General features: G+C 34.2%; 5 protein-coding genes across 6 annotated transcripts; 3 read left to right on the top strand and 2 right to left on the bottom strand.

The window, feature by feature from the left end:
• The first annotated feature begins 1,240 nt into the window (after positions 1-1,240).
• Positions 1,241-4,952, top strand: LOC140841499 (E3 ubiquitin-protein ligase RGLG2-like). Its single transcript, XM_073208983.1, has 11 exons — positions 1,241-2,660; positions 2,789-2,873; positions 2,958-3,098; positions 3,216-3,329; positions 3,415-3,512; positions 3,601-3,680; positions 3,759-3,864; positions 3,939-4,066; positions 4,177-4,363; positions 4,488-4,544; positions 4,704-4,952. The coding sequence occupies exons 1-11, from the start codon at positions 2,397-2,399 to the stop codon at positions 4,782-4,784; spliced, it is 1,341 nt and encodes a 446-aa protein (XP_073065084.1). The 5' UTR covers positions 1,241-2,396; the 3' UTR covers positions 4,785-4,952.
• A 25,152-nt stretch (positions 4,953-30,104) lies between these two features.
• LOC140840506 (uncharacterized) lies at positions 30,105-31,179 on the bottom strand. Its single transcript, XM_073207693.1, has 2 exons — positions 30,445-31,179; positions 30,105-30,346 (listed from the first exon to the last, which is right to left on the bottom strand). The coding sequence occupies exon 1, from the start codon at positions 31,062-31,064 to the stop codon at positions 30,447-30,449; it is 618 nt and encodes a 205-aa protein (XP_073063794.1). The 5' UTR covers positions 31,065-31,179; the 3' UTR covers positions 30,105-30,346; positions 30,445-30,446.
• Positions 31,180-37,766: 6,587 nt separating this feature from the next.
• Positions 37,767-41,083, top strand: LOC140841497 (uncharacterized). Of its 2 annotated transcripts, none has more exons than XM_073208982.1 (5): positions 37,767-38,411; positions 39,800-39,836; positions 39,944-40,180; positions 40,282-40,329; positions 40,419-41,083. In XM_073208982.1, exons 1-5 carry the CDS (start codon positions 38,161-38,163, stop codon positions 40,896-40,898), a joined length of 1,053 nt encoding a protein of 350 aa, XP_073065083.1. In that variant the 5' UTR covers positions 37,767-38,160; the 3' UTR covers positions 40,899-41,083. The 2 variants fall into 2 exon arrangements, with proteins under 2 accessions (XP_073065083.1, XP_073065082.1); XM_073208981.1 differs by having other exon boundaries at positions 37,774-38,462.
• A 211-nt stretch (positions 41,084-41,294) lies between these two features.
• On the bottom strand, positions 41,295-44,341 carry LOC140840505 (glycerol-3-phosphate dehydrogenase [NAD(+)]-like). The gene is made up of 10 exons (XM_073207692.1): positions 43,994-44,341; positions 43,812-43,888; positions 43,660-43,732; positions 43,359-43,576; positions 43,171-43,278; positions 43,018-43,081; positions 42,887-42,924; positions 42,673-42,793; positions 42,466-42,569; positions 41,295-41,646 (listed from the first exon to the last, which is right to left on the bottom strand). Exons 1-10 carry the CDS (start codon positions 44,301-44,303, stop codon positions 41,464-41,466), a joined length of 1,296 nt encoding a protein of 431 aa, XP_073063793.1. The 5' UTR covers positions 44,304-44,341; the 3' UTR covers positions 41,295-41,463.
• An 8,454-nt stretch (positions 44,342-52,795) lies between these two features.
• On the top strand, positions 52,796-61,295 carry LOC140841496 (xyloglucan O-acetyltransferase 4-like). The gene is made up of 2 exons (XM_073208980.1): positions 52,796-53,304; positions 60,291-61,295. Exons 1-2 carry the CDS (start codon positions 53,128-53,130, stop codon positions 61,083-61,085), a joined length of 972 nt encoding a protein of 323 aa, XP_073065081.1. The 5' UTR covers positions 52,796-53,127; the 3' UTR covers positions 61,086-61,295.
• Positions 61,296-72,089: the final 10,794 nt, after the last annotated feature.

The following is a 72,089-nucleotide window of genomic DNA, read 5'->3' as shown; positions in this document are numbered from 1 at the left end:
CACAATAAAAAGTAATACTCTTAGCATAAAAAATAATACTTTTTCATGGATGACTCAAATAAGATAACTGTCTCACGAATACGACTCGTGAGACCGTATCACACAAATTTTTACCTTAATTTTAAATTTTTTGATATGAAATTTTTTGACTCGATCGAGTTGACAAAATTAAGGCTGATTTAAAATTTGAAGGATTCATTGATATCATTTTCATATTTATGAAATTTTTTGTGAGATGTTGTCATAAGTTAATTTTTTTATTTAGATCAATAATGAAAAAATATTATTTTTTATGTCAAAAGTATCGCTTATTATCGTAAATATAAGATGAGTTGCACTGTCTCATATATAAAGATTCGTGAAACCGTCTAAAAAGAGACATGCTAATTCATATTACTGGTTAAATCCATTCATTCTTACATTAATATTTCCCAGATTCATTATGACTATAGACCATAAAAAGAAACGCGGTTGCTTACTTTGATTAAGCTTTACCTAGTTTGGTGTTGGTCATAATACATGATTAACTATCAGAATGGATATTTTTGTAAAGTGACAGCTCATGGTTTTTGATGAGACTGAAGAAAAATGGTATATGTTGTATTATTTTATTGAATGATAAATCATATTTCGATACGTTTATTTTAAAATAAATTAAATTTATTTTATATTTAAAATATTCTATAAATTATTTCTTCCTTTTGAAAACTCATTCTTTTTAATACCAAAAGCCTGATTTATCAAAGTTTGGCAAAATAATTTTTTAACATATTCAAATTTTTATTTTTTAAAACAAATTTAATAAAACAACGGTCTTCTTGGTATGTTCAAAAATTGATTTTGTCCTCTATGTTTTAATAATAAACAAATGTGTATTTATATAAATGTTATTGTTAGACTGTTATTCGCGAGACAGGTCAACCCTTTCTATATTTAGTAATATTTTTGACTTAAAAAAATAACATTTTAATATAAATGACCCAAATAAAAGTCTCGTTTCACAAAATTGACTAATAAAACCGACTCATAAAGTTTTTGTGAATTTTAAATTGTTTTAAATTCCAGCTCAATTTTTTGTTGAACCAAATCCATAAATTTAAAATTTAAATCCAGTTTTTTTATTGAACCGACCCGAGGAGTATGAGTTGATAGATAATGGACATATGGCAACTCCATCCAAGATTGCTAATTTACTATCTTAAATTTGAAAATTATTATTAACACAGACCGGATAAAGACAAGAAAAATTCTTCAAGAACAGGAAACCCGAAACAGAATCAAGATTTTTTTTAGTTCATGAGATTTAATTTGTTAAAAAAGTGATCTTTGTGTCAAGTGACGCATCTCTCTCTCAAAATCTTTGAAATTTTCAGAGCCCGCTTAACCGAATAATCGCCCATAGAGACGATTTTTGCGATATGCTGCGATATTCATCAAATCTACATTCGATTCTGCAAACCCTTCTTCTAACAGACAGCCCGACCCCCCGGCGCAGAACAGTTGATCGAGAGTCAATGGTTAGATAGGAATTGGTTGGGATTCTATTGGAAATTTCATCACTACTTGCCGCCCCTTGACTTGCTCTATTGTCTAGAGAGAAATTTCTACATTTAATTTAAGGCTTTTATTAAAGTGCTCAATCAACGAGAACGTAATAAAGCATCCATAATGCTGAATGTTTCTCCGAATTTTAGCCCTTTTTTCCCCTATTGCAGTCTTCCTGATCTTCCACTAAAGCCCTGCAACTACTGCGAAAGAAATGCTGCAGGGCATATATAAAGGCGTGTTTTGTTAAGAATTTCATCCCAACTTTGCATGGCTGTTAATTCTGTTGATTGGTTAACTACAGCAATTATATGAGATCATAGCCGGCAGCCGTTGAATGATAGTTATGGGTTTTGACCCGAAATCTGTGTTTTTCTTTAAGCCCAAGTGTTCATTCAATTCACGCGTCCTCCCGTGGAGTTTCTCTGTTATACCCGTTTCCACACGGACGTAATAAATATTTCGAGGATTCGTGTTTTGCTGTATTTCTTGTTTTATCTGTAAGTTTGTTCATACTTCAGACGTCGGTTCAGTTTTAAAATTCATTGGCGGCGCGCCGCGCCATTATAACAATCTAGAGGTCATTGAATTTTCCTTTCATATAAATATTCATAGAGGTGGTAGAATTTTATTGCATGGTCAATCTAGATCGTTAGGCATTCGAAAGTTATAGCAACTTTTGTTCTTTCTCTGAGCATAACAGAGGAAAAAACTGGTGGTTTCTGGATCCCTTTATTCTGTGTTGGCCTCTCGCATAATTGATATATATCATATATAGGACTGTTTCTTTGACTCGTCGTACCGCAAGAGTCCGGGCTGTTTGATCTTAAGAGATTCGAGGTTTTTTTGTAATGGGAAATAAAAGCTCAAGTCCTAGGGATATGGGAAGTTGGAGGCGATCTTCGTTTAGTTCTTCTCCACAAGCGTCGCATTCGCAATATGCTCGAAATTACCCTGTGCAGCATCCTTATCCAGAAGAGCAAGGGCATGTGACACCGAATCATCACTATGCCCCGACTCAAGGTCATGCCACTCCATCTCAATTGCACGCACCACAGAAGAAGTTCGAGAGGAGGTATTCAAGGATCGCCGATAACTATAATTCATTAGAGGAGGTACGAGCCTGGATAAATATCTGTACATATAACATTCATAAGCTTTATCTCAATTCAGTTCTCTTTTGAGCCATTTGAATGCTTAATTTTTCATTAAATGTTTCTAATATGAAGTATGTTTCTTTCAGGTGACTGAAGCTCTTGCACATGCTGGCCTCGAGTCCTCCAATCTAATTGTTGGAATCGATTTTACTAAGAGCAACGAGTGGACAGGTTCAGTTATTTCATTTATGCCATTTAAATCTCTTAGTCACTAAACTTTCTGTAAAAATATGCTGAGCTCGGTCGAATATTTAGGCAAGAGGTCATATCATGGTCGAAGCTTGCATCATATTGGAAGTGGTTTGAATCCCTATGAACAAGCGATATTTATTATCGGAAAAACCTTGGCTGCTTTTGATGATGACAACTTGATTCCCTGTTTCGGATTTGGAGATGGTATGACACTATAAACTTTCTATTTTTCCCTGTATACGACGAGTGCTTGTGCCCTCCTCCCTCCACGAGTTATATGTTTAAAAATTCTAATTCATATCTTCTGAATAATCTTGGCAGCATCAACCCATGATCGAGATGTATTCAGTTTCTACCCAGACGGGAGACCTTGCAGTGGATTTGAGGAAGTTTTAAGCCGGTATAAAGAGATTGTTCCTAATCTGAAACTCTCAGGTAACACAGCATATATTTTTAGTCAAGATTAGTATCTGTTAATGGATTGAATGTTTTAGCTTGAACTCTTATCACTTTACTGCAGGTCCAACATCATTCGCACCCATTATCGAAATGGCCATGACTATTGTTGAGCAAAGTGGAGGCCAATATCACGTTTTACTGATTATTGCGGATGGACAGGTATATACAATCAACAATGTTTCTGAGATCATTATCTAGAGATTCGGTTGGCGTATGTCACGTTTATCAATATTGTTCTTTATGGTAGGTTACAAGAAGTGTTGATACGGAAGGCGGTCAGTTAAGTCCTCAGGAGCAGAGAACTGTAGAAGCAATTTCTCAAGCGAGGTAACTTCAACTTTCTAGAAACATTTCCCAAGTTTTATCGATATGTGTTTTTTTGGGTGACATTTTTAATGTTTGCAGCAAATTGCCTTTGTCTATCGTTTTGGTTGGAGTTGGAGACGGACCTTGGGACATGATGAAGGAATTCGATGACAACATCCCTGCTCGGGATTTTGATAATTTCCAGGTTTGTGGCTTGCATCTAATCTGAATTTGCATACTATTAGTTTGTGTCACTCACGTACTACTGTTGTTATCCAGTTTGTCAATTTTACGGAAATTATGTCCAAAAATGTGCACCAATCCCGAAAAGAGACTGAATTTGCTCTTTCAGCATTGATGGAAATTCCATCTCAATATAAAGCAACCATGGAGCTCAACTTGTTGGGGTAACGATTCCTTCGCTTGGTTCTTTCTGATAATATTTATATGTGATGCATCCACAAACAACACGCGTGGGTGAATTCACTACTGATCTTACATTTTTGGGGTGTCGTAGTACACAGAGAGGAAATACGCCTCGTAGAATTGCTCTTCCACCTCGTGTCTACGGTGCAGCCTCTGGTAGCCATTCGATACCCTCTCGTGCCACCAGTTTTCAGGGAAGCACAAATTCATATTACAACCAGAATCATGTTTTTGGCAGTAAGGTTCCTTTAGCCCCGAGCTCTACATCTGAAAACCAGGTATAGCTCAGTATGCCTCGTTAGATTCTGTTAATGAGCACTTGCTAGATCATTTGCAAGTGTTCTCTTCCTATGGCCAATATAAAAAAAGAACATAACCAATTGTGGTTTCTTTGCTGAACAGATTTGTCCTATTTGCCTAAGCAACTCAAAAGATATGGCTTTCGGTTGTGGACATCAGGTACTTCTATACTTATAAGCAAGATTCTAAAAGGCGTAAAGCGTTAAAATTTAAGAGTAATACATATATCTTATGTTGGAGGAAAATGAGCAGCCTTAACACGTCGGCGCGAAAAATATTTTAGTTAACTTGAGACAATTTGTTACGTTATATTTTCAGACGTGCTGCGAATGTGGAATAGACCTTGAACTGTGCCCGATTTGTCGAAGTTCTATCCAGACTAGAATAAAGCTCTACTGAGGAGTGTCTTTGCTTCTTGATCGAGTCTTTCAACTCCAGCATTAAATTATTCTTTGCATCGGTTGTGTTACTATTTGAAAGATGAAGTTTTTTGACCTTTTCATGTACAGTATACCATTGGCATTTATTATTTTTTCCCCCATGAAAGTTTCGTTTTCCTTTTTTCTTTTTTTAAAAAATACCTTCTTTTAGAAAAAAATTGTAATGGCTTGTGTGGAGTTAGCCAACAGTTTTGGAAATTAAGACACGTTTATTGGTGTAATTGAGATTGTATGGTTTGGACATTTATTCTAATTTGATCTTCGGGTGCTCTGATTTTTCATTATTAATTTTGGATATTTTAAAATTTTTCTCTCATTTTATTTATTCATTAGTCATTTGATCGGATCTAACTAAAATTTGCTCATACCTAATTTTCATATATGAGTAAGTTTAACATCATGTTATCTAGTTGTGGGTACTGTGTAAATTTTGCCCATCCCCAATTTTCATAATTACTATTGTTAGAAAGGAGTATGTCTCTTATTAGACGGTCTAACGAATATGTATCTGTGAGACGGGTCAATCCTATCGATATTCACAATAAAAAGTAATATTTTTAGCATAAAAAATAATACTTTTTCATGGATGACTCAAATAAGAGCTCCGTCTCACAAAATACGATCTGTGAGACCGTCTCACACAAGTTTTTGTCGTTAAAAAGAATGCACTCGGCCTAAACCTTCCATGACTTAATTTAATTTTTTTGTCATATATATTAATTATATAATCGCAGGAAGAAAAATATTTTTGTATGTATTTATAGTATAATGGTAGAAAAATTTAAATTAAAAAAATAATATGAAATGTAATAATGAATTTAAAACCAATCCTAAGATATAAATAATAATTAAAAAGCACTCAAGAGCCACTCGAATAATTTGTCAAAAGGTTGCTTGTGGTCAAATGTGCTTTTATCTAAGACAAAAACTTATGTGAGACGGTCTCACGGGTCGTATTTATGAGACGGATCTCTTATTTGGGTCACCCATGAAAAAGTATTACTTTTTATGCTAAGAATATTACTTTTTATTGTGAATATGGGTAGGGTTGACCCGTCTCACGAATTATGACCCGTGAGACGGTCTCACATGAGACTCACTCTTTATCTAATAATAATCAAAGTTATGTAATAATTAGTTATATATTAATTAATAAGGACTATATATTTAATTCCCAACTCAAATGCAACATAGTTGGAACACAGCCATTCCAATAATTAACAAGCAGGTAAGTGTCCATTAACTTTGCTCACTTTTGTACATCAACTTGGTGATTTTTAATGTCATGCATCCGCAACAATTTTCAATATAAAAAACATTTACATGGAGTTTTGATATGCTGCACACCTACTGTGCAAACCTATATGAGCACCGATGAGGTGTCACTCACCTATTGGATATGATTAAATATAGAAAAATTGTGCATCCAATGGGTGAGTGACACCTCATCGATACTCATATAGGTGTGCACGGTAGGTGTACAGCATATCAAAACTATATATATATATATATATATATATATATATATATATTGTTGTGAAAAAGTAAAAATTTATGGTAAAAAGTAAAAATCTCAAACTCTCAAAATTTACCAAACTACACACTTTATAATATTTTTCTCTCTACTCAATTGTGATTTTCTTCACAAATGAGAGATCTATTTATAGAGTTTCATTACACATAATCCAAAAAATAAAATATATATATATATACCTACAGCCCTGCCCATAGAATACAGTTCCAATTCCAGTTTCTAAGGATTTTAGGTTTCTATTTATAAGATTTTGATTGTGATTTGAATGAGATTGAACTAAAACTTATTCTTTTGAATTTTAATATTAAAAAGAAATATATTAGACAGCATTATTAACATGCATTTTTATTTAAAAAAAGTAAAAAGGTTAAATTTGATTTATAGTGATCAGAAGTTTAATAATATAATTTTAGCTGTATATTTATACTACAATATCTTAAATTTAATATGAATTTACCCATTTTGGTTTCGATGCTGGACCGTAAGTCCATGATTTTGGCTTTAGAGCGGCAAAATGTGTATTTTTATTAGTTTTTCACTCTTTTTAGTTACATAAATAACTCAAAACTCACTGGCATCTTATATATATATTTTTTTTCCATATTTTGATAATAAATTTCACACTTAACTAAGTGCCCATTTGACATAATTATTATAGACAGCTAATAAGTTTTTCAGAGCTTACAAAAACAAGAAATTTTATTAGCTTATTATATACTCTAATAACATATTTTAAAATAATTTTTTTAAGGGTAAATTGGATATTTATCTCCAATCTCAAACCTAAATTTATCACAACTCCCTACACACCAAAAAAAATAAAAATTGTTTCAACCCCCTAAAATAATAAAATGACAAAAATACCCTTATATGTGTTGATTTTAATGATTAATTTTACTAGGTCAAAATGATATCAGAGTTTAGATAAAATTATTCAAACATATAAAAATTATTATTACTGAGTAATTAACTGTTTGAGGAGGAGAATTTTCTCAAATAATATAGATCCGAATCCAAGTTCGAGATTAATTATTTGCAAGATTTATTCCAAAATTTTGGAATATTTGAAACATGAAGATCTAACTAATGTTAGATATCAAGAACAAAGTGGAACTTATCAGAGTCTTAAAGTAAACAAATGATTCAGAATAATAGGTTCTTAGAAATAGTACATTATTAATTTAAACTCTCAGGAGATCTTAGATAAATTCAAAAGGCAGTACAAAATTATGGCAATATGTTGTATTATGTACCATAAAATGTGGAGAAAATCTTTGAAAAACAAGAAGAAATAGTTGGAACATTAAATGATATTCAAACAAGATTTCAAACCCTAGAACAACAACCAAGTTCTAGTAAAAGAACTTCGGAAGGAAGATTACCACTATCCTTTGATACTGAACCTTTATTACACCAAAGAGGGAAGACCAAAGTAATGCAAAATCCTTTAACTGACGAAGAAAAAATGATCAATCTAATTAAAATTGTTTTAAAATAAATTAATCTCATGACAAGTTTAGAAAGGATTGGTCTCGATGATCTCCAAGAGCTTGTAGAATCTTTTGCAAATCTCTAAGTTGTAGATCTAAAGATGAACACAACCGAGAGTGAAACACCCGCAATAACTTGGTCATCTTCTCATGTACCACTAAGAGAAAGTGTGAGATATCATAATACAAATAGGAGAGGACCTCAAACAGATTTTCATACTAGAGGAGAATCCCACCCAACGGGGACAAAGTTAAGGAGAAGTCAAATTCCTTTACATCAAACACTCTTCGGGTAATCTATTTTGGAACTCATACATCCTTAGGAGGTTATGCTTAATCTTGATATACTGGACTTCAGAGAATATCTCATACATGATTAGATATCGACTATGAGAATCGCAGCAGGAACACTTGATCTCAACAGAAAAAAAGTCACTAAACTTTTAAAAAGAAGTCTTATGGGATCAGGTCAAAATTGTTTAGGACATGACTTCGTTAGAAATCAAAGAGTCAGTCCCAACCAGAGAATCTCTTAGTGAGATATCCAGAAGAATGACTATCCTATTTAAAGCACAATGTATATGCATAAACTATTTTAACAGTCAAGATAGAGAGAAGAAAAAGAAATATACTCAAGCTTTGTATAGTCTTGAATTACATGACATCTGTTTAGTGGATGAATATATTATGTTATTCACTAAATATAGATGAAATTCAGGGATAAAAGAAAATATATCAATGCAACTTTTCTTCACCAAAATGCCAAGTCCCTGGAAAGAAATGTTAATTAGGAATATATCCCGGGCAATCCAGATAATTTGGCACGAATAACCTCTTTTCTCAAAGGAAAATTGGCAGAATGATGTCATATGACGGCATTACAAACTGCTAAAATCTATTAACAAACGTACTCCTTTATGCTGTAAATAAAATGATCTTCCAACAATTTTTGGAAATAGATCACAAAGGCATAAAATAAATAGCTTTAGATCTCATCTTTATGCCAGAAGTAGAAGAAGTGAAAGAAGTTCTTGGAAACCAATAATAGTATGGTCCAGACAAAAGGTTGGATCTAATAAACCTGGGCCAAAAAGTGGACCATCAAGAAGTAGGATGTCATCCCAAGCATCGAGCACATCTCGAAGCACGAAAAAATCATTTACAAGAAAAACTTTCAGAAGAGCTCATACCCGAGCTAATGAAAGTTTTAAAGATTCTAATTGCTAGACATTGAAGTAAGATGTCATATTTTGACCAACTGTCCATGAAATGAAAAAAGAGGAAAAAAACACTTCATCCGACCTCGGATATTGAAGAAACCGTTTATTACCAAAATCTTGTTCAAATATATCGGTTTGAGAATATTTCGTCAGATGAAAGTATATTCGAAGAAGAAGTCTAAGTCAGGAGAAATATGAGAGAACAGAATCAGAATCTGACAGAAGACGAGGTGTTTCGACACGAAAGAAGCTTTGTCTGGTTTCTTTAGCTAGACAACAATATGTAATAGCCGAGCCTGGTGTACGGTACGGTTTAAGTTTTCGTATGTTATTAGACTTATTGATTGGGTTTAGTATAGTTTTGGTGATTAAGAGTTGTGACTATGGGTTATAGTATGGTTGGTTATCTTTATTTTGTGGCATTGTTGATGTTCATTGATGGTAGTTGTATTGTATCAGCGTTGCGGTTCGATTTTAGTTGCTCTAAAGATTGTTTTTGGCCGTGACATCACCGCACCCGCGGTCCTTGCAGCAGCGCACCCGCGGTCTTGATTTCAGCATTTTGGGTAGAATTGCCATAGTCACACCGCACCCGCGGTAGAGGCACCGCACCCGCGGTAAAGTTAGCACCGCACCCGCGGTCGTAATTTTCAGAATTTTGGTTGGTTTGCCGTGAGCTTAGCGCACCCGCGGTAGAGGTAAGAGCGCACCCGCGGTCCCGCGCAGCAAAAGAGTGTTTTCGAGATTTTTATGATATAAGTCATAGATTTGGTCACTTTCCTCATTTCTTTTCTCCCTCTTCTCGTTTCTTCTCTCAAAAGGTGACCTAGGGTTCCATTTTCTTGCATTTCCTATCTTTGATTCAAGCTCTTAGTTGGTTTATTGTTGAGAGATCAAGGTTCTTCTTGGTTCTAGGAAGCTAAGGTAAGCTTTTGGTTTGATTATTTCTTAGTTTTTGGTGTTGGAGATGTTATGGGTTTGTGAATGGTGTTGGGTTTTGGATTAATTGTTATGGGTTTTTGATTATTGGGTTATCGATGGTGTTAGTTATGGGTTATTGTGTAGGATTGCTATCAAAGAGATTAGAATCAAGAGGTTGCAAGTGTAGTAAGTGGAATTTCATTCTTGTGCTCACATGATACTATATGTATGATATTTCAATGGTTTTAATGTGCTATTCCCTTCATTTAATTCATGATTATGTATTGATAAACTTGTTATATATATTGAAGGCATTTTATGTCTCAATTGTGTTAAAAGGGAATACAAGAGTTTAGAGTCTTCAAAGTGTTTGATGAAATGTCCCAAAGAGAGTTCAAATTGATTTATGGATTGATAGATACATAGTCAGAGATTGCATGCAATTAGTTGATCAACGACCATAGGCTTATATCCCTCAGAGTTGTCGATTTATATCGATGGGATATAGGTAAGAGACAGAGATACTATATAGATATCAATCCAACAGAGAAAAGAGAAATACCATCGTTATTATTATTCATGCTATGATATTCATATTTCAGAGTTGATGGTATTTAATGTTTTCAAAGTCATGTTTTCAGAGTATGATATGTTCATTGCTATGTAAGAGTTCCACTTGCTGAGTTTTATACTCATTTCAGTTATTTCATGTGATGCAGATAAGAGCGACGGACCAGGACGTTGATTGTGGACTGGAGTCATATGCATGAGAGAAGGAAGGAAGATGTTATTTTGATGACATTTTTGGACATGATCATAGGAATGATATTTTGTGTTTTTGTTATATCATTTGAATGATCATGTATGAATTTTGGTTGTAAATATTTTATGGAAATGTATTTTGAATCCTTCCTCCCTTCAAGTAAAAATTTTAAATTCCGCTGTATTTTATTAAATTGGGTCGAGGTGTCACACAATATCTCATAACATTGTCCAAAAGATCACGAGAGAAAATCCTAGCCTACAGAGATATATAAGATTCTTTGCAGGACATATAGAAAGATTATTAGGAAATCTTGGCATAAGAAACATAAAACATCATCTAATCTATAAAAGTTTCGCAAAGAGAAATTGCAATCCTCATGTAAATTACGGAAAATAGAATGAAGATGGAATTAATTCTTTATGAAGAAATAAGAGAGGAAATATAAAAACTCATGATAGAAGTAGCACGAACCATGTCCTGGATTCGTATCGTAGTAATCCAGATTATGATAAAAGGTAATTTTAAAGAAATAATATATTCACCCATCGATATTGCTATATGCGATAAACGAATATGTAACCTTCAAGATACAATACTGGAATATCATGGAATCTTCGTGCATGGAAAACTTTAGGAGTAATTTATTCAAGTATTGCCTACAACCTGGCAGATCGAGATTTCAGCCGAGCTGTAACGTTGCATCGGAATTTCAAAGAAAAAAGGCTGATGAAAAATGGTAATAGACTATATTCTATTACTAATCAAATTTTATATACTATATCTAATACACATCATTCAAAATTGTTTATTAGAAATGAGTTCGTTAAAAAACCTGATATATTTGAAAATTTTGATCAGGCAATTTATCCTGAAAGAATTGAGTTTCCATTAATATAAGAAACATATGTCCATATCCAGGACAAACCGATTCTACAAAGAAATCAAAGTTTTAAACTGGAACCAAGAAGACTATCTTTTCAAGGATATAGAATTATGAGCTAAAAGTGGGGAAAACACATGTCCAAGAAACCCAACACGTTCTAAAAACCTTTTCGACAATAGGAAAGATTAGATGTCCAGATGAATGGACACAAGTAAAAATAGTATTTGATATTATAAAACAAAGAAATCAATATCTTTGTAATACCATATAATATTTAGAACAACCTATGATAGAAACTTATCAAAGAATGATTAACATAAAAGAACTGGAAGTTCATATAAAAGGAATTCCAGGAAAAGAAATAGATCAATTGGTTCTTGGGATAGAGTTTCTCTAGCAATAAAAACCTTAGAAACGTCTAGAAAATGGAATGAAGTTCGTGACATATGATAGAATGTGGAAAATCCAATGACCACAATCTCATTCTTGATATACATCTCAGTAGAGATGTTATATGAACAATATAATGCATAATATTTTACTGCTTATATTGATTCAAGACCTAGAATATGTACAACAAAAAGAGGATCTTTTCCAAAATAATTGGAAGAATAATTATCTCAGATTGATGGACAAGATTTCAATAAACGAATGTTAATTATATGTAAAGGGATTAAGATGACAGAAATAATAATCGGAGGGACTGGACAAACATCTTTTTACAAGGTAAAAATACCACCGATTTATTTTCATGATACATTAGTAGACATTCTGCTAGGAAACAATTTCCTACAAAAGTTTAAGTCCTATACACAAGAAAAAAGAGATTAGAAGATTATTATTCACAACACCATGTGATCACATAGTCATAGTCTAGATACTAAGAGGCATTTTACATAAAATTGTCAATCCAGTTTCGCATCAAGCGTGGTAATGAAGGAAAAATCCTAAACCTAAAAATAAAGATTCTAGAAGATTTGGAGAAATAATGCTCCAATTAAGAGCAGAGAAGAACCTCCAACCTGAAGAGATATAATTCATCAAGATAGCTATACACCAGAATGAGGTAAATTTGAATCAAAAGTATCCTTAGAAGATCTCAAGAAAATGGTAAAAAAAATTAAAATGAATATCCTTTGGCATGATGTGATAAGAACCAATTCCAAGCCATCCTTAAAATTAAAGGCAAGGTATATGAGTTTGTCAGATGTAAACCTATCCGATGAACATAGTTGATCAAAGGGATATGCAGATTATAATCAAATAACATCTAGACCTTGGTTTAATCAAAACATGAATTTTACCATACATAAGTCAAGACTTTCTTGTAAGAAATAATGGTGAGATAAAAATGAACAAACCCAGATTAGTTATTAATTACCAAGAAATTAATTAGAATATGAAGTTTGATGAGTATTTCATACCTAGTAGAAAATATTTAATCCGTTGATACGTAACGATAAAATATTCTTTAAATTTGATTGTAAGTCTGGATTTTATCAGATTCAGATGTATGGAGAAATAAAAAAATTCATAGTTTTATCAACACCATAAGGACACTATATTTGGGAAGTCTTACCAATGTGATTGACTAATTTATCCAAGATATTTCAAAGAAAAATGAATAATCTATTTAAGATTACTTCAAATTTATGTTTTTCTATGTTAATGATGTTTTAATAGCGTCTAAAAATATGAAAGAACATATCAATCATTTAGTGATTTTATCTAAAGTTTGTAAGAAAGAATGACTGATTTTATCTAAAAAGAAAGTAGTCGTTGCCAAAAGAAAGATTGAATACTTAGGAATTGAAATCGACGAGTCATGAATAATTTTGCAAGAATACATAGTAGAAAATGTGCTAAATTTTTCAGATATTTTAAAAGAAAAGAAACAACTTCAAAGTTTCTTTGGATTTGTTAATTTTTTTGGGATATTCTTAAAAACCTAGCAAAACAAAGCAAAATGTTCAGTTCGTTGTTGAAAAAAGATGCAAGATTTATATGGACAGAAGAACACACGAATGGACTTAGTCAATAAAAATTTGCGAAAATATTCCAAAAATGGTTATTCCTCAAGATAAAAATGATCTGATATTATACACAAATGCTAGTGATCATTGGTGGACAACGATTCTAACAAAACTCACAAAAGAGCTTTTGAAAAATGACCATTATTTTTACTGACAAAGAAACTTACTTTAAAAGTTGATAACAGACAGATTCGTAGTTTGGGTCTTCTTCTTCTTCCTCTTCCTCCGGGTTGGTTGGTTGCTGTTGTGACACTTGTCCTACCAACTGGTGTTGAAGGTATGTCCTTTGATAGCGATCAAACCTGCCTTTCATCATAGTGGTCTGTCTTCTCTCTTCCTCACATCTAACAGCTAGCTCTTGGTTAGTAGTCCGAACTTCCTGGATCGTCGTCTCGGCCTCGGCTAAGTAATACGCAAAGCGCTCTACATCATGTCGGTGGTGCTCGACCTCATCCTTGAGGTCTCTTAGCTCCTGTCGGGTTTGTTCCAGGGTTCATCGAAGTGCGCGATTCTCTCTTGTCTTGGTTCGTAGTGCATGTTCGAGGGTGAGGATGAGAGACTGAAAACGAGTAATCGACATTTCCTATATTAGTATCAAGCAAGTTACGTTAGAGTACACAATCATAACTAGAGTTAGTAATGTGTAAGGTTTTGCATGGTTGCTGTCGTTGTGCGTGAGTTTCTCTTTTTTTTTTTAATAACTAATTAATTAATTAATTATTTTTATTATTATTATTATTATTATTATTATTATTAAAAAAATAATAATAAATTAATTACAATTAATCAATTATTGAATAATTAATTAATTATCCCCTTTAGTCAAATATATACGTATACGTATTTTATTTTATTTATATTCCTAATCGATTAAATAATTAGATAATTTATTTCTAATTATTTTTATTTAATCCCTCTTCCCATAGTTTAATGGTCTTCGATCTAGTTCAATCGATCTCCAGAATTAGATTAGATTCGATTTCTTGACATCCAATTTAATTTATATTATCTTTATAATTATATATTTTTCTTGTAAATCGGGTATGATTAATCCAACTTTGAAATTTGAATCATGATAACACTTTATCTTCAAAGATTTGATTTTATTTTAAATTTAAATCACTCTTGATAAATTGGATGGATTCGATGAGATTTAGTGAAATTTCGATTCTATCCTAAACTATTAAAATCTCACATCCTAATAGACAGTTAAAAAAAAATCTTATCCTACAATCAAAATTGTAGTTTGATTTACTAAATTTCATTATTATTATCATTAATTTTATTCGTTATTGCCAAATCTTTAATGATTTTTTTTCTTTTTGTTGGGATATTCTCAAAAATTATATTATATGCCACTGCTTCGAATTACGACAATTGATATCCAGCCAAAAATTTAATAATTGAGTTTGTTATTTTAATTTCCGGAATAATGTCAAAGTTATTTTTAAGACTAAAAGAAAAATAAGAGATTATTATCCTCCCAAAGACATCTACCTAGTGCCACGTGAACAATTCTCATGCTTATGTTCTCAACTGAATTTGATACAATAAGGGAACACGTGTGACTCCTTAAATCCCAAAGATATCAACCACCGAATCCTATCACATCTAACCAAATTTGATTTTTCTTATCCTCACTAGTTACAAATTTAAATTAATAAAATTTAATCATGATCTAGCTTCGAATTACTAAATCAAAATTCAATCTTCTTAAGGTAACTTAAATTTCCCATCAAGATCATGAACATATCGCTCTGATACCACTAAAATGTCACGCCCCGAGATGCATGATATGAAAATCGGCAATGTTCTTGAGAATTCAATAATTGAATAGACCAAGAACGCTAAGCCTAACAACGGTTTTATTCCAAAGTAAAATTTATTCAACAAATTCATTGTCTTACAAACCAATAACAAAATGAGCAAATCCAATGCTCAACTTATTCAAATAAATGTCAACACTAAACAAAGAATCATAAATTTTCTAGCCAAATCACCATCCCCAAAATTCAGCCGATTTCTGCTCTTCTATCTCATTCTCATCTGAAATGAAATGTAAGGGGTGAGTGATATGGTCGTCACTCAGTAATTGGAGGGAGCATATCTTCAAGTTTTAAAAAGAAAGATTATAACATTTTTCTTATCACTAGATCATATCTTGAAAACTTATTCACAAGTAGATCTAAAACATAAAACAATCAATGTCAAATATCTGGCTTAACTCCTCAGATTGGATCATAATATCTGGCTTAACTCCCCAGATTGGATCATAAATGTCTGGCTTAACTCCCCAGACTGGATCATAAGTGTGTAGTTTTACCCTACTAGACAAGGTCACAAACAAGATCAAGACATCATTAAAAAAATATTCGTTGAAAATGATCAACATGCAATCCATCATATATTCAACTTAAAATACCATGTATATAAATATTATAACATATCAGGAAAATATACGTTCCACTTACAATCTTTTGCTAGTATTGAAATTAAGGTTGACTCCAAGAGAACTTGAGAGAGAGTTGAGAGTTGAGAGAATTATATTTTTTTAACGTGGTGTAGAATGAGAAAAGAGAAGGGTTATAAGTTTTATATACATAGGACAAAGTTGGGCCAAGGTTATAATTGGGCTCAAGAGCTTGGGCCTCACATCTGGGCTGGTCTCACCAACGTTCCCAGAAACACCCTGCACCTAACACCATCTGAATACTGATGTAACAAAGTTGCATTCTCAAATCTTGCTCAGTGTTCTTCTTTGTCTGTATACCCATCACACTCTCTCACACTTGACTGTCGAAAACTTGGGGGAAGCCCTTCCTCCAAAATAGCAGGGGAAAAATGAATCTCTTTCTTGAGCGCTAGAGCTCTATTTCCCAATTGTTTCCTCAATATTCTTATCTCCCTACACATCTCCTCCATCTCCGGATTCTCCCCACTTGGGGTCGCGTCTCTTCGACCCTACTTTGACGGCCCTCCGCATTCTCCTCTCGTTCCTGGCAATTGGCATGTTCTTCGGCAAACATAGATTCTTGGTTCCTGTTCATGGCCTTGTGTACTGTATTGTTAATGAGTTGGTCCAATTGTTCCAGGCCGGTCAAGTTCCCCACATTCTCATCATGACAAAGTTGTTCGGCCCTCGTCTTAGGAGGAGGTTGTTCGGCTCTTGTCTCAGGACAAGTTTGTTCACGTCCCGACTCCTCAAGAACTCATCCGAGGACGCGACAACACTGAATTAGTTGTTCTGCTTCCTCTTCGGCCTACCATCTCTACGTATCAACTCAAGACTTCCCAGAGACGGTGCCAAGTGATACTCACTAAAAATTTAGGGTTCGGTTCTAGCAGGTGTTAAGAGTCCGAACGCAGGCCTCGAATTTACTCTAAGCCTGAAATCACGAAGAAGACCATTATAAAGGCCCCGGGAGGGTGTTCCGGCGTATCCCCTCCGACGCTTAAATCAGAGATTGAGAATATAATGAGAGATCAGCTAAAGGTGCTGCTGAAAGTCAATATATTGAATGAATGAATTGGACGCTCAAATCTGGTATTTATAGGAGGTACCTGAGATCCATCATAGACCACTCACCTAGGTTAGGAATGGGCCGGGGGTCCCCAATCTTGTTGATGATCTATCCATAGGATATTAAAAATATATTTTAGGATTTTTTTTTTTGTGAAATTCAATCGGGGTAAGAAAGTCGGATGAGCGATTATAGAAATATTTTGATTTTGTAGACTAAAAAAATATTGTGGCATGGATATAGATAATATAGAATTTTCAAAATCTATGTTCGGTTTGGTCCACAAAATGTAATGAATTTATTGATCTCTATTATTTTATTCCACACCGTATAATCCACTAGGTGGCATTTATAGCAACCTCTTCAAGCAATGAATGAAATCAACAACCTAATAACCACTTCCCTTCCTCGCAGACAAATTGACGAAGAATGTGCCATTAAATTATTCAAGAAAATGCCACCCCATCATCCTTTCTGACTCTCTCACTCACCTCATTCCATCCTCTAGTCAAGATCAACCCACTTTCGAGGTCTCTTTTCACCACCAATAATGGCTTCTTCTGGTTCTGTTAAGCTTTCCTACGAAAGGCTGAAACATGAGGTCTCTTTCGAAGACGTTGACCGTGATATCGGCCTGAGAGAGAAGGTGCTCGGGAGGTACTTGAGAGTATCCGGCTACCACAGGTTCTTCAGAAGGGTGCACGTCCGGAGGAGATTGAGGGTGAAGATACCGAGCTTGAGGAGATTCTTGAGCAGAAAAGCTAGGGTTTTGAAGGCTGCATGTCTCAAGATGTGCAAGAGATTGAAGGAGAGCCAAGCCCATTTTGGCGATATTTTTGCTGGGAATTATATGTTCATGCAGGTCACTCCAACCCCGTTGAAGTCTTCCGTTGATTATCGTAATCGATCTTTTGTTTATCAGAAGGATCAGATCAGCGGTAATGGGTTTTCGTCCACTAGGTATTCTCTCCCGGCCTAGATTGATTTTCTTGATCTTATAATGGTCTGATTTTTTCGAAATTTTAATAAGATCGGTCGGGACGATTGTTGCTCCTCAAATCATGAAATGGATAAATATGTATAAAAATTTATGTTTTGTTTCTATTATTCTTGTTCAGTGGCATACGGCGGAATTGAAAAAAAGATATATTAAATATTAAGAAACATAATTAAGTTTAATTTGTTCTTGCAAGTTTAAATAGCTTTGTATATTAATGGATATATCGGAAGACGTACGAAAGTGGTTGAGTATCATTGCATAATAATGCAAAAATGGATGGGGTTGAAATTTTTGTGAACCATTCGATTTCATAATTGGGTAGCAATATAAATTCATTGTTTTGTCACATTAACATTATAATATCTTCTTACTTACGCGCAGCTATCTCTAAAGATATTATCTTAATATAATAACTCATGTTTTGTCGCATTAACACTGTCAACTTTCTACCGACGTGAATCTTTGGATATATGATTAGGGTACCACACTAGCACTAGGGTAACATCTCATTTCCTCTTATCCATCGTGTTAGTGTCTGTAAACAAAGTGAACAATTGATGAGTATCCATGAATGAAGGAGTCAAGTTGTTTGTCGGAAATTCAACAAAAGTTATGAAAATTAACAAGAAATATCACGAGTTTATAAGATGAATGATTTTTTTATTGGTACGGGATCTTTTGTTTAAATTCCCAGAAAATACATTAGAGTTTAGATATCACATCATTTTAAAGATATGTGATTTTCATTAAACAATGTTAATATCTCAAATCAAGTTCTATCATGTTAAAATATACTATATGAGGAGAGCACATTTATTTTAGAAATATGTGAATTTCATATGTTTTTGTGCTATTATCGTCTTGTTGGCATTCCATTGTTGTCATTTTACATGTATATGCTTACAATTATCTATGCTCCCAATGTGCCTATGCTCTTAACTCTTTTAAGAGTTCCATCTGTCTATCGATCATAATTCACCCTCCATGTACGGGATTTGTTTCAACTCAACCGATTTCTGATTTGAGTATTTATCTTTCCTTACCGGGAACGATGTTCCGGTAGATGTTCCGTTAGCAAGGCTTCTCTTCCGGCGAAGATTTTGATGCCAATGAATATCTAGCTGTAGTGACTAAGCTCATTGCAGCCTCTTCCAATAGAAGTGATTTTATTTTATTTTATTTTATTTTTGTTTTATTTATATATTTATTTATTTCAATCTCTCCTGATATTATTATAATTATATATTATGTATAATAATATTCTAACAATATTGATAACATATATAATGTATACGAAAACGACTCCAGTGAAAAGAGTGCCAAATTTCGATGTCTAATTTATATAAATGTACACTAATTAATTTGTCTCTTCTTCAGGAAATTAATTTGAGATATTGACGCGACAGATTTTTCATTGCATTCATTACGCCTTCAATTCAGTCGTTGAAGTTCGATTATTGTCGTGGCCAAAAGTTTCACCTTTCATTTTAGATAATTTATTTTATCCTTTTATAGTCGATTTTTATTCACAAATCGAATTTATTTTGGGACATGACTAGTTCAATTATATATAAGATGTGATTAATTGCGGTTTAGTTCGGTTTCAGATAAAAAAATCGAACAAAATCATAAGTTTTACAAAATTTATAACCAAACAAACCATGAATTTTTTTAATAATCAAACCAAACCAAATCATGAATTTCGGTTTGACTTTATTTGGGTGACTGATTTTAATTTTTTAGTTTTATAGAATTAGTGCATGATTGAAAAAGGTAGCTAGCAATGAATAATTTATAGAAGTTGGATGAATATTTAATTTGATTGTCGATTAGAATGATTATAAGCTGTTGATTTTGATGTTAACAAAATTTGTTATTGTGTTTTTAACATATTTACGGAAGTGTGAAATTGTTAACACAAGAAGCAAATTGAAACCGAATTCTGCACAAACTGAATTTCTGGCGAGCTTCGGTGTTTTGATGATATCTCTCAACTGGAGGATCTAAATGACAATCCACCACTTGGATTGATCAGAAAACTCAATTTAGAACAAGTCATATTTCACGTCAGTTGGGCAAAATCGGATGTTATCATGGTCTAACTGATCGCTCAATTACCAAACTGATCACACGAAAACAGCAATCAGTTGGGTTTGAGCAGCTGCGGTATTTTGGTCATATCTCTCAGCTCGGTTATCGAAATGAAGATATGCGTTGGAAAGATAAGACAAAGATCTACAAATTATTTTCAGAACTCAAAGTCTGAATAGAAGCTTACGATGCTAATAAATGACGATGAAGCTACTGGTTCTGCACAAACTGAAATCAGCTAGGCTGATTTCAGCACACCAGCTGAAACTAGGGGTGCCAATCGGGTGGGTTGAGTCGGGTTTCGGGTCAACCCGCGAAATTTTTTTTATTTTTTTTTCAACCCGAACCCAACCCGAAAACCCCCAACCCGAACACGAACCCGTATAACCCGCCTAACCCGATTTTTTTTAATTTTTTTTTAAAAAATTTAATGAAAAAATTTCAAAAAAATAAAAATAAAAATAATATTTTAATTTAAACACATAATAACAAAATTTTCGATTTAAATTTGAAAGTTTAATCGTAGAAAGTTAAAAGTATATTTACTAAATAAAATAAAAAATTGTTAAAAAAATAAAAATATGCAAAATAAATATTAAATGATGAAAATTTATCATATAGATATACAATAAATTTTGTTCAAACATACAATATATAAAAATATAGGTAATATTTTCAAAAAAAAAAGTTCGCAGGTCAACCCGACCCAACCCGACCCAACCCGAAACCCGCCTAACATGGCACTAACCCGAATCCACCAAACCCGAACCCAACCCGAACCCGAAAAACCCCAACCCGAACCTGATTTTTTTCGTGTTGGGTCGTGTCGGGTTGACGGGTCGTGTCGCATTTTGACACCCCTAGCTGAAACTGAACCAGCAGCTGACCAATCAACTGAACTGAACCAGCTGCTGACCAACTGAACTGAACTGAACCAGCAGTTGACCAACTGAACTGAACTGAAACAGCTGCTGACCAGTTGAATTGAACGACCAGTTGAGTTGATCAGAGTTGACCAGTCGGGAAAATGTCCAGCAAGTTGAATTTGACCGTTGCAATTTCAGAAACAGTACAGAAACTTTCCAAACGGTCATATTCTTGTGTCTAACGTATATATCATTGTTGGGGCTTATAAATACAACATAGTGAAGATCAAACAGGAGCTTTTGAGGAAGATTCAAAGCATGAGCAGTTAGTATGAAGAAATCAGCTAGTTGAGAGCACAATCCCTTGTGTGAGGATGCATTTGAGATGTACACTGTAACTGATAAATTCCTCACACACGATCACTCACACATATACAAGAGAGTTGAGGTTCAAAGATTACTTGAGTGAGTTTTGCACAAAGACGTAAAACTTGTGTATGTAGTCTTTGCATATGAGACATTAAACAATATGCTGATTGGGATGTGCTGCCTACAATCTTGAGTGGTGGGAGTTCAGTTTAGGCAGTGGGTAAGTCCTAGATGAATGAGTTTGTACAAAGTATTGTATAAATCAAATTCTTCTAGTGAATTCTTCCCAAGGGGAAGAAGGGGTGAAATAGGAGTATTTAAATTTCCGAACATCCATAAAAAAATTCGTGTCTATTTGTTTATTGCATTTACTTATCATTTCCATAGTTTTAAAGATGCATTGTCGAACCATTTTATGTGTTCTTCAAATTCCAAAATATTGTACACCAAGTGTTTGATAAAACACTTCAACTAAAATATTTTTTTCTCATTCAACTTGCCTATATTTTAAATGCTTTACAAAATATTTAATCGGTTTCTATGACGGATTATTTCGAGTATCTTCCGCTTGGTTTTTAATCAAACTCGGTTTAATTCATCGGTGTTCAATATTTCAAGAACCGAGCTATTGTAGTTCAACGATTACTCCCCTAGTCGATCCCAACAGAAGTAAAAACCATATATTAAAATGTTTATGCAAGTTATATTTTGCAACTTGTAAACAAAACTTAAACTTTTGAGGTTGTAATAATGTTTATTTGAGCTAAAAAGTTTAACCGAAATTGATAAAAATAATCCTGAAACTTTCATTTTTTATTTTATGTCAAAAAATCATTTTTTTTCAATTTTAATAAAAAATAAAAAAAATGACTAATTTTTTATTTCAAAAATAAGATTGATGATGTGATATAAAATTATCAAATTCTAACATATGAGAGAGAGGAGAGAACGTTTGATAAATAAAATTAATTTTATGTTTAGAGATTGATTTCATTCCCTGAATTTAGAGATTTGTTGTGCATAAAATCTAAAATTAGAGAATGGAAATGGTAGCCGATGCATATGTTATTTTTTTTTTATTTTTATGTAAATGTTAAAATATTGATTTATGGTATCTCATATGGATGCTCTTCCATAAGTTGTTTATCTAAAAAAATACTAAAAAACTCATAGAGAAATCGCAAAATTTTGGTTCGATTTAGTCGGTTGAAATCGTTTTAATCGGTTTGATATTGAACAAAAAAGTCCGAAAAACTCTTTTGCCGTATATAAAATTTGTAAAACGATATTTTCTTATAAAAGGCTGGTTGTTATTGCGGTACCAGCAATTTGAAAAAAAACATTTAGTTAAAGTACATAAACTTGAAACTGATGTACTACAACCATTCTGTAGGGAACCAACACAACAACAAATTAAATTTTCAAGTGGTATAGCTTTCACAATGACAAAAGAAATTTCTTGAAAAGCCATCTAAAATTTGTTAACGTGAGAACCGAAAATTTATGGATAATGTAATTAATAAATTGTAAGGAAGGTTTAACATAAGATTTTATTATTGTATTAAATAGGATAATGGTATGAGAAATAATTGTTGGAAAATCTTTATGGCCAAGTCAACAATACCTACACTAAGGCATGCTAATTTTCGAAAATTGGAAGGTAAATTTTAATTAAGGCATGAATATTGTTAGAAATTTTCGAAAATCCTAGTAGATTACATGCCTATGATTGAGATGGATAGATACAAAATAAATTGGAAACTAAATCACCCAAGATGGCTCAAAAATCCCTTGACTTAGCATCAAAATTTTCGAGCCAAGCAATGCGGAAAGAATCAAGGATTAAATCCCACAAATTAGGTAGCCAAATAATTCAATCATGGAATGGATTTTGGGAGCAAAAATTATGAGATTTAGGCCAAGTTTGGACATGATTTATGCACTCCCTTCCCTTCACCTATAAATAGGCCATCACCCCCACTCCACAAGACACCACAATTTCGAAATCCCTAGCTGCAATTTTCGAAATTTTCAGCAACTCCCTAGCCAAAACTCTGCACAAAAATCGTCCAAGAAATCGAGCCGAAGCGCGGTCTGAGCAAGAACAAAGAATGATCCACTTCCCGAAGCCGAGCACCCACGTTTTTTCATCAATATAGACTGTAATCGGGGCTGTTTTTCGGATTATGCATGTGTTCGGTTTTCGAAAATAGTCGAGTACAAATTCTGTTTTTCTTTGTTCTTGTATTGGTTGTCACATGGTTTTAAGCACTGTGAGGAGTCGACTGCATATGGGTGGCAATCCCAACCATGACGTAACCTTATGTGGTGGGGGGTACAACCGCTATATGGCTTCGCCCCCTTAGAGGAGTAAAAATTAGGGACTGATATCAGTAAACCATAGAAAGTAGATGAATCTCAGTGCTTGGTCAATGTTATGCATGCGCTATGGATTATGTATGCAAGTCATGTGATAAATGTTTAAATTTTCGAAATTATGCATGTTGTTTTATTGTGCTCGATTCGCTCCCACTTGCTGAGTATTCTCAAAATACTCACCCCCTTACAACCCTTCCCAGGTAAACCCGAGTATAACTCGAGGAAGAGGAATCAGACCAGTTTTGGGGCTGGTGAACAATCAAGACTTTATATTTATGTTTAAGCTTATTTTTATTCAGTTGAACGTTTTCGCATTAAACTCTGTCGTTTTTGGGATTTCGGTATTGTAAAGACAATGGTTATTTTCGTTTAAATTATGATATATAAACTGGTTTGGTTTATACTGTGCTACGAGGTTGGTTGTTTTCGATTGTGTGATCGTTAAACAATGCCGGTGTCAACCATGAGTTTTGGGGCGTGACAGTTACCAAATGTTGTCAACCTTTTGTAATAGCTGAACAAGAAGGTTTTGTTGAATTCACTGGTACTATTCAACCTGGTTTTCACAATATTTCTAGACACGCGTAAGAAATATTGCCTTGATAATTATAGAGAATATAAAGAAATACTAAAATCGCATCTTTCAAATATTTCTTGTAGAGTTAGTTTGACAACTGATATTTGGACTAATTTAAAATATGAATATTGTTACATATCATCTGATTGATGAAATTTGGACTATGCCAAAAAGAATTTTAGCACTTGATCATTTAGAATCGTCACACAACGCATACACTTCGCTAGATATGTTTTAAATGTTGTTCAGATTTATGATATACAAAATAAAATAATGTCGATCACATTAGATAATGTGAGTGCCAATACTATTGCGATTAAATATATTAAAGATTCACTAAAACCGATTTTAGATAATAATTTGCTTCATGTTAGATGTGCATATCATATTATCAACTTATATGTTAAATGTGCTTATAATGAGCATATGTCCACTGTAATAGAAGAATTCAAACTATGTGAGGAATTATTACGTGAAAGAAGACATGGACATGATTGGAAAACACTAGACGAATCAAACAGAATTAAATTTAAAAAATTTCATCTTTATGTTGAAACTATATGTAATTCTTTATATCATTATTACATTTTCAAGATTTAGTTACTCTATATTACAATAATATTACAGTAGACTCTTTAATGCTAATTGACGATAATTGAAATATTTGGAGTAAATGTGTTTCTTTGTTAATTTTTTTTTTTAAAAGTAACCAAGAAATTTTCTGGCTTTAACTACTTTACTTCAACCATGTTTCTACCTTTATTTTTAATATATTTTATAAATTTATTGAATATAGTGATGCACGATTTTGTTTCAAATGTGGAAAACAAAATTTTAAAATATTGGGAGAATATCCCAATTGTGCATGGTTTAGCAACATTACTTGATCCTAGATAAAATCAAGGAGGATTACACATGCTTTTTTTGAATATCTTGCTAAATTTTTTCGGAAGAATGTTGACAATCAAAACAAGTCAATCATGCATTCTCTCTAAAATTTTTTTGATTTGTATACTAGTGAATAATGTGAACCGAGTCCGCAGCCGGAGGAGAGGACGACATATAAAAGCAAAAGTAGAGCACTCAACTTCTTTCAAAGTTTGAAACGACAAAAGTTCAAAGGAAAATTGATGACAACAAAAAATTACAATGAGATCCAAATTTATCTAGCTAAACCAATATATTGAGACTACAAAGAATTTCGATGTTTTTGATTGGTGGAAAGTAAATTCTCAACTTTATCCAGTGTTAACGGCTTCACCCAATCCGGAACGAGACCCGGAACCAGAACCAGAAGCAACTGTTAGCCAAGATCGAGAAGATCGGATCACAAAATTAGTTTCTTGTGATTTCAATCTTCTCTTCCTCACATGATCGATTGTTCTACGTATTTTAACACGAATTAATTAATTACAACACACATGAATTTAGAGATTACCCTTGAAGCGTGTTAACGATCTTCCTCTGCACTGGATCTACGCTCCAAACCTCCAAGCCTTCTCTGGTGTTCTCTCAAACTCTAAACGTAAGATTGTGTTGTGGTCACAAGTTACAATATCACATATATAAGATATATTTGTGATATCTTGTAACAAAAAGATAACTAGAATATCTTTTAAAATATAAATTTAAATGGACAGAATATATTATACCATATCTAGAAGATTAGCTGATAAACTTCCATGTATAATTCTGTCTAGATAATTTTATCCCACATATACCATAAATTATAACTCATATAATTTATCCGAGTTTATATTAGAGCCACCAAAGGGACCTGATCGGATTCAATTAAATTAAGCTCCAATAAATTAATTTGATCCAATCAACTCATGATTTATCAAAATAATTTATTAATCTTATTCTATTCCACTAAAAGGATAAGACTGCACTCTCAAATTAATTGATATTACTGAAGCACAAAATCAATAATAATATCCTCTAATTTATCGACCCAACATATCACCCCTGTCGATCAATTAAAACATCTAAAACAGGGTATCATGACCATATAACCCATATTAGATATTCATAGCTTCTCAACCCTAATTTTCTCTTTGACAGTCCCATGTGATCACATCACATAATTAATTCAACAAGAATGTTGAACTACTGAGCTCAGATTTTACTGTCTTTTAGAAGAACTTGTGAGTTTATGATCATACCTATTGACTAGGTGACAGATTCCATATTACGAATATATGTTCTTTGTTATTTCACTTTGATTCCCAAAACATCGAGATATTGACCAATGGTTTGGTCTCACTCATTGATGTATCAAAGAACTTCAAGTTAGTAATCAAAGTTCATTATCCGCTCAGGATTAAGGTGTTATGTACGACAATCAAGTGATTTTGAATTAGTATGGTCAAATCAAATTCAAATCTCACGTGGTCCAGTCCAATACAACAAAATGTATCCTCAATTTTATTACCAAACCAAAGATAGGCTTCAATAAAATTGAGACGATCTTATCAAAATAATTTGTCCTTATTTATTTACCGATCGTGGACAATAAAACTTTGGATTGAATTATAAATTGAATCTTTCCGTGTTTAACGACTTAAACACTCAATTTATAATAATACAACAATCCAATGGACATATGCATTGCTCAAAATAAATTTATTTAAACAAATAAATGAAGATTATTTTAATTTCAAAATGTCATCAACATATAACAAAAGTACTCAATGGGCATCATACTTTCGAACATTTTCCTCCCACTTGCCCTAGAGTAAATGAGTCATGTCTAGTACACCCATATTTTGGATATGTTCCTCAAAAGCTCTAGCAGGTAAGCTTTTGGTGAAAGGATCAGCAAGATTTTCAGCAGATGCTATCTTGCACACTGTCACGTCTCCTCGTTGAACAATATCCCTCACTAGGTGATATTTTCGTTCAACGTGTTTTCCACGCTGATGGTTTCTTGGTTCTTTTGCATTTGCCACTGCACCACTGTTATCACAATATAAAGTAATGGCATTTGATGCAGCAGGAATAACCTCAAGGCTTAGCAAAAACTTTTTCAGCCAAACGGCTTCTTTTGATGCTTCACAAGCCGCTACATACTCCGCTTCCATTGTGGAATCAGCAATACATGATTGCTTGATACTCCTCCAAACAACGGCACCACCACCCAATGTGAATACAGATCCCGATGTGGATTTACGAGAATCTCTATCAGCTTGAAAATCAGAATCAGTATAACCCACAGGTGCCAACTCTGAAGCCGAGTAAACCAACATATACCCTCTAGTTCTACGAAGATACTTGAGAATATGCTTTACAGCAATCCAGTGCTCTGGTCCTGGGTTTGACTGATATCTACTAACAATCCCAACAGCATAACAAATATCTGGTCGAGTGCATAGCATAGCATACATAAGACTTCCTACAGCCGAAGCATAAGGAACTCTCTTCATGTATTCCACTTCACTTGGATTCTTGGGATTGTGGTCCTTTGACAAGTGAATTCCATGTCTAAAAGGTGTTTGACCTTTCTTGGAATTTTGCATTGCATACCTCACCAATATTTTATCAATATATGAAGATTGAGATAAAGCAATCCGTTTGTTCTTCCTATCCCGAAGGATTTGGATACCTAGAACATAACTTGCTTCTCCCAAGTCTTTCATGTCAAACTGTTGAGACAACCAATTTTTAGCAGATGTCATCACCCCTACATTATTCCCAATAAGTAGGATGTCATCCACATATAGCACAAGAAAAATTACCTTGTCATCCAAAATTTTCTTATAGACACAAGGCTCATCAAGATTTTGATCTAAACCATAATCTTTCACAGATTGATCAAAAACGATGTTCCAAGACCTTGACGCCTGCTTAAATAGAATTTTTCAGTTTGCATACTTTATGCTCTTGACCGTTGTGAATAAAACCGTCTGGTTGTACCATATAAATGGTTTCGTCAAGATTTCCATTAAGAAATGCTGTCTTGACATCCATTTGCCACCCCTCATAATCAAAATGAGCTGCAATGGATAAGAGAATCTGAATAGACTTTATCATAGCCACAGGTGAGAAGGTTTCATCGTAATCGATTCCTTCTCGTTGGCTAAAACCTTTGGCTACCAATCTAGCCTTAAAGGTCTCTATTTTTCCGTCTATTCCTCTCTTTCTCTTGTAGACCCACTTACACCCTATAGGTCTCACACCTTCAGGAATGTCTACAAGAACCCAGACGGAGTTAATGTACATGGATCTCATTTCTGATTCCATGGCACTCCTCCATTGGTCAGCGTCAACATCCTCCATAGCTTCTTTGTACGTGATGGGATCCTCCTCTTGTTCAATGGAAACCGCATCAAACGATTCTCCATAGAGCAAGTATCTAGAAGGTTGTCGAATGACCCTCCCACTACGTCTAAGCTGTGGAGGTTCTTGGTTGATTGGAATTGATTGTCGTTGTCTTAAGTTCTCTTCTTGATCATTTCCTTCATTCTCCATTTGGATATGATGGGGTGACCGATCATTGGAACCAATGTTTTCTACCACTTCATTTGTTTGGAAACCAGTGGTTAATGATGGTAGAAATGTGAATTCAAACTGAGTAGGTTCAGTGCGGATCTCTGGAGTAGATGATTCAGTAATCTCTTCCAAAAGAACCTTACTCTTTGATTCACTCTCTTCTATGTGCTTGTCCTCTAAGAAGATTGCATTTGTACTTACAAATACCTTCTTGTCTTGAGGACTATAGAAGTAATATCCTCTTGTTCCCTTAGGATATCCAACAAACATGCATAATTCTGATCTAGGTTCCATTTTATCCGTCTTTCTCTTTAGCACATAAGCATGACATCCCCATATCCAAATATGTCTTAGATTAGGCACGCGCCCATTCCACAATTCAAGAGGTGTCTTAGAGACAGACTTAGAAGGAACCATGTTCAATAAGTATATTGCAGTTTGGATAGCATATCCCCAAAAGGATGTACTGAGCTTAGAGAAACTTAGCATGGACCTAACCATGTCCAACAAAGTCCTATTTCTCCTTTCAGAGACACCATTCTGCTGAGGTGTAGCTGGTGCGCTCAATTGGGATATGATCCCATTATCTGATAAGTATGTTCTAAAGTCATTGGACAGATACTCGCCACCTCTGTCTGATCGAAGTGTTTTTATACTCTTACCTAATTGTTTTTCCACTTCATTTCTGAATTCATCAAAAGATTCAAAAGATTCAGATTTATGGGACATTAGGTAAACATAACCGTATCTAGAGTAATCATCAGTGAAGGTGATGAAATACTCAAATCCTCCTCTAGCTTGTACACTAATTGGTCCACATACATCAGTGTGCACTAATTCCAAAACTTCATTGGCTCTATGTCCTTTAGATTTAAAAGACCTCTTAGTCATCTTGCCTTCCAAACAGGAATCACATACAGGCAAGGATTCCACCTTTAAATTACTTAAAGGACCATCCTTTACCAACCGTTGAATTCTATTAAGGTTGATATGACCAAGTCTCAAGTGCGACAAATAAGTTTCATTAGTGGGAGACAATTTAATTCGTTTGTTGGATTCAATGTGATGCAAAGAGCTGTCATCTTGTTTTAAGACATATAAATCGTTATTCAAATGTCCCTTGCAAATAATGGCTTTATTCAAGGTAATATCAACCACCATTTGTGAAAAATGGACATAATATCCTTGTCTAAACAATAAAGCAACAGAAATCAAATTTCTAGTAATCTCCGGAACATAATAACAATGTCTTAAAACCAAATGTTTATTATTCGAAAAATAAAGATAAACAATTCCAACAGCTTTTGCAGACACCACAGCCCCTGTGCCAACTCTTAGAGTATGTTCCCCTTCATTGAGGCTTCTGGTTACTTGGAACCCCTGCAAAGTATTGCATATATGATTAGTGGCTCCAGAATCTACAATCCAAGTATCAGTAGAATCAACCACTAAACAAGACTCAATAAAAGATAACTTACCACTACCCTGCTTCTTGGAAGCTAGATATTCTTGGCAGTTTCTCTTCCAATGACCCTTTCTCTCCACAATGGAAACATTTTCCCTTAGGCTTGCCATCTACCTTGACTTTCTTCTCATTTTGTTGTGGACCCTTCTTGTTGGGCTTCTTTCTTTTATTCCCATTTTTACCTTTCGGCTTAGAATAAGACGGCCCAACAGAAGCAACAACAAATGCATCACCAGTTTTAGTCTTAAGAACACTTTCAGCATTTTGGAGTTCCTTCATCAACTCAGTCAGGGACATGTTTAGCTTATTCATGTTATAGCTAACCTTAAACTGTGAGAACATCTCAGGGAGAGTCTCAAGTGCCATGTCAACCTGAGTCTCTGATTTGATTTCAGCCCCTAACACCTCAGCCACATTAAACTGAGCGATCAATGCAAGCATATGATCTCTCACGGGCGTCCCAGGTTTCATGCGCATGTTCATAATGGTTCGAATGGCTGCTTGTCGTGCCTGACGTCCTTGATGCTCAAACATTTCTTGGAGGCTATCCATGATTTTTATAGCAGTGTCCATGTTCTGATGTTTCTGTTGCAGCACATTTGAGATGGATACCAAAATGTAGCAACGGGCCATCTCATCAGAACTGATCCACTTATCATAAGCCTGCCTTTGAGTTGTCGTGGACTCCGTCGTAGGCACCAATGGACAGGGTTCATTGAGCACAAACTTGTGTTTCTCCGCAGTTAAGACAATCAATAAATTACGTTTTCAATCAATGTAATTTTTTCCGACTAGTTGGTTGTTGGTTAAAATCATAGACAATGAATTTCCAGACATTTTTCTGAAATTAAAATAAATTTAAATGAGCAATGCAATAAATAAAATTACGTGTTATGCATGAAATGCATTTGTAGATCCCAAAACTACTACAACACAACAAATTACCTAAAACTCCAAAATACATAATTTTTTCTTTAGGAAAAAACATGTTATTTATAGCTAGGCTGGGACCCTCCCACTAAATTCAATATATCTAGCAACTCATGTAATATCAATTTAGAATCGCTTGATTTTGGCCATCAAAAGATATTGTAAAATTATTCTATAGGAAATTCTCACAATATTATTGATTTAAGTGTATATCCTTAAATTAATTATTTATCAAGTACCAAATTAATTATGTCACCTATAGGGTGGTCACAATTAATTTTACTATAAAATAATTATAATAAGGAGTCCAATCAAGTAACTGAAGCAATGCAGCCCTCCTATAGGGAGACCAATAAAATTGGCACGAGGCATACATATATTCTTACTAATGGACTTATAAGGGAGACCGTGGGATTATTTAAAATATACCCTCTCACACTTAATATTTAAATTAATTTTTGGTTTTATCCGATTAATAAAATCATGACTATTTTAACTCTTAAAATAGTTCAATTATTAATCAAAATATTTATTCTCAAAAATAGAATAAATAAAATTTTATGCATGACAATATGGAACCTAAAGCGGTGTTTATGCAATCTACATGGCATGATACATGAATGACAAATATAAATAATAATTAATCAAGAACAAATTTATGGCCCATCCTAGACACAATAAAATTAAAGATCTAATTGAGCCCAAAATTGGTCCAATACTTCAATTTAAAAAATTTCAGCCCAAGTAGTAAACCCAGCAATCTGCCTTGGCCCACGACCCGAAAGCTCATGACCCGAAAGCCGAACCCGTGACCCAGAACCCGCGAACCATCTTCAATACAAAAAAATCGCCCGGATCCGACCCGAAACCATGACCCGAGCCCGCGACCCGTCTTCTGCAACCCTAAAAAAATTGCCGCCGCCGCGCTGCCGCTGGAGTCGCCGGAAACGTGCGAAATTGAAGATCTCCACCGCGCCGGTCACTGGTAAATCACCGAGACACCAAATCCATTTCGAAACCGAAAATAGATGCCCGATTTTCCAGATCCAGCGCAAAGAAAATGGCGATTTTCGCATCTCAATCGCGCCCTCTCCAACGTGAAAAACGACGCATGAGATGGACCGTAAATCACCTTCGCGTTCATCCCTCTTCCTCGCAGCCGCGTGCCTCTGATTACGCGATCTAGATTTGCTTTTCATGGTGGATTTCGGAAATTGCAGAACAGGCCCCTTACGAATTGAAGAAGATGAACTCTGGTCCCTGGAATTATTTGGCCGAAATTTACGTGTAGCCCTTGTAGTTTCAATTGAATTGCATCCGGACCTCCAGTTCTTTAAACAGTAACCGAAAAGCCTAAATCCGAAAAATACAATAAAAATTGCACGAAAATAACAAGGGGAAACATGGAGTCGTAATCCACCCCCTTGGTTACAGACTCGAAAATACGAAATACAATTTCACCAAAAAACTAAGGACATAAACCGTTCAAAAATTAAATAAATCATTCATTCAAACCATAATCACATAAATCTAACACCGCTTTAAACTAAAACATGCATAAATAATTAATTAATTCGAAATACGCAAAACAATATCAAAACCCGTGGCTCTGATACCATATGTTAGCCAAGATCGAGAAGATCGGATCACAAAAATTAGTTTCTTGTGATTTCAATCTTCTCTTCCTCACAGGATCGATTGTTCTACGTATTTTAACACGAATTAATTAATTACAATACACATGAATTTAGAGATTACCCTTGAAGCATGTTAACGATCTTCCTCTGCACTGGATCTACGCTCCAAACCTCCAAGCCTTCTCTGGTGTTCTCTCAAACTCTAAACGTAGGATTGTGTTGTGGTCACAAGTTACAATATCACATATATAAGATATATTTGTGATATCTTGTAACAAAAAGATAACTAGAATATCTTTTAAAATATAAATTTAAATGGACAGAATATATTATACCATATCTAGAAGATTAGCTGATAAACTTCCATGTATAATTCTGTCTAGATAATTTTATCCCACATATACCATAAATTATAACTCATATAATTTATCCGAGTTTATATTAGAGCCACCAAAGGGACCTGATCGGATTCAATTAAATTAAGCTCCAATAAATTAATTTGATCCAATCAACTCATGATTTATCAAAATAATTTATTAATCTTATTCTATTCCACTAAAAGGATAAGACTGCACTCTCAAATTAATTGATATTACTGAAGCACAAAATCAATAATAATATCCTCTAATTTATCGACCCAACAGCAACAAACCAACAAGCATGCCTAATTCAAAGTTTGGTCTTAAATTGGATGCTTTTTCACTTCTTTTTTTTTGTTCGGATAGCTTCCAAGACCAGTAAAATTGATCTGCTTTTTTCTCAATGTCGAGTTCACTGAGAAGGGGGTGGTGACGAAGGTAGCAAATATGTTAAATGGTGAACAAATTGGTATGTTGAACAGAATAGTTTCTCTCTCTTTTAAGCTGTTGACTTTTCTCTGTTCTACTATATCTGGTTGAGAATAGTATCCTGCACCAGTAAAAGTTGTAGCCATACTTGATTTTTTACACGAAATCATTTCCTGATATTTTTTTAACGCTTGAAACGGTTTCTAAATGAAAATTGCAGTAATGCATTGCTAGTCAAAGCAGCTGTTTCGGGCTCCGGTGATTTAGGGGCTCGAATGGTGATGGACTGATGGTTTATTTTTCCCTTGTTTTTTCCCAACAGATATCGTGTTTCTTTAGCATTCAATTCAATTTCGTGGATTTTGTTAAATGTCTTGTATTAGGAGTATCACTTTAGTGTTTGGCACTTCACACATTCTGGTTCAGGTGGCAGGAAAATGTCATCCTTCTATTATGATATTTGGAATATCAAATACTTGAGCAAATTCAAGTGGGATGATCTTACTCAAGAGATAGGCACTCTAATATTCTGATGTGTTACAATCTGTAAGCTTTTCATGAAGTGAGCTAAGACACTTGAACGTTTGCAGCAATCCAGAATGCGACTCGAGAGCTGAAACTGGCATTGGAACTCTCTGCTGCTAAGAGCGAGCATGACTTTTACCTATCAAAGGTCGGCCATGCTATAAATACCTCAAGTAAAAATGAAGAGCGGCTAAAAAAAGGAATTAAGTTGAAAATTTGTGTTTTTGCCTCCAACACATGTTTTAAATTTATGTTGATTGGTGTGCAGTGGCTGAATATATATAAATGTTACATGTACTTTGCATGTTTATCAAGGTTAACAGAATCACATGCACTATCCAGAATCCACATCTCTACATTGGTGTATGCATGCATTCGACCGAGACCCATCCGTTAACGACCCCGATATGTCAAAACCTAAAAGCTAACTTATCTCGACCCATGCAAGAAGTTTGTCTGGTTCTCGATCACAATTTATTTAAACTTTAAAATACATTGTCTTTCATGATTCAAGTACAAAATATTTCGATGTCATGGTGTAATAATATCATGAATGTTTAATATATTAGCTCAATATATTCATGACACACGCAACGCGTGTGCCTCGATGGCTAGTGTTCATAATATACCTTACATATTTTAGTTTAAATCAGAAAAAAATGTTCAAGTTAAAGTTCAAATAACAAAAGAAACACAATCAAATTGACTAGTTGGTAAATCTTGTCTAATCAGGACATTTTTTTTAAATCTTGGCAAATATTGGACAAGTCAATGTCTGAATAATTAACTTAAAAACAAAAGAATTTTGTAAAAAAATTGAATTATATAATTTAATATATTGTTATAGAAGAATAATAGTTCGTATTATTTCTTTATCTACGTTTATCAAATGATGATATTAACTCAATATGTTTGCTAAATGAATTTGGTCCTACGATAGTTATGTATTACGATTTTTGTCTTAGATTGCAATGAAGCAAAATCGCGCTCGCGACTCTGGAAGACAGTGACGTCACCTGTGGATCCAATCCTGAATCATCCGAAGCCCTAATCAGCGAAATCTTGCCCCCTTCCATTTTACCGAACGACGGATCGATCCGGTAAAAAGTTTCACTTCAAACATGGCTGCGTCAGGTTTGCAAAGATTATCCAGAAATCAATCGAATCCAAGCGGTAGAATCATCAATTATTTCCACAAAGCGCAAATTCCATTACCAACGCCGTTGGTGTTGACTCAAGTCCCCCAAATCACCAAACCCATCAATCAATTCCCCTTCTTCGACCGTAATCGGGCGGAAGATATAGAAGGAACTCGGTTTAGCGATCCAAGTTTCTACCCTGGGTTTGCTTTTGAATTTCTTCTCAATCCGGGTTCTACAACCATCCCATTTCGATCGGAGCTCGATAATGTCGCTGCTGATGATGAAGATTCTCGTACCATTAGGGCTGATAGCGTGAAGAAGAAGAGGAAGAAGAAGATGAACAAGCACAAGTTGAGGAAGCTGAGAAAGCGTTTGAGGAGGAAAACGTAGTTTTGGTTATTATAATGCATTAGGTTTACTCAACTGGTGAGTTACTGCAGCTTTTTGTCGATTCTATATCCTGGGAAAATGATTGTATTTCTCCTATTTTTTTCTTCAAATTATAACATGATTGGCGAAGAACATCAACAATCATTTACATTTTATCATGAAGAAGGTAATTGTTGGTGCTGGGCTGCTGGTTGAATGTGCGGGTGGCTGTTTAATAATATTTGATGATTTGAATATTCTTCGTTCTTTGAATTTTTCACAAAATACTTATTGATCAAGTGATGATTGAATCGTTTCAGACTGCGTTTTAGCATATGTTCCTGAGTTTCAAATCTAACCAGCTGGTTTGAATTGGGTCGTGGATGATCGATTTGGACATATTCAATTGTTTAGATTCACTTTTTGGTTCATCCATCGGGCAAAGCTGGTGCCTGGTGGGGTCACCAAGAATTCGTTCTTTATGGTTTATTTAATCAAAATTTTCAAATATAGATGTCTCGAGCGTATCCCAGTTCCATTTGTATCATGGAGGGTGAAATAATTCAAGAACAGGATAATGTGAAAATTGTGCAATTTTTTCTGGTATTTTCCTTAAAACTTATGCCTGATACAACCTATTTGGCTGATGGGGGCTCCAAAGAAATATGCCCAGTTGAAAATACGTGTGGACAAGGAAGATAAATGGGCTGTCTCACAATTTTTTATGGCTTCTTTTAAATGGTATGTGCTTTGCTTTAACTGCGCATTATTACTTTGTCTTTTACAATTGTTTTCCGGCCTGTTGTATCATACTCCTGGAATGTATCATTTGCCTAAATAAACTTTGTGATGAAAGCAAAATATGGAGCTGATGGTGAAGCTTTACCACGTCTCAATTGTTTCCGTTGGTTTTATTTTCTTTTTTGCTCTCTTTTTTGTATGGAAGTATGAACCTTACCTATTTTGCCAGACCAACTTGAACATGCCTGGTTTGATAAATTATGAAGCTTCGGTTGGCAAATTTTGGAAACTGAAATGTCTATTCAAGAGGTGAAATGCTCTATAATTGCGTCGAGAAGAACCATTCGTTCTTTCGCTTATACATGATGCTGATCCATCAGAGGATCATGACACCGTTGTGAATAAGAAACAGAGAAAATGATTTATTTTCATTTTGACCCACTTATTTGATACAGATAACTTCTCAGAACAATACAACAAAGGGAACCAACCATTTAAATAACAAATAAAGTAAGAAACTTTGTTGACATTTGTTTGTTATATAATGGAGGTATGACTTTTAGTGAGAGCTGGCTAGATCCCTTGATACCTACTCTTTCACCAATCATTCTCAATCAATCCAATTAGCACGAGCCATCATCATAATGGACACGGACACCGGAAAATTGGGTCCTTTCCTTTGCACATGCCTCTTGCCTGCTTTGGTTTACTTTTACTTTGTATGGAATAATGTTGTTGAAGCTTAGCATCTGAACATGCCTTTTCTCAATCATACATGCTAAATATGATGAGAAAGGAAAATCCCCCCTCCTCGCTTTCTTTATTCGCGCAAGCGATTTGAATTCGACCACAAAATCTAAACTTACAAGAGGATTATGTTTTACTGAGAATGATGCACGATATAAGATCGACTTGGAGACTGAATGAAATCGAATTCAACTCAATAACATCTCATGTAAATAAATCCACTTGTTTACGTTCATTCTCAAACCTAGGAAACCGGCACAGCGCAACTCCTCCACTCTAACTTAGGGGAATACTGGATTCACCCAAATTTCAATTTTAAACCAGTCTTTATTTTATTTAAATTAAATACCATAAAATGTTACCTAATTCAAAAGTTGGCTGCTTTTATTCCGGAAATAACACTGGAATTATGTAATTTTGGTCAAATGAAAATATTATGGAATAAATATTTGAAAAGTGGGGCACAGCGGCAACCAAACCCACAAAGAAAATAAGAACAGGGAGAAGGAAATCGGGGAAGTTTTGCGCGCGCCCACTCGCGTCCTTTTCGATTCTCGTATGGACAATAATACAAACATGTTCCAGGCGTCAACGCCAGGAAAGTTTTTCCCTCTCTCCACATGGGCATACTTTCCCCTTTCGGCTTCCCCACTTCCATTATTGTTTGATTTCTCCATCTACACTTTTCCTACCTGCACTCCCTTTCACTTTACTTCTATTGTAACGGTATTCTTAGACACCCTCTTCATCTCGCTGTCTGCGGCAGCTGTTACGTGTCAGCTGGAGCTCATCAAACAGAAAGAAACCCAAGTCTGGGACGGAAGGTTTCTGTGAAGTGGGATAATCGATCATGGGTGGGATGACGTCGTCAATGGCAGCAAAATTCGCTTTCTTTCCTCCCAATCCGCCGTCTTACAGGGTGGTGAACGATGAAGGGACGGGTCTGCTGTTGTTGAGCCCGTTTCCACACCGGGAAAACGTGGAGATTATGAGGCTGCATACGCGGCGCGGTACGGAGATCGTGGCCGTTTACGTGAGGTATCCGATGGCTAGTTCTACGCTTCTCTATTCCCATGGCAATGCCGCTGATCTGGGGCAGATGTATGAACTTTTTATTGAGCTCAGTATTCACTTGCGTGTCAATTTGATCGGGTAATTTTGAGATTCTCTAGTTGTGTTGCTGCTATGCTTTTCCTTTGGGTTTGCGATTGCTATCATGGTTGTGAAGCTTTGGATTTTGTTCGTTCATGTTATTTTTCTATGTTTATGAAGTGGTATCAGCTATATTTCGGATTGACTTTGGATTTATCGTAGTTTGGTCACTGTGGTAGACTGGTAGTAGTAAGAAGAGTATCTGTGACGGTAGATCATTTTTTCGTGGGGTTTCTGATTATGTCATGTTAGAATCGACTGCATTTGATTTGCAATTGTGGACTATAGAATAAGCTCTCCGAAGTTTCTCGGAGCTGAATGATGTTTTTGATCAAAGGTTGAATTTTACTGCGGATATCAACTGTGATGAGGCAGGCTGATTAAAGATTGGATGGTAAAATATAGATATGATGCACTTCATCGAGAAATGCACTAATTAACATAGATATGATAAAAATCAAATGATTGTCTGCAGCACATGCAATATGTTGAAGAGCTATTTGTTTGCAATTTTGAATCTCTGTTAAATGAAGAGAGAGACAGAGGAGGAAGGCGTTGTGTCAGTTTTTATTAGTTGGTGATTGGTGAAAGTAACATCTAAACATGTGCAACACAGTTTCCCTGTTCAATTTTAGTTGATGGAGCTTGGCAACCTCATTGGTGTTATTTAATATTCAATTGCTGCATCTATTTGAAAGCTGGAAGCAGGTTGGAGACATTAATTGGCTTGATAGTTAATTGATCTTTGAATTTTGTTGATGAACTACTCAGCTTCATTGGTTTTTAGCGAAGTTTAATGAAACTGAATTGGTATTAAAATGAGTCAATTTTTAGTTTTTCAAAGGCGGCCCTAGTTTGATTGGCAAATCTATTGTGTTTCTGGAAAATGATCTGTATGTCTAGCTGATGGAAAGACCATAATTGGTTGTGCGTTTAATTATTACGGTCCGATTGCTTGAAAGCTCAAGTGGTCCACTATTTGATGACATTTCATCTATAGATTTGACTATAGTTCCATTTTCATAGTTTGTTGTCGTCGTTGATGATATTAAAGATTTTGGCAACCAAATCGACCTCAGTTTGCATTTTAGTGGATTGCCACGACGAGCCTGCTCGAAAGCAAATCCTTGAACATTATCATTTATCACATGCTTCAAGTATTTTCTTCATCATGTTGCGAGTGTGAAATATTGTGGCTGCTTGTTAACATTCGTTACATTTGAGAGACATAATCCTGAATCGTCCCCATCCTTTATGTTTTCATAAATAAGATTTCATGAAAGCTGTTTTTTAGCTGAAAACAAATTATATTTGTGATGCTTCTGTAATTTGTTCAGGTATGATTACTCTGGATATGGCCAGTCATCTGGGAAGGTGTGTATTACGTCATTCAACTTTTTTTCAGTTTTGGGATCATACGACTGTAGTTTACTTGCCGAACCTCTAGAATAAAATCTACAGTGTGGTTATCATGTTTGTAGCCCAGCGAGCAGAATACTTATGGAGATATTGACGCGGTGTTTAAGTGTCTTGAGGAGAGCTATGGAACTAAACAGGAAGATGTTATTCTATATGGTCAATCTGTTGGAAGCGGACCGACTTTGGAACTTGCAGCTCGGTTGCCTAGGTTAAGAGCTGTTGTGTTGCATAGTCCTATACTCTCAGGAGTGAGAGTCATGTATCCTGTTAAGCGTACTTACTGGTTTGACATCTACAAGGTACAGTCTCTCTCTCTGTCTTCAGTCTTTAATAATCTCTTGGATGAAAAATTTGTGTCTTAATATCTCTACTCGATATTTGTTGCTTTGTCATATTGCAGAACATTGATAAAATCCCTCTCGTTAATTGTCCTGTTCTTGTTATTCATGTAAGTGAATCAATCACAACTTTTAATTTAACACCAGAGGCATTATTAGCTTGCTAGTTCACATGATTTAACCAATTTTGCGTGTGCAGGGAACCGCGGATGAAGTAGTTGATTTTTCACATGGTAAGCAGCTCTGGGAACTGTGTAAGGAGAAATACGAACCCTTATGGATTGAAGGAGGAAATCACTGTGATCTAGAACTCTACCCAGAGTACATCAGACATTTGAAGAAGTTTGTGGCAACCGTGGATAGGTCAACTTCACACAGAATCAGTGCTAGAAAAAGCACAGACCAGTTTGAGCCATCTAGAAAGAGTACAGATTTATTTGATGTTCCAAGAAAGAGCACTGACAGGAGAGAAAAACCCAGACTTAGTACAGAAAAACCCGAGAGATTGAAAACTCATTCAAACAATGGTGACAAGCTCGATAAATTAAGGGCATTCGAAATGTTGGAAAGGTCGCGGAGAAGCGTTGACTGCATGGAGAAGGGACGGAAAAGTCTCGACCATAAAGGGGAAAGAGCTCGGAAGAGTGTAGACACGTTGGATAGAATACGCGCTGGGTAAATTTTTCTCAGACTTTTGTAAAATTTATGCGTTGAATATGGTAATGAAGGGGTATAGGAAAATGTGTTTTGGGGTGATCTATCTTGTCTTGTTGATTCCCTGGTTTATGATCTGTTATTTGTGGGTATATCGTGTAATAATTGGACTTCATTACAAATATCCTATTCTAATAGTTTTCTTTTTAACCCACTGGAATTTTGCGTAGTGAACTCTTGGATATATACCCCCTATAGTTCGAATATCATGGCCTAAAAATGGATAGAAAGTATTTGCTAAACTGTGTCCTAGGGTTTTGTTGGAACATATTAGAAAATCTAGCTGCAGAGTCGAGATGTTGCAATTGGAAAGTAGTCGAGTTGGAAAGAATGAAATCTACGTTATCTAAAAGATTTACTCTGTAAAATCGACTATAGATTTGGATCCATAACTTGGGAGTATATTTCAATATTGTTCTCTGCCATGTGCTACAACGACGCGAAAGTTTGCAAGTGTGATGCTAGTTAAAGAGCAAAATTTAGTACTATGAATTCGAGTATGCGGTGTAAAATTTGTTAATGCAAAAAGATCAGAAAAATTGAGCAGAGGCTCCAACAATGGAAAAATTGGGTTTGTGCTCACAGAACTCGACTATGGCTGATGGTGGGAGTTGGCCAATGCAAATCTTGTGCACTGTCGAGAACAGAGGGAAAAGCTCTAACCATCCCCGATGATTCAAAACTTCATAAACCTCTTTTGCAGTTGATACACCCTGCATATATTGGATAGGACAATATAAGATATGCAAGTAGAAAAGAACCATTATAAGAACTTTTAGCTTTGATATAATGATCCTCGAGAAAAATTATATCATTCATCGTGTTGTGCGAATGAAATGGATATGATAAAGCGCTATTAGAAGAAGTTTTAGCCTTTGATATATCAATCCCTTGAGAAAAACAAATCATTGATCATCTTTTTTGTGAACAAATTAGATATGCACACTTGCATTCATTGGCTATCCAAGAGTTTAAATGTCAAGAATTTTGAATGAGGAACGAATTGTCAGTTTTTTGACCGAAAAAGACTACAATTTTTAGGAATGTTCATACAAATTAGGTTTTTTTGTCCAAAGATGAATCCTGGCTTGAAATTCATGAACTAAATAAAGTTGTACTCGATAAAGTTGTGTTTAGATGAATGAACTTTATTTGATTAAGAATTTCAACTTTGGATTTCAAAAGATCATTTCTTGGACAAATTTTTCAAATGATCAAATAAATTAGGTTATGCTTGAATTTGATGGATTGATTTGGGAATTATCTAAGAGAGAGATTTCAAATGAGACTAATCTTACGTGTTTGAAATCAACCACAATTCTTATTGAAATTGCATAGTTTGAAATTAATTAGTTTTCAAATTCACTTGAATTTTGTCGACACCAGAAGATAATGAATTTGAAATCAATGAATTTAAAATCTGTCAATCCAAACTCAAATTTGAAATAATAGATTTGAAGAACTTCATATTCTTTCATCCAAACACCCCCTTAAATGTATTTTAACACATTTATTTGTTAGCCGGGTGTTACCTGTAATTTCTGGCCCTGTAACATCTCTGCTTCAAGCTCATCGAAAGATCTCTTCCCACCATTCCTAGCAAAAGCCTCTGCACATTTCCTGTTTCTTCCCCCCACTGCCAATTAAAGCACACAAGACTATTGAATCTTTGTCTTTGCACAACTCCAAAAGGTGAAACTAGAACTTCATCAAAACAAAGTCCACAAGAGGAAGCTTACAGCATGTTGTGATTAAATCTGCAACGCCGCAGCTTTCGAAGAATGTATTATCTTTAACAGAAGGGAAAAGCAACTTCGAAAATGCCTTCATTTCTCTCAAACCAATTCTCATTATTGCAGCCTAGTAAATCATCATAGTAGAAATTTTTAAAGTGATGGATATCATAGGAACTAACCAAGAAATTAAGCACAGGAAATTAACGGTTCTTTCCACCTTCGTATTATTTCCCATCTCCAACCCATCCACGAAACCTATTTCACGAATTCAATAACAATCGGCCCTCCATCAGTTACAGGGCCGTAAAACAACTTAAAATCAAGAAAGTTTGAAGTAGCAGAATATACCTGCAGCAATAGCCACAACATTTTTCAGTGTTCCACATAGTTCAACTCCTTCCACGTCTTGGACCTAATTTTATATCGATATAAGATTGCGTATGGCTACATGACAACTCAATATACAATCGAATCAAACAATTCTGGAGTAATATCACTAACCGCTGAGACCATGAAGTACGAGGTGTTGAACAGTTGCACCCATTTCTCTGCACTCTCTTTATCTTTCCTATATCCCACTGTCGCCTCACTAAATTTCTCCACCGCAATCTGCACATGCAACGATCTCTGTTGTCAAAAAAAAAAAAAAATATCTGTGCTAAGCATAAGAGACTGGCTGGCCAAATGACCTCATTGGCAATATTTGCTCCCATAAGAACACAGCAATTAATTCCAAGTTGTTCGGAGATGAGTGCAGAAATCATGCATGGTCCTTCCTTCTTCACCTCCATTCCTTTGATCAGAGAGATTGCTTCAGCGTCGTCCCTTATTTTTCCTATTAGCTTTTTACATATCCCCTCCATGAATTGGTGGGGTGTCACAAATACTAACATGTTGGCATTCCTCACTGACCATTTCAAAATAAACACAGGAATTCATTCTCGTTTCCTTTTTCGAACTTATGACACTAACCAATCAAGATTTGCGTACCGGCATTTTCAATATCAGGGTCTGCAACAACATTTTTGCCAAGCTTTATGCCTGGAAGATATTTAACATTCTCCTGTAAAAGAAGGAACAATATGACTAAATTTCTCATAAAATCAAATGTAGTAAGGATCAAAGAACAAGCAATACATTACATTGGTTCGATTAATAACTTCAGAGAGCTTTTCACCTGTTGGCAGTACTTCCTCAAACACCCACATCCTCACCTTCCTCTGCATACACCCCCCAGAATGAATTCACAAAAACTTGAAAACAAATCGACGACTAATTTTATTCCATTTATAGATGAAAAAAAAAGAAGAAAAGAAAGGGAAACCGTGAAATGAATTAAGCTTGAGGGTGTTGGACGCAATGAGCTTGGCGGCGACACTCCCCCAATTTCCACTTCCAACAACCGTGACCATGGAAAGCACCGGCGGCGTTTGACTCCCAGCTCCGGCCGCATTGTGATCACTCTCCCCGTCAAGAAGTGGCTTCTGGGTTTCGAGAAACGGAGCCATATACACAAATCTAGAAGAAGGGGAGATAGAATAGGATCGAAGAGAGAAATGGGAATGCGAAGAAATGGCGCAGCGGAGGGGAATGGAGAAGAGGGAAAAGTGGAGAGGTGAAGAATTAAATGGCATTCGGTGGGCAGAGAAGACAGTAAAGCACACATATCGTTAGAATCAATGCAATGCGATGTTAAACTTGGCGATCTATTCTATTTACATTAATTAATTAATAAATTTAATTTTCAATTTCTCTTTTTATCCAACGTGGGATTTTCATTATTATTGTTATTATTATGTTAGGATTGAAAATAAAATAATAATATAGTTCGTTTTATTAATAATTAAATTTGAGTTTAAAATTGTTCTATATAAATTAACTATTTTATAAAATGGAAAAAACATGCTAAATAACAGGAGTCCACATTGGCGGGCTAATTATGGCCACAAGATTGGAGGCGAGGGAAACACACAATATTATTCGATCAGTGATCGAACCGAATTATCTAAAATTAAGTTAATCAAAATTTTTTTCGAGAAAATTGAAGTAATCGATTTGTTTTTTATCCAAACCAAAAAAATTAGGCAAAAACTTGTGTGAGACGGTCTCACGGGTAGTATTCGTGAGACAGATCTCTTATTTGGGTCATCCATAAAAAAGTATTACTTTTTATACTAAAAGTATTACTTTCTATTGTGATTATGTGTAGGGTTGACCCGTCTCATAGATTAAGATCCGTGAGACGGTCTCACATGAGACCTACTAACCGGTCGAATTAAAGATATGTTATTTTAGTCTGTAACTGAACTAACCGACATTTTAAAAAAATAAAAAAAACATTAGAAAAGCCAAACTAGGGAATTCACAAGCTAGGGAGATAAAAAAAGACAAAAATTTATGTAAGACAATCTCAGAGGTCTTATTTTGTGAGACATATTTATTATTTGGGTCATCCATGAAAAAATATTACTTTTTATGCTAAGAGTATTACTTTTTATTGTGAATATCATTAGGTTTGACCTGTCTCACAGATAAAGATTCGTGAGACCGTATCACAAGAGACTTACTAAAAAAAGATTAGTGAAAAAAAAACAATGAGGTATTTTTTTATAAGGTATTTTGATATCAACTATTAATGAAAACCGAATCCATAGAATAATGCATATTAAAACTAAAACGACTTCACATAGAATAATAGTAATTAGTTCCCGATTCCATACAACACGCGTTACGTGTTTGTACAGTCTAATTATTGTGTGTTCTTCTTTATTTGGAGCGATTTAATGCGCCGTAAAAGTGAGAGTTGAACACTAATCCAACTTTAAAACCTATATTAATTAAACATATTGATTCTACATGCATAATTAAAGTCGCAAATTAATTATTATTAGCATAATTCGACGTCTATATTATTAGAGTTTCTAGATAAGGATCAATTTTTGTGTGCTGGAATTGATTTTGGGATTCAAATGATAGCTTATGATTTAATGCTTCAGCCCCTTTTTAGTAGATTGGGCTACGACCATGGAATCTGTTTAATAACCCTATATATAGTCCTTGTTTTGTGATCACCCCGTAGTTAGCCCGACTAACTAGCGAAAATTCAAGAAAAAAAAGATTGGACTAGAAAATGAATACTTTCATCAGTAGTTGAACAATTGCGGTAGAGGAGAGAAGTCTTCCATGTCTGCAAAGAGAACGCTATTCTCTTCAAATTGATCCTTTTTATCTGTAGGAGTCGATCTAAAAGCAAGAATTAACTATCTTTTTGGAAAAGTCTAAGCATGTCTAATCAGGACATTGAGTATGACTCTAGCTCGATTATTTAAGGAGGAAGTGGTGATGCTCTGGAAAGACGTGGGTCATCCTTGGCTCGGGCAGGAAAAGAGGAACAAAGTAGGACCAGATTTCAAGTTGCTCCCATGAAACTGAGTAGAGCCCGGGTCGAAGTTAACCATGGTTCAGGTCACCCGACCAAGATCATTTCGCCCGACCAAGGTTCATCTTCCCCGACCAGGGTTTAGGTTACCCAACCAGGATTTATATCCCTCGACCAGGGTTCATGTTACCTAACCAGGGACTTTTCGCCCGACCAGGGTTCATTTCCTTCGATCAGTGTAGAGCCCATAATCAGTATACGTAAAACTCGTGCATTTATTTAAATTGCTAAATTATTTATTTAGTTTTAAAATGATTTTTTTACTGATGCATGATGAATTTCTTTGCATTATTTTAAATTATTACATGTTTATTTGATGCACGTTAAAATGTTTTCTTGAGTTTTATGTTTCAGACGAATATTCAATGCGAGATCGGGAAAACAGACCGGTGACGATTTAGGCGATTTATGAAAATGTGGTATTTTATTGTTCAGTCAAGAATTTAGTAAATGATTTATGAATTTTTTTAGCATTTTTTAAAGCCTAATTTAAATGATTTTAAGATTTTAAGCCTTTCAAATTACTAAATTGACAAGTTGAAGATTTTAAACTTTTAAATATTTGTTTCTTGGGTATTTTATTTGAATTAGGGGATTTTAGTAATTTTAATATTGGATTAGAATTTTATTAACTTGTTAATTGGTTTGACACTTTAATTAGCATGATTAGTTAATTTATTAAGCAATTTCCCCTAATTAATACACACACACGTGTTACAATATACTCACACACTCAACACACACACACGTACACATTCATTTTCTTTGAGGGAGAGCAAGGGTTCATTGATTTTTCAGCAGCCACCACTCATCCCCTTCCCCTATGAATTCTCAGCAGATTTTCGGTCATTTTTCTTCAAGACCTATCCGGACTTCTCTGCTCTGTTTGGACTGCTTTGCTCTGTCCTGCCTGGTCTAGGAATGAGCATAGTTTGTTTAAAACCGAAATAACTGACCGAACCGAAAAATTCGGTTTAAATGGTTCGGTTTTTTGGTCTGTTACGGTTTCAAAATTAAATAAATTTAGTTTTTCGGTTCAGTTTACGGTTTTGATCCCAAGAAAACCGAAATAACCGAACCGACTATATTATATTTAATTATAGGACTTTTTGTATAATGAGCTAATAAATGTGCCATAGTCATGTGACAAGCCCAATATTGACAATTGGAAGTTCAAATTGTTATAAGCTCATATTGTTAAATGATTGAGATTTGAGATGCAAAATCTATGTACATTTTGGAGTTTGAGAATTGGAATTTAATGACTGTGTTTTTATGGAAGAGCTACTGTTTGAAATTGTATTTCAAATTGTTATTGAAGCTTAGATTGTTAAGTCATAAGTGTATTGTAATTATATATGTTTACTCATCTACTATCATTGTTTCTTTTATATGTGTTGCATCAATCAAGCATCAAGTGATGTATAATTTTATTTCTTAACAAAATATTATAAAACCGTATATAGCCGACCATATAACCGAACCGTATTACAAAAAAATCGGACGAATCGTAATAAAATAATTTGGTTTTGGACCAGATAGATTCAAAACCGAAAACCGAAAAACCAAACCATTGTAGAGAAAAACCAGACCGAGCCGATTGATGCCCACCCTAGCCCGGACTGCTCAGCTTTGCCCGGACTGTTCAGCTCTGTGTTGCTCGGACTGCTCAGTTCTGTCTGGACTGCTCTGCTATGACTTGCTCGGACTACTCTGCTCTGTCCGGACTGTTCTGTCCTGCCCGAACTCACTGGGATGGCTAGAACTTGTACTATAAACACACAATACCCCCTTAACAGTGAGAAATCCTATGGCCTATTTATAGACTTCAGTTCGGGACTCCCGAGACCTTTCATGCATGGACGTGCCCACCCAATTCCATGCATTTCGACACCTGTCCGACCACCTGTCACTCGGCCACATGCACAAAGACACATGTTCCTACTTGTGACATGTTACTGGATACCTCAGCTCGCTATCCCGACCTCCAACTTCGCTCCCTAACTAACAAACCAGTTCGGACATTACCTAGCACCAGTTCGGACTTATTCCTTAGAATCAATTTGGCTCAGCCACGTCTATCCAGCCACTACTTAGGCTGCCATGACTTCTGAAATCAGGTATGGCTTCTGAAATCAGCTATGGTGGTTCCAATGTCAATTAACACATGATTTACTTAATTAAAGACACTTAATCATGTTTAGTTAACTTGGTAGAATTGGGGCTGCTACACCGTCTCTTATAAGATGTCCTTCTTAGTTACATTGGTAGCATTTGAATTTTCTAGGTCCGAGTTTAGATTTAAACCTAGATTTTCTCTTTTCAAGTTCTTGATTTGTAATTTTCATCATGCCTCTTGCGAACAAACTTTCTGGTATATCCATCATTTTTATTCTCTGGTACTCTTTTCTTCAATTCTTTTGAAATTAAAGCTACTTTGATCTCTTGCAGAATAAGAGGTTCATGTCCATACATCATAGCATCGACAAAGTTTTCATAGGAGTTTGGTAAAGAGCATAGTAGAATAATGTCTTGGTCTTTTTCCTCAGTTTTAACATCTATATTTTTTCGATCAATTTTAACTTTGTTAAAATCATCGAGATGTGCTTTGTTGAGATTTACCCTTGACTCGTGATTCATCAAATATAATTTACCTTTTGGAAGTGGAGAACGATTTTTTAACAATAAGTACTTAAAAATGAACCTCTTTCCGAAATTAGAGTATTGTGATACTTTAGTTTTTTAAATTTTTATTGAATTTCGTTATGTTTTACTTGTACACTACGTAGGCATGCTTATCGGTTCATCGGTTCCGGTTTTGGATCGAGTGGTGCGAGAACCAGTCAGAACTAGTTCCTAAACTAGTTCCAAACCAATTTCGGTTCCAAGGTAAAACTTTGGAACCAATCCGAAACTCGGACCGATTATATGCTTTATTAAGTGATTCCGGTTCAGATTGAGCCGACTCTAGGTTTCGGGTCCGATTATATTATTTTACAATATAATATTACTTTAATTAATAGACATTTTTTTTATTTACTATTTATAGTTGAAACTGACTATGACTAATCATAAAAATAAAATAACTTAAACATTGATTTACAATTGAACATCTAAAATTCATCACGATTTATTAAAATATATTTTGAATAATCCGGATCTTTGTCGAAACTTGAGCATTGAAATTCAACTGTCGTTCAGTGGTCTTATTATTTTTTTTAGTTGAAAATCAATCTTATAGGTATGTTAGCATGCTAAGTGTTTTTGACTTTAAATTATTTCTTTGTTCGCCAATGATTCTTCCACATATTGAAAATGTTGATTCCGAAGCAACACTTGAAATTTGAATGAGTAGAATATCTCTTGCAATTGTCGCTAACAATGGATAAAGTTGAGAATTTACTTTTCACCAATGAAGAACACCGAGATTCTTTGTAGTCTCAATATATTGACTTAGATAAATTTAGATATCATTGTAATTTGTTGTAGTCACCGATTTTCTTTTGAAATTTTGAAAGAAATTGATTGCTCTACTTTTGCTTTTATCTGTAGACCTCTCCTTCGGCTACGCACTCAGTTCACAATGTTCACTAGCATAAAAATCAAACAATTTTTGGAGAGAATGCACGATTGACTTTTTTTGCTCGTCAACATTCTTCCGAATAAATTTAGTATAATATTCAAAAGATACGTCTAACCCATATTGACTTTGACTAGGATATGTCACTAAAATATGCACAATTGGGATATTATCCCAATATTTTAAAATTTTACTTTCGATATTTGAAACAAAATCACGCATAAAAGAATCATCACGATATTCAATAAATTTATAAAACATATTGAAAAAAAATGTATAAAAATGGTTGAAGTAAGGTAGTTAATGCTGAAAAATTTCTAGGTTTCTTATTTAAAAATTTATAACAAAGAAGCACATTTACTCAAAATATTCAAATAATCGTCAGTCAACATTAAAGATTATGCCACAATATTATTGTAATATGTAGTAACTTAATCTTGAAAACGTAACAAAGTACGAAGCTAGTGATATAAATAATTACATCTAGTTTCAACAGGAAGGTGAATTTTTTTAAATTTATTCTTGTTTGACTCTACTAGTGTTTTCTAATCACGTTTATATCTTCTTTCACGTAATAATTTCTCACATATTTTAAAATTTTCTATTACAATAGACATATGTTCATCATATGCACATTTAACGCACGAGTTGATAATATGATATACACGTCTAAGATGAAGCAAATTACTATCTAAAATCGATTTTAGTGAATCTTTAAAATTTCTAATCGGAAGAGTATCGACACTCGTATTATCTAATGTGATCAACATTATTTATTTTATATGCCATAAATCTTAACAAATTGAAAACATATCTTGCTATAGTGTGTGACGATTCTAAATGATCTAACATTAAAATTCTTTTTTTTGCATATCCAAGTTTCATCAATCTAATGACATGTAATAACAAGATAAGATTTATATTTCAAATTAGTCGAAATATCAATTTTCAAACTAACTCTACAAGAAAAAATTGAAAGATGTTGTTTTAATGTTTCTTTATATTATTTATATATATCAAAACAATATTTCTTAAGTGTACTCCTAGAAATATTGTGAAAATCAGGTTGAATGATACTATTAAATTCAATAAAATTTTCTCGTTCAATTATTATAAAAGGTTGACAATATTTTGCAGCACATTTTACGATGGTTTTCAAGAAATTTTTATTGTAATTGTGAAAGTTTTACCACTTGAAGGATTAATTTATTGTTGTGTTAGTTTCCTACCGACTGATTGGAGCGTTCAGGGTTAAGACATAGTTGTTTGTATTTTGTTGTTCAACATCAAAGTGATCCCAAACTTTGTTTCGCTTTGCTCGGGCTGTCGTCATGCTCATTGCTATTGTGTTGCTTGCTCGGACAGACAATGACGTTCCTACATCTTTGTTGGGGAGTTTCATGGTTTCTTTCTCCTCATGGTCAGGTTCGACTTCATCAAAGTTGGGGATGTAACCAAAATGTTCACCAAAGTTGGAAATATATTCACCTCCACCACCATCACGGCTTGAAGATAACGTAATCGAAATTCAAATTATTTATATGATTAAATTGCGAATAGTAAGTTAATAGTAATAAATAGAATATCGAGTGTAGATAAAATTACAACACAATTATTGAATATATTTTGAGAAATAATAGCAAAGAGAGAAATTAATTGTAAAGAAATGTAGAGTTGAAAGAAAATATGATCTTGTATTTAGAGTTGAGTTGTGGGGTAAAATTGGGAGCCAAATCACAAATACCTAACGGCTACTAAATATCACAATAGTGTTGGCCCAAAGGCATTTTTTTATTTTAATTGTTTTTAAAAATTTGGGTTTTGGGCCGGTTCCGGATCTAGTTCCGAAAGCGGTTTAATCCATTAACAAGGCAATTAAATAAATTTCCGATACGCTTCACACATATCGGACTCAGTTCTGGGCTTAACGAACTGGTTCCTATACGAGCCGGTCCATTAAACATGCCTAACACTACCATGGAAAGCACTCTTCATGAGGCCACTTCACTAATATTCCGAAGGCGGAGTCAAGGGACAAATGCTTCGTATGAGTTTAAATTCTTGTGTCCGTAATATATAGGTGCGCATAAATAGATTTGACACTCAATTTATCTATAATACAAAAATCATAGTCGTAAGCCACGAGCTAAATATATAAGCGTAGTAACATCTTACTCCAAGAATTACTGTGAAAAATGAAAATGACTCGAATTCAAATTTATCCGGTAAAATCTGAAATAAAATCACAGTAATATGACGAGGGACAGGGACTTTAGTGGTTGAAGCACCATAGAAAATGTGGGGCAAAGGCCACCAAAACCCATTAGCTTTTCAACGTGACTAGCACAAAGCCCCATAATTATTTGTAAAGTAATAGCAAGATTCTTTAAATCAACCTTTAGATAATTAAATATTCAAAAGACATTCCTAACCATGAGCTGGCATGCAGCTTAAAAGTTGAACCACCACATTTACATAAATAAAAAAAAAAACAAATCATACTTGATTCTATACCAGTATGCTTATTTTCAATTTAATAGGTTTTTTTTGTGATACGATCTCACGGATTTTTATCCGAATTTTTATAATAATAAGTAATATTTTTTGTATAAAAAATAATATTTTTAATTAGTAACTCAAATAAACAATCTGTCTAATAAATATTTTTTGTGTTTTCAATTTTAGTATTTTAATAATCAAAATTTAACTTTGTTAAACTACATTCCACTTTTATTTTTGTACTCATGTTTTGTTAAAGAATTGACGTAATATCAGAAGTATCTATAATTTTTCTTGTGTCAAATCAATACTCTAATAAATACGATTAAAAAAATATATAATATCGTTATCTATAGAATACTTGCCTCGTTAGATAAACAATACTTATTATTATTACAATTATTAATCTATTCCCTCCACGAAAATGGATCACCTTAATCGAGGATCCCAACCTAAAACTATTTACGAAATAGGAAATAATTATGCGTATAGACAGGATGAACACGAAATCTTTATATATCATCGTTCCAATTCAAAAAGCAGCATCACGCCCCTTTATACAGAATTCCAAAAATATGAAACCAACTTCATGTTGGAAAGACCATAAATCTATGATCTTCAAGAAAGAGAGATTTTTGGGCTCAACAAATACAGCAGTTTCTTGCTTAATTTATTCGACATTTTTCGCCACCCTCTTCACTCTTTGCCTACTTTTTTACCCCTTGAACATCAGATACACAGCCTACGTGATCAAGAACACAACCAAACTAGCACTTTTTTCCAACCCAAAACAGTAAATCCTTTGACAAAAACATGGACGAATCCGTTTACGGATAGAGAGAACTGCGACTTGTTCAAAGGGAAATGGGTCCGGCACCGGAGAGGTTCTTTGTACACTAATCACAGCTGCAAAACAATCCCATTTCAAAGAAACTGTTTCATGCATGGAAGGAAGGACAGAGATTTTCTGCACTGGAAATGGAAACCGTACCAGTGTGAATTACCCCGTTTCGACCCCCAAAATTTTCTTACTATCCTGCAAGGGAAGACAATGGCTTTTATTGGAGACTCACTTGCCCGGAATCAAATGGAATCACTACTTTGTCTCTTGTCTATGGTTAGTACTTCAAATTTAACATTGCTCTTAAAAATTTGATGTTCAAACATGGAGACTCGGGCCAACCCCTTAGATCAAATATTCCACATCTGGCCAAAGATAAATATGTCCTTTCGACGTTCAAAACTTTTTTGAGCATAATATGATTTAAACTATGCATAGGTATTTACATCTGATTTATCTTTACGTATATAGCACCGACTCCAACTATACTGGATTTTAAGAAAATAGAGTCATTCTTGTAAATCCTTACGGAGAGATCTTCATCTTTCTTTGATCGTCAAATCAAATTCACGATCAGAAACTTTGTTCATCGTATAAACGGACACTAAATCTAAGCGAAATTTAAGTTGAGATTGGATCGCTTGTAATTCAGAAATCCGACAGTGTTGCGACGACATTGGGGAGACGGCACTGTGGAAGGGTGTGGCCAAAATTTTTTCTCCAAAATATGGGGTGGCCGATTTTCCTTGTGAGGAGAGAGTATGTCTAAAAAATTATATTATTCATATAATCACTAATGAAATATTTATAAGTTTTAATTCCTGATCAAATCAGGAATCCTACTTGAATCCTTCAGGTTGAGACATGTAAATATTTTATTTAATATCACTATTAAGCAACGCATTCTTCACATCCATATGTCATATTTCATAGTCATATCATGTTGCTTTGGCTAGCAATATTCTAATAAACTTGAACATTGCGAGTAGAAAAATATTTTCTCGTAGTCAATATCTTGCCAGAGTATGTACCAATCTTGCTTTGAAAGTTATTACATTTTCATCTGCCCGAAGTTTCTTTTTGTAAATGCGTTTGATTCATATAAGAACAATTTTCTCAGGTGGATCTACTAAGTACCATACTTGGTTTGAATACATAGAGTCCATCTCGGATTGTATGACTTCAAGCCATTTAGATGAATCAACATCATACAATGCTTCTTTGAAGTTTCTTGGGTCACATCATCTTAGGTGGCCTCGATACTCTTTCAATATCCTAGGTGCTTGTGTTTCTTCAACTAGATGTTGGAGTGTGGGTTCTACGATTTCATAAGTTGGTGGTTCCCGAATCTCTTTGAATTCTATCATTCCAATTTTTATCCAATAGAAACTCATTCTCTAAGAAGATAACATTTCTTGACATGAATACTGATTTTCATTGGAATCATACAAATAATATATAATGAAATTCTTTGATTATCCACAAAGTAGCATAAATTGGTTTTACTATCCAATTTTAGTCTCTCAATGTCCGCTTCACATTACCTAGTACATCCCTATATTTTTAAGAAATAATATTGGGTGGCTTTCCCATAAATATCTCATGTAGAGTTCTATCCACTGCACTTGTATAGACTTGGTTCTACAACATTGTCGCATTCTCAAGCGTAAAGCCACAAAAAGATGGTGACAATTCAGTAAATCTCATCATAAATCGAACCATGTCCATCAATCTCTGATTACGATATTCTGACACATCATTCAACTGGGGTGTGGAAGGTGGGGTCCATTAAAAGAGAATCTAATTCTCATTAAGGTAGTCTTGAAATTTTGTACTTAAGTATTTTTCACCTCGATCGAAACGAAGTGTTTTAATACATTTTCCTAATGTTTCTCTACTTCAACTCTGAATTCTTTGAACTTTTCAATGGTTTCAGACATTGTTTTTAATTAAATACACATACTCATACATCGATAAGTCATCAGTAAAAGTAATAAAGTGTGATTGGCTATATCTCGTACTAATACTTAACGGACCACACACACCTAGTGTGTATCAAATCCGATTATATTTTCAAGAGAGTTAATCTATAACATATTAGACATATACTCTCCCACTAGCTTGTACATCCTTCTTTGGGAAATATGTCATAGCCTAGCATGCCACAAATGTGCTTGGTTTAGACTATTTTGTTTTTTTTTAGTTTGTTGTTGATATCGTGTTTATTTGGACATCGTTAGTTGGAATATCTTATATTTTACGTTATAGATATAGTTTTGTAATTCACCTGTTCCAATTAAACATTGATTTTGGTAAATATTTCAAACATATTTAGAAAATAAACAAGAAAATTGTGTTTATCAATCATAGAAATGGAAACAATGGTTTTACCTAAGTCGTGAACATATAAAACATCTCTTAAAAGTAACTTAAATTTATTGTTTAATGCTAAGTAAATATATCATACGACATTCGTAGCAACTCTTGCTCCATTTCCATCCTCAACAAGGTCTCTACAATTCCTTAATCTTCTAATTCTTGTCATTACCTACAAATCAGTGTGTAGATGATATCTACATCAGTATCTGATATCCAAAAAGTTGAATTGATTGAGACATTTATTCTAATATAAAACATACCCTTGACAGAACTCTTCTGTGCTAGATATTCCTTGCAACTGCAGTTCCAATGTCCAGACTTCTTGCAGTTGAAGCAAACATCTTATACCTTATCGTGCTTTGTGTGCCCTTTAGAAGTGCTTAGAGCTTGCTTCTTACTTGGTTTGTTTTTTTGAAAGGAGCAGAACATTTCTTCCCCTTCTTTTTTAGGCCTTTCTTCATCCTAGATGAGTAGCCCATTAGGAAAACAATATTTTCTTTTTGGATAGTGACTTCATAGGTAGTAAGCATGTTTACAACTCTTCAAGGGTGGCATCTAGCTTGTTCATATTGAACTTCATCACAAACCCATCAAACGACGGCAGTAGTAACATCAATATAATGTCCGTGGACAATTAATTTGCAATAATAAAGTCTAGACCTACTAGCTTCTCGATGAGCCCAGCCATCCTCACACCAAGTTCACGGACAACGGCCCCTTCTCGCAGGCATAATGTCATGAGTTTCTTGACAGTAGCATGTCTTAATGGACATGTTCATCATACAACTCTTGCAGGTGATCATAAATGTCAACAAAATTTACAACTTCCTCAAACCGCCTTTACAACTCGTTTGACAAAGAAGCTAGCCAACATATAACTCTTATCTTGCAATCATGGTCCTACCATTTCTCAAGCTTAGCCAATTCCTTAGCCAATTTCTTAGAATTTAAAACAATTTATATTTAGGTAATTTGGTCTGGTTAGCTTGTTTTGATCGACTATAACAGAAAGAGGATTTTGCGATGGCATCTTAAATATACTGAATGACAACGTTCATCATATAACCACTATTGATGGAAGGAAATGAAATATTATACTTGCTTTTAATTTTTCTTTTAATGGGATTGATTTAAATTTTGAATATTATCCAAAATAAAAAATTTAATTTTGAAAATTCGTCTTATCTAGTTTTAAAATCTCATGGCATTTTTGTTTGTATGTTTGCTGGATTCATGCAATTCTTGTTATTATATTAATAATAACGCACATACTAATTATTTATAATATATCTCAATCATTATAAATAATAAAGATGATCGATAATTGAGAATTAATTGATTCATATGAGTCACATATGGATAATTTCCAAAACATACGTAAATGCAGGGATGCAAATGTAATATTACATAAGATTCCAATATTTTACATGTCTTTGATCTTCAAAACTCTTGAGGGTCTGAACCCACCATCTTCAAATCTTAATGTTCCAATAAATCTAATATTTACATTAAATTTTCATGGCACATTAGATTACAAATTTAAGTGGAGGGAATGAGCCATAAACCATACACACTTTTAAATAATTATCAAATAATTAAAACACAACATGTAAAATATCCTACATACACCTAGCAAATTTTCATGGCTATCAATCATCTTTTTTCATATAATATCAAATATTATATTAAAACCATAATATCAAATCATGTAACAATATGTCATTAACCGTCTTAATTAAAAATTAAATAAACACCTTTGTTTAACTATTCAATTTATTAATAATTAAATTTCTTGTGAAAATAATTTTACCATAAATGATAAAAATTAAATTTTAATTAATTTATTTTACAAGAAAATCTCATGATTATAATAAAATTATTTTCAAGAGAAAATTATCCAAGTTTCATAAAATATCAATTTTGACCCATAATTTTAAAAATCATAAAATTGCACCCAAGACCAAGCGTTTCGAGCCCATAGGCGAAGGGCTGCCCGAGATCATCCCGGGCATCCCCACTTTAGCTTTACCCGCTGCCCAAAATTTTCGAGCATCGGCCGACGGGCATCTCGGTTTTGTGCAAGGGAAGCGCACTGCCCCGCGCGAAACTTCTATGTATTAATTTTTTATTTTATTTTTAAAATCACATCTGGACAGTCTCTGTTGCCCACATTTGCAACGTTGCGCGCATGTGCGCACACGTGTTCTTCCTGGAACTGTTCCAGGCAGAAGGCACAGAATTTTTTATTTTTATTTTTTAAAAAACTTTCAGGGCATGCAACTTAGATTTTTTATGCAGTTAGAAACAATTTTTTCGACAATATTTAAACAATAGAAAATGATACAAGTTAGAAACCTTGGCTCTGATATCACTGTTGGAGTACAATTTTCTTGCACCCAAGGTGCAGTGAAATTTTTAAAATTTTAGTTTTGATGTTTAAAACATTCTATGGGCGTCGTATGATTTAAACCAATTGTAGGATATTTAGAACTCATTTACCTTTGTCTATATAACGCCATATCCCACTTTTCCAGATTTTAAGTGGATATAGCCGTTCTTGTAAATCACTACGAACAAATCTTCATCCTTCTTCAATCATCAAATAAAGTCCACGATTAGAAATTTTGCTTATCGTATAAACCACACTAGAGATCTAAACGAAATTTGTGTCGAGATTGGATCGCCGAAATTTTAGAAATCCGACTATGTTGCATTGGCGGCGTGGTGGCTGAAATTTTTTTCTCCAAAATATGGGATGGTCAATTATTTTTTAATTATTATTTTTTTTTTTTGCAGAGAGAAGATACAAACTTCTGTAAAAATTATGCTATTTCATGTAACCTTAATGAAATATTTATAAGTTTTAATTTTTCATAAAATCAATAATCCTATTTGAATCAAGACATTGTAATTCCATTATTCAAAATCTCTCATGTATGTATTTTCTATTCTTGAATATATCATGCATAATTAAATTATTATCAACATTACTAATATTATTATTTAATTAATAGATTCTAAATTTACAAAAAAATAATACTTGTGAACTCATTATAACCTCGATCGAATATCAGACTGCGGTGATGTATCGAGCGTACAAATCTTGTTCATAATGAAATTTGAAAATTTCGAAGGACAAAATTTTCCACTGATTCATTTTTGGCAGGTGTTAGTTTTGTGAACTCTTTCACTAGAACAGACAGTTTCACTCTTCTCATTTAATTAGTTATTAAGCGAACTTCCACATATTTCATTACATGGAATCGACTTAAAAACTACTTTATAAGCAATCTTTTTTATTTCCATCAAACTATAGTAATCAAATTCAACTCATTGAACCTGATTATCTCGGTGGGAACACAAAGTCTAATACTTATGTGACTTTCAACGGTTCAGGGATACAACTAGCTATGGGTGCACAACTTCATGTGATTCATAACAACATTTGTTCTTATTCAGGATTAACCTAATTAGTAACATTCTTTTCATCAACCCCTTGATCAAGAATGTCATAACTTAAGTATGATTGCATCCACCGGATCATGGTGAGAGCGTCTAGTATCATCGCCTCATGATCTCATATGTATCACTGATAGTTCTTGCAAGAACCTTAAGTTATGGTTAGCATACAGTACGGTCTCTTCAACTCATATATCCCGATCGAATCTGCAATTATTTGTATATCGAAAGTTGCAAATGAATTCGATAACGATATAATATATCTTTGAGTAGTAACAATAACATGATATGTGCAACTAAGGAAACACCTTTCCAAAATTCACATTTCTTACTCTAGTAAGAGATTCCTTGCACTATTAACTCATCAGATCACAAAGGATATCTTCAGCCATAAGCGAGCAGTGAATCCCCGACTACAATGCATTGAATCCTACATATTTCAAAAGTAGACCCAACCTCATCACTTGACGATCCTCAATGGATTCGGTATACAGATCAAAGTGCATGTTAGTGCGTAGAGCCTCTACATTGTTTCAGGTCAAAGAGCTAATAGTGTACAATCATAATTGCGGGATATTCTACTCGATAAGTGATAACCACTTGGACGGTCCGATAAAGGATTGTTTATTGAATCATCAAATGATCACCCATATATATGAATAGACATCTCAATGCCCTAGCTAATGAAACATGACGTTTATATCATAAATGTTAGTCTCAAACTCAAGAGATCTTTATCCTTATTTTAGGCGGCTTAATCGATTATGAATCTGTTTAGAATATACAGTAAGTTTCATAATGAGTTGCATGATCTTCTATCGAGAGACAGACCTTATGGTAACTATAGTATATTCAAAGACTTTACCTATGCTGCTTGCAAGGTATACATATAAAGTAAAAGTCATAATTAGATAAAATAGTAAAATATTATTAAAATAAAAATTGTTTTTACATGAGAATTAATTAAAGTTCAAGTTACAAATTGGTTGGTTGGATACTTATCACGTGAATGATATGCAACCACGGGTTATGTATTATCCCACTTCATTGTCACATGAATCCCATTTTGGTTACAAGTTAAATGCAAAAAATGAGTTAACAAATAGGTCTGATACTTGAAATGTACAAACATGCATAGAGGATGGCGTCTGATTTTGTCTAAAGAAAGCGAGAAAAATATGCTTTTTGTGGTTGCTTTCCACATGTTAGTCGGCTTCTTAATATATTTGAAATCCAGAATCGAGTTCCAACGGAAAAATGTGGCATTATATGTTGAAAAGAAAGGTGGCATTATAGGTCCGGATTTCATCTATCACGTTGCTCCAAATTCAACTTCAAATATTTCCAAATATATTCGATTCTAACTCGATTTGAAATATCTATATCATTGGGCTGGCTGTATCAGTTATCAGAAAATCTTGCAGGCAGAGATTCCAAAAGAGATATATAAAGACGCAGAAGACAGATTCACAACATGGGAATTCAAGAAACATAACTTCACTCTAATGGTGCTCTGGTCTCAGTTCCTCGTCACCGCCACGGAGAGAGTGATCAATGGCTCCGCCACAGGCAGTTTTGATTTGCATCTGGATAGAACAGACAGCAACTGGTCGGAGAAACTACCGGGAGTCGATTATGCAATTTTCTCAGGCGCCCACTGGTTTTTCCGACAGAACTATTTGTACGAGCATGGGAATCTCATTGGCTGTGTGTACTGCCAGGCACCAAACGTGACTGTCCTCGGGCCGTATTTTGCCATTAGAATGGCGTTTCGGGCCGCGTTTAAGGAACTCAACGACTGCATGAACTGCCGGAACATTTTTAGTATATTGAGGACGTATTCTCCTTCTCAGTTCGAGAATGGGGAGTGGAATACTGGCGGGGTTTGCAACAGAACCGGACCTGTGGGAAAGGAGGAGTTCATCAACAACGGGCCTGATTTGGATTACAGGAAAATTCAAATGGAGGAAGTCGAAACTGCAAGAATTGGAGGGAAGGGAAGTGGGAATCATGTTTTCAAAGTACTGGATGTTACGGAGATTATGCTAATGAGGCCGGACGGGCACCCTGGCCAGCACTGGGGGAATGTATGGATGAAGGGTTACAGTGATTGTATCCACTGGTGTTTGCCAGGCCCGATCGATACCTGGAATCAGCTTATGCTGGAAATGATCAAGAGACAAAATCATTCTAGCTCCACTCATTTACAGATGTATTAGCATGCATGAGCTAGAACAAAGTAAATTTTGTTTGGAAAGATTTTGGATCTTAGAGGAAAAATTGGGTTCCGCAGATAGAGAAAAATATGTCGAAGATGACATGATCATATATATATAAACATCCATAGAGACTCCAATTAATAGATGCAGATCCTGTGCGGTGTAGTATATATCCTCTATTTTGTTATATTAAAAGTAGTTTTATGTTTCTCACTCTGCGTGTGTTGTAATAAAAAAAAATAACTTTACGTGTCTTGATTTCTCATTGAATAATTAACAAGGATGATTAAATAGAAAAGGATGGAACCTAAAGAAAAATACCTCAAATTTTGAAATATATATAATTTGGATCAATATCTAATTAGTCATATGAAAGTTTTGACATACATAGAACTTATTTTTCTTAATTATTTTACTAGATAACCTCGACTCGACATGTAAACTCAATCTATGTAACTTAATTTTTCTTTATTTGTACCTAAACCTTGAGATCTTTCCCTTATGTCCTATTTATCATTTTTTTTGCACATGGACATATATTGCCCATGTATATAAAAAATAATCTTACACAGTTGGCTTTGTCGTTCAATTAATAGGGAAATTTCACCAACTAATCGGAGTAGGACCACAAATAAAAAAAAAAGACTAATGTTCCACTTAAAATTTACTTGTGCTTCTCCTGTTCTTTGAATGATGACTTTTGTTCACAGATTAATTTTCAATATTTCAAACTTTTATTTTCAACACTTCCCATTGTGATGGATGATCATGATACAATGATTGTCTTCATTATGTGTTTTTATATTATGTCGTTAAAACCTTACTAAGAAAAATCAATTAGGATAAAAACCATAGTATAGGAAAAAAGAGTGCAGTCACGTAAACTCTCCCCCGTGTTAATACGAACGATTCTTCACAAATTTTCTTCACAAATTTCGTAGATTGTGTATCTCAATATTATATATATGCTTTCTGAATATTGTCGTAGGAAGTGTCTTTGTGAAGAGATCTGAAGAGTTTTCACTTGATTGAATGTAACGAATATCAATATCTTTATTCTTCTCATGCTCTTGAGTGAATGCGAAGAACTTAGGGGAGATATATTTAGTTCTGTCGCTTTATATGTATCATTCTTTCATTTGATTAATACATGCAACATTATCTTCATATAGTGTTACAGGCTTCTTGTCGAATGATAATCCGCATGAGATTTGGATTTGTTGGGTCATTGATTTTAGTCACACACATTCATGATTTGCTTCATGTAGTGCAATAATCTCGGCGTGATTTGATAAATTTGTCATGAGTGTTTGTTTCTATGAATGCCAAGAAATTATATTGTCTCCACGAGTAAATACATATCCAGTTTGGGAATGTGCCTTGTGTGGATCAGATAAATACTCATCATCAGCATAACCAATTATACTTTGATTGGTATCTTTTGAATACAAAAGTCCCAAGTCTGTCGTTCTTCATAGATAATGGAATATATGTTTAATTCCGCTCCAGTGTCTCTTTATTGGATATGAGCTAAATCTTTCCAATAAATTTACATCAAAAAATATATCAGGTCTTGTACAATTTACAAGATACACAAGAGTATCAATAGCACTTAGATATGATACTTCTGAACCAAGAATAACTTCATCATCTGTACATGAACGGAATGGATCATTTTCTATGTTTGATGATCCAACAACCATTGGAATACTTAAAAGATTTGTTTTATCCATATTAAAACTTTTAAGGACCTTTTCTGTATAATTTTATTGGTGAACAAATATTCCACATTCTTTTTTATCAATTTGTTTATTTGGAATTTGAATTCGAGCAGGGTCATTTACAGCATGTATATATAATTTAGTTACCAATTTTGTGTCTGCAAATGTATATGGTATTTGATTTTCTATTTTTTGCAGGTGCACAATTTGCTGTACATCTTTTTCAAATTATTTAGTTCTTGTATCTAGATGTAACAATGATGATGCATACAATGTAATTTCTTTTCAATATGTTTATTTTCTCCCCCTAACATTGGGAAGATTTCATCATTAAAATGACAATCAACAAAACGTGTTGTAAACATGTCGTATGTCTGAGGCTCAATATATCGAATGATTGATGAATTATCATAACCGATATAAATTCCGATCTTTCTTTGAGGCCCCATTTCTGATCGTTGAGGATGTGCAATAGGCACATATACCGTACATCATAAAATTCTCAGATGAGAAATGTCTGGTTCTTTACCAAATGCAAGCTGAAATTGAGTGTATTTATGATATGCACTTGGTCTAATTCGAATTAATGCAGCAGCATGTACAATTCTATGTCCCCATATAGAAATAGAAAATTCTGTTTTCATAGTCATTGGTCTAGCAATCAGTGAGTTTTGTTTTCATAGTCATTGATCTAGCAATCAGTTGTAGATTTTTAATCAATGATTCAGATAATCCAATCTGTACACATACATGAGCAACATGATGTTCAACAGTTATTCTCATTGACATATAATCATAATTGAAAGTCGGGGAAGTAAATTAATCAACATTATCAAGTCTAATTTTCTTGATTGTATAATCGGAAAATTGACTCCACAATTTTATTATTTGAGCAAGTAATTGATATAGGTGGATTTTACTTGTTTTTCATATCATGTTTTGTCTCGTTGTGTTGCATTTATCATTTAGATTACATTCATTTTGTGTTATTTTAGAGTAATTTATATCTTCGTGTTGCTCATGTGTTTAGTTGGTGAAAATGCAGGAGATTCGTGCAAAACTGAAGAACAAAAGGAGAAACTTGAGAGACTTTCGCCCGGGCGCACATTTATTTCCGCCCGGGCGTCTCCAAGATGTGAGAAAAAGAATTTTTGCGAGAGTCGTACGCCCGTGCGGAAATTTACGTCCGCCCGGGCGCGTCAAAAGAAATATGAAAAATAAAATCTGCGCAACACATCTGCCCGGGCGGAAGCTTATGTCCGCCTGGGCGCGCTCGTTATTTTTGGAAATATTTTTGGACGATTTCTTCCCTTAATTCTGAATGGGGAGGATATGGTAGGGAGGGGAGGCACGAAAAAGGGGTCATTCAGACTTCATTGGAGAGCCGCCGCAAGCTTTGGAGAGAATTTTGTGCTTGGATTGAAGATTTTAAGATTTTCGAGCATCTCTCTTCGTGTTTTTCGTCAATTCTAGTATTTCTAATTTAGTTTTTGTCATTTAAACTTAGTATAGACATATGAAATTGGATACGCGTGGATAGTCATAGTCCTAAGGGTCGAAAACTAGGGATTTCATAAATCGACATGCAATTCACTCTTGATAAATAATTAAAGATATTTAATTACTTCATTGAGTAGAATTAATTTGGCATAGCTCGAGATAGTGTGTTCAATTGAATAGGAAATCCTGTCGGAAGCATACAATCATTATCGAACGAATTAATTAATTAACGAGGGGTAGGTGAACCGATATTCACAACAAATTCATTTCTCATTGAATTTTTAATCAACCATTTTAGATATTAGATTTCATTAATCAATTCTTAAATAATTTTATTTGCATGTTTATTTGATCATAGTAGTAATAAAAGAACCAATCAATTTTCGTTGCTAAAGATTTGATAACTGAAAGTAATAATTGTCAAACACAGTCTCCAGTGGAACGATACTCGTACTCATGTACATTATACTATTACTTGACATCGTGTACTTGCGATTTATTTTTGAGCATATAAAACCATATTTTTAGTAAAGATTTCACAGTGCAAGTTTTGCTCGATCAATAATCTTGCAAATGTCACACTCCGAGTTGATAATAAACATACACGTGACTATCTGCTGAAGGTATCGATCAATACCATAAAATATCTAAATGGTCCACATGGTGAATGAATTTGCCCACAAATATCACCCTGATATGTTCAAGAAACATGTGTGATTCAATTCGGATTTAGCTTGTGATGATCTTATAATAGGTTTTTCAAGAGAACATGATTTACATTGAAACTTATTATTTTGAAAGATCTTCTGGCCTTTCAGCAGATGACCATGTCTATTTTCTATAATTATTTGCATCATTATTGAAACATGATGTCCTAGTCGATCATGTCAATTAATTAATATTGAAGAATTATCAACTACCATGTTTGATTCAATTAGGCTTATATGTGTACAATGCAATCCAGTAGGGAGCATTGATAGTTTTACAACTACATATTTATTTCTTGATTTATATGTGATCAGACACATATATTTCTCATTTCTTTCATTTATTGTTTGAGTATCATACCCACGTGAATGAATATATGTCATTAAAACTCAAAAAAAAATTTCGATTGTGATGAATACAAAGCATCATTTATCAGAAATTTTATAACAGCAGATAAGAAAAATTGTTCTTTACCACAACTTTTAATCAAGTCTACAAGGACCTAATATTGTATTCACCATTATTTTTGTCGGTTTTATTTCCAATAAATATATTTTATCTCGAAGAATAGTGTGCGTTGTACCACTATCGAGTATGCAAACTGTCATGAGATTAGTTCCTTGTTTAGTTTTATTCATAGAATTTTTCATATTTGAACTCAAAAAAAAATATGCAATGAAAAAAATTACGAACAATACATATGTAATTTATTGAAAAATATAACACATATCATAATTATATAATAAAATATTATCATATGAGTACATGAAAAATAAAATATTTTACATTATATTCCACCAGTATATTGATCATTTTCAGAGAAATCATTCAAAAAATATGCATCATCAAAATGAGTTGAATCACTCAAACGATCACTGTATTCAGTGAAGTTGATTTCTTTTTTTTTTCTTCCATTTACCACGACCACAACCTCGACTTTGATTTTGTTTTCCAGGTTTAAATTCATTTTTACTTATGCCATTTATTTCTGGAAAGACTGTTGATCCCGTGGGTCTGGACTGATGACTTCTCGCAAATCCACACATTCTATATTGTTATTGTAGAGTTATATTTGATGCGTGCAAATTGAAAAATGTTTTTTCAAGCATTTCCGATTCTGTAACCTCATGTCCACAAAATTTTAATTGCGAGATTATTCGATACATTGCCGAGTTGTAATCACTGACTTTCTTAAAATCCTGGAATCTTAACGTATTTCATTCATCACGGACAGTCGGAAGTATAACTTCTCGTATATGTTCAAATCTTTCCTTTAATCTTTTTCAGAAAGGCATGTGATCTTTTTCAATGAGATATTCACAATTTAATCCTTCATCAAGGTGTCGACTCAAAAATATCATAGATTTTGCTTCTTTTTTTCTTGTGATGATGAGATACCATTTTCTTTAATGTTCTCATTTAGATCCAATGACTCAAGATGCATTTCTACATGGAGAGTTCATGACATATAATTTTTTCCCGTAATGTCAAGCGCAACGAATTCGAGCTTTGTCAAATTTAACATAATGATTCTAGAAAGAAATAACAATGCATTTTATTAATTAAGTTATAAATCTATTAATATGGCAATACAAAATAACGGATAAATTATAAGTACAAGCACACTTAAAAATAAAGAAAAAACGTGAGACAGATCTTCTTCGATAAATACAAGACTAGCGAGTATGATAAAAAAAATAATTATACAAAATAACCTTGAAAGAAGCATCTTCTTCTTCTTTGAAAAATTGATGAGGAAAAATTTTTAGGAAGGAAAAGTAACTTTGGAGTAATTGAATGTGTTTGTAATCGTATTTATAGGGAAAAAACTAGTCATTTATGTCCGTTTATACAAATACAAAATCTTAAAAAAATAAATGTATATATATGCATAATTTTATGGTAATAATATGATGTTATAGACTCTTTTTATATAATAACATGATATTATATATTAAATATACACAATAAAAATAAATAAACAGTAACACAATAAAAATATATAAACAATGTAATAATATAATCAAATCACGTTATTACATTGAGGTGTCATAGACTCCTTTTATATAATAACATGATATTATATATTAAATATATACATAATAAAAATAAATAAACAGTAACACAATAAAAATATATAAACAGTGTAATAATATAATCACATAACGTTATTATAATGAGATGTCATAGACTACTTTTATATAATAACATGATATTACAGATTAAATATATACACAATAAAAATAAATAAATAGTAAAATAAATATGCTTATTTTTTAATATTGTTACATTTTTCTTGGGTTTTGGAGTTTGAAAAAATATGGAAAACTTAGAGTTACTTGTTGATAACATGTTAAAAATTTATAGTAAAATAAAATCTAAAACTTATAAAATATATTAAACTACATATTTTATAAAATTTTCTCAACTCAATTGTACATCTTTTTCACAAATTGAGAGACCTATTTATAGAATTTATTTGAAAATAATCCAAAAATAGATTCATCATTATGTACATCATCACACACTAATTTTCAATATTTCCAATATTAAAAATATATTCGAAAATCTCTTTTTTTGCCCTGCATACACAATTTTGGAATTTAAGAAATATATTTATTTATTTTATCTATGAAAAAATTTTTATATTCAATATGATGTCTCCTAAAATATTGGCTCTCATTTGACATGAGCCCATTTATAAGAAAGAGCCGAGCACATGAAGTTGATCCCATATAGCTGAGTCCATATGTGCCAAGTGAAAGAGCAGAGCGCATATAGCCGAACCCATGTATTCGAGCTCATGTTACCAAGCCTGTCAACTAAAGGTAGTCCTTGTTATGCCTCATAAATATGGAATGCTTGAGAATCTCTTATGAGAGAAAGATATCCCGATAAAACTGGGATAAGGTCAAATCCATTAAATCTGAAAAGAGACCTAGCCGCCATAACCAGTGAGTCCTACTCTTATAGGTCTCCTACTTTGGGTAGAATTCTACTCCAACAAAGATTTTACTCCTGCAAAGAAATCAACCTCTCTTGTTCATATAAATACAACATATTTGTTATGGTTGGACACATTCACTCTCTCGTGCTCTTAACACTACTATATTTCATGCTCTTTTCTTTCATAATCAAAAATCTGACTTAAGCATCAGAAGTGTGAGAACTCGAATTTTCAGCAGCAGACAATTTCAGTAGCAAATGAAAATTCCAGCAGAAGCTAGCAATTCCAGCATCAAGCTAATATTTCAGAAGTTGATATTTTCCAGCAGACATGTATTTTCCAGCAGACAGAATCCAGCAGCAGAAGAGCGAGGAAGCAGCAGCAGCAAAAGAGCGAAGAAGCAGCAGACAGTTATCAATTCAGCCATGACTTGTAACTGAAGCATTTAACACGGAATAAAGATTGTTAATGGCAGATTATGGCCATTAATAGGGAGCCTAACAGTCAGATTGTGGCCTATAAATAACACCGCAAGTCTCTGAAATTGGTGTTACACAAATCCTGAGTTATCTCTTGAATTTTCGAGTTAAGAGGGTGCTGAATTTCGAGCAGTAGAAACCAGTAGCGAGAGAAAGCATATTTCCAGACTTCAACCGAAACCTCTAAGCAAATTACGGTAAGTGGGCTTATATATAAATATCTTGAAATCTGTTTGATAATTCTGTTTTAAAGGTCAGTTGATGTATGTTGATTTCTGATATATGGTTTTGAAGCACTGAAACTCCCTAGTGAACTAATGGTAGGAATATATATTCTGAACATTTCTGAATTCTGATTCTGATTCTGGCCTCACCCCTTAGAGGAGAGAACATATAGGGGACTGATATCAGTTTAGCCATGAAATTCACTAACGTGCTCAGTGCTTAATAATTCTGATTTCTGTTCTGAAACCTGCAAATTCTGAATTCTGATTTCTGTTATGAAAATACGAGTTTTCTGTATATTATTGTATTACTGTTTCTGTTGAAAACGATTTTGAAAACTGGGAGTTATTCCCGCCCCTGCTTACTGAGTGACAACCATATCACTCACCCACCAAACCCATCTCAGATAAAAACGAGGAAGAGTTGATAGAAGAAGAGGAGCAACGTCAGTTTTGGGGCTGGTGATGAAGATTGCTGTTCATAGTTCTGATTTATGTTTTATATTCCGCTGCATCTGTTCAGACATTTTCATTTTATGGTTTTACATTTCCGCTGTAAAACATCAGTATTCGAGTTGTAACAGACAATGATTATTATGAATAAAAGACTGGTTTATGAAATTCTGTACTTCTGAGGCTTGTTGTTTTCGAATGTAAATTGGAGAGCAACGCCGGTGTCAACCAACCCCCGTCCCGGGGCGTGAGTCGGAAGTTGAAGAATTAGAGATAAGATGGTGAATACTCAACGTATGTCCAACAGGGACAACGAGAATCAGAACAGTAATGGTAATTGAGGCCTCGGTGTTGCAGGAATGACACAATTGATCACAACCACGGTCAAACAGATATTGGCTAGACGGGAAGGAGTAGATCCACCTCCGCCTCGTGGACAAGAAGCACGATTGGAAGAGATGGGGATGATGCAAGAAGAGATAGAATGGCCGAAATAATAACAAAATGTGAACCCTCAGCCATACCGTTCTCTCCGAGAATACTGGCCGAAGAGCTTCCTAAGAATTTCAAGATCCCAAATTTTGTGGAGTATGATGGGAAATGAGTCTAGAGGAACATATATCTCACTTTGAAAATGTCGTATTGTTGCATATCCAGTTCTGGGTTTTCCTGACCATCTTGGTAGGGTCGGCACAACAATGGTTCAATCCGCTTCGACCAGAGGATATTACCACATTCCAGGATCTCAGTATAGTATTCTTCCATCAGTTCGCTAGTATCAAGAAACATCCCATTACACCTTTCAGTCTATTATCATAAAACTTCAAGAACACGAGAACCTAAGAGCCTATGTGCGAAGGTTTAACACTTTGGTCAACGAAGTTCTCTGTGCCATGTATTATCTATTGATAAGCGCATTCATCCAGTGACTACTACAAAAGATTTCATTAAATCATTGATAAATAAATCGGCCAAGAAATATGATGAGATCCTGGCATGGACCGATCGGCTCGTCCCAAACCTTTAGGCTAGTTCATATCATACAGCCCAAATAAAATCAGTAAATTTAGCCCTCAAGATCAGCAAGAATAGGCATTTTATAAAAATACCCCTAGGAGTGATCAAGGGCTTCAGAGACCCAGACCCAGATTTGACAGATATTGTGACTTCAATAAAAAGTAAGGGCACACTACAGACGAATGTAAGCATCTTGATCATAAGATAAAAAGCATAATGCAATAAGATACATAAATGAAGGAAATTCTAACAAAGAGAGGATATCATCAGGTAGTATATTTTTGGATTCATCTTGGTCGACTTTACAGCTGGGCACTAGCTTCTATGTTTTTTGGATTCATACCAAGGATATCATCAAATTCCCTTGGCCAAGGGATATCATAGCAACTTCAGTTCTTCACATCCACTGGAATTTACAGCTATGTTGTTATGCCATACAGACTCAAGAATGTCAGGGCCACCTATCAAATGCTCATGGATTGGTATTTGAAAAAAAGACCAGGAAGAATATTGAAGAATATGTGGACAATATTCTAATCAAAACTAAGACAACCAATCATTCATAGCTGACCTGAAACAGATTTCCCTAGAAATTAATGAAATACAGACTGAAGTTAAACCCATGCAAGTGTACAGTGGGGGTACAAACTAGAAAATTCTTGGGTTACATGGTCACAACGAGAGCAATCAAAGCCAACCTAGAGAAGGTGTAATCCTTGGCTTCGATGGGCTCTTCCCACAATATTCAGGAAGCCCAAAGGTTAAATAGAAGGATAGCTACCATAGCACGAATCATAGCTAGGTCGGCTGATTGGAGTTTCCCTTTCTTTAAAGCGCCCCAAAAGAAAAAAATTTCAAATGGAATGAGCAGAGTGAGGGATCATTTTAAGGAATAAAAGCATACTTTAAAGAACTATCAGTCCTCAACAAACCAGTTCATGGTGAAGCTTGCTTGTCTACTTATTAGTATCACCCTGAGCTGTCAGCTCAATCTTTGTTGGGAAAAAAGAACAACTCATTAGGTAGTATATTTTTCAGCCATGCTTTGAATAGGCCAGAGCTCAATTATAGCACTCTAAAAAAGTTAGCTCTGGCTCTGGTCATTACGACAATAAATTTAAGGCCTCACTTTTTTCACGTCTCATCACGGTCGTCACAAACAGCTCTCTAGGAAGGATTGCAGCCTACTCGGACTCTTAGGGTATGTTGATCATCTTATTGACAATATATATTTTAATAATAATAATAATAATAATAATAATAATAATAATAATAATAATAATTTTTCTAAGTGATTCTTGAAATTTAATTCAATATAAAATATACATTTTAAATATGTGTAATAAACTAAAAATTAATTTTTTTTTTATAATTGTATACATTATATCTTAGTTTTCGCTCTAGACATGGATACTGTGAGGGCATTACTCTACGTAGGTGGCTATGTCATTATTGAAGATTGTAGATTTGGATATGGTATCCTCGCGACTAGGCCCATTAAAATCCCACGGTCTATTACATTTTCCCAACTGGTGAATTATGTGCATCGCAACCTAGAGATCGACCCATCAAAATTCTTCATCAAATTTTCAACAAATCGTTGTCTCGTTACATTGAAGAGCATGTCTATATCACAGATGATGATAGTATACAATTTATATTTGATTTTCCCACACTGGATTGCATGTACTTCTATGTTGATTCATCGCCAGTGTTGCAGAACGTAAGTGATTACGATTTTGATGTAGTCATTCCAGTAATAACACAAGGTTTGGAAACAATAGGTTTAAATCAAGCGAGACCTTCTATATATCACGTCGATAAACAGTCAATTCAGACATATTCTGGGATCGACATTGGTCTTTAGGATTACCATATCACGGCTCACACCGAAGAAGACTATGCATGGGGGATGAATAGAACACGACAATGGGATTTTACTTCAGGGGGTTGAG

This window comes from Primulina eburnea, chromosome 9 (assembly GCF_022965805.1).
Source record: "Primulina eburnea isolate SZY01 chromosome 9, ASM2296580v1, whole genome shotgun sequence".
Lineage (NCBI taxonomy): Eukaryota > Viridiplantae > Streptophyta > Magnoliopsida > Lamiales > Gesneriaceae > Primulina > Primulina eburnea.
This window is presented reverse-complemented; position numbering and strand designations above follow the sequence as displayed.

What these genes read in the sequence shown, in the direction of transcription:
- LOC140840506 (XM_073207693.1), bottom strand. Translation starts at nt 31,064, where the DNA reads ATGGCCCGTTGCTACATTTTGGTATCCATCTCAAATGTGCTGCAACAG.
- LOC140841499 (XM_073208983.1), top strand. Translation starts at nt 2,397, where the DNA reads ATGGGAAATAAAAGCTCAAGTCCTAGGGATATGGGAAGTTGGAGGCGA. An exon ending in TCCTAATCTGAAACTCTCAG is followed by an intron (nt 3,330 to 3,414) that starts GTAACACAGCAT and finishes ACTTTACTGCAG; the next exon opens with GTCCAACATCATTCGCACCC. An exon ending in GAAGCAATTTCTCAAGCGAG is followed by an intron (nt 3,681 to 3,758) that starts GTAACTTCAACT and finishes TAATGTTTGCAG; the next exon opens with CAAATTGCCTTTGTCTATCG.
- LOC140841496 (XM_073208980.1), top strand. Translation starts at nt 53,128, where the DNA reads ATGCATGGAAGGAAGGACAGAGATTTTCTGCACTGGAAATGGAAACCG. An exon ending in TACTTTGTCTCTTGTCTATG is followed by an intron (nt 53,305 to 60,290) that starts GTTAGTACTTCA and finishes AAAATCTTGCAG; the next exon opens with GCAGAGATTCCAAAAGAGAT.
- LOC140840505 (XM_073207692.1), bottom strand. Translation starts at nt 44,303, where the DNA reads ATGCCATTTAATTCTTCACCTCTCCACTTTTCCCTCTTCTCCATTCCC. An exon ending in GAGCAAATATTGCCAATGAG is followed by an intron (nt 43,279 to 43,358) that starts GTCATTTGGCCA and finishes TTGCATGTGCAG; the next exon opens with ATTGCGGTGGAGAAATTTAG. An exon ending in TACAGGGCCAGAAATTACAG is followed by an intron (nt 41,647 to 42,465) that starts GTAACACCCGGC and finishes CAATATATGCAG; the next exon opens with GGTGTATCAACTGCAAAAGA.
- LOC140841497 (XM_073208981.1), top strand. Translation starts at nt 38,161, where the DNA reads ATGGGTGGGATGACGTCGTCAATGGCAGCAAAATTCGCTTTCTTTCCT. An exon ending in ATGGCCAGTCATCTGGGAAG is followed by an intron (nt 39,837 to 39,943) that starts GTGTGTATTACG and finishes TCATGTTTGTAG; the next exon opens with CCCAGCGAGCAGAATACTTA. An exon ending in ACTGGTTTGACATCTACAAG is followed by an intron (nt 40,181 to 40,281) that starts GTACAGTCTCTC and finishes GTCATATTGCAG; the next exon opens with AACATTGATAAAATCCCTCT.